The following is a 72,089-nucleotide window of genomic DNA, read 5'->3' on the forward strand; positions in this document are numbered from 1 at the left end:
CAGAAATCTAAGCCTAAAGGCTTAAGAAATTGTACATAATTCAACTAAACTCTCTAAATTAAAGTTTAAAAAATTATTCAGGAGATTTGAACTAGGTATTGTACAAAACCAGATGACTACTGTTACTCAACAAGGCACATCCCATTGCAGCTAGATGGTAAAAGTATTATTGTTTAAAATTCTGGTTTTGAGAACCAGTCTCACCTAAAATTTAAAAGAACAACCAAAATACCTCCCAAAATTATGTCCTTGTTCATGTGCATGTAGTACTGGAAATGGAGAATGTGGGGGCAAACCTCTCATTTATAAAAATTTTTTATTTTTTGCCTGTTTCTGTTGCTCTAGAGCACCTCTCTAACTTAGAAAGCTCACTTCTACCTCTAATCCTCTTCTGTCAGGTACTCAAGTTTCTTGCTGCTGTGTGACAGCTGTAAAACTAATAAGCACACTCTCCCTCTCTGTTATCCACTCAGTCAATACAAACACTGAGCAGACCCCTGGGGAGCCCCACTCAATATGACCACAGTGGATACTAATAAGATTTGCTGTCCAAGGGGTAGAGATCAGCTGGTTTCGTATTCGCCCACTCGTAGTTTCCCTCTGCTAGTAAATTTATAATACTGTCATGCAAGACAATGGCTCACTCTTTTCTCCAGTATCCGAAAGACTTGTTACACTGCTATAGGTAATTAGAACAAGTTGTCAAAGCAGCAAATCAGTCTTAATTATTACCCATCAGCTTGTTATTTCAACCCCATATATCTCACTGTTTTCACTTCTCTCTATCTCTGAAAAACTTCTGGTCCTCTGACAGTCAATATCAAAAAAGCAGTTAAGGGCTTCAGTACAACCCAGAGATACACAGTGGTAGAGTATCCTCACCAATTTGGGACCAGTTTGCCCTCAATGAACTGCTGCTAGAGTACATTCCCTTAGAGCATAGTCTAAAAGCAGTAAACAAAGTGATGAATACACTGTCCTTTTTTAATATTCTCATTTAATTAGGAGATGGAGCTGCCATTTTTCTTAGTTCCAACACAAGACTTTAACAGTACACCCATTTTTTTTTAATAAAAAAAAAAACATCTCATGCTGAAACTTGACATAACATGCTAAGATATTAATGCATCCAGACTGGAGGAGGGGGTAGAGGCACTCTAGAGGCAGGCATAGTCTCCCTCCTTCTTTAAGAGTTACAAGACTGAGCAGAACTAGTGCCTCTATTAGGAAGTTGTATACAACAAATGAAGATCAGTAGGACTTGGCCTTCTGAGCAATCATTTTCCCTTCATTTAGCAACAACAGAGCTGTGCAGGAGTGGTAATAACAAGATTAGGCAATACAATAAGCACTGAAGGTTCAGGTGGATTTGAGTGCAAGTGAACTTGATATAAAAGCTAAATACAAATAACTTAGAAATTAAAGAAGACCAGTGGAATAATGATAGGCTGATATTATCATAAGTTTGCATGTAGCTTACCACAGTGAAGATGCCCTTCCAAAAATAAGAAGAAACCAAAAAACTGTTGTTGAATCTTTAGCATAGTATTTATTGAGTTGTTTATTTCCTAGAGCTTTATTATGTGTCAGTGCATATTTAGCTCAGATCTTTATTTTGAATGGATAAGAATAAAAAAAACCCATAGATACATATATCCAGGGGAAGAGGGGAGTATGGTAAATATATTAAGGAAAAAAAAGTTTGGTTCTGCAGCTTCGGGCCTACCAAGTTATATAGTTCTTCCTAATAAAGTATACAACTAATCAAAGTACATTTGTAGGCTGGAGCCCAACACAACGCTTTGTCTTTTCACACAAAAAAAGGTACACTCTCATAAAAGCCTGTTTAGTAAAGCCAGAAGCAGTGTTATTTTAAACAGTTTATTTACATTGCTTAGAGTGGCAAAAAGAGATATAAAAAAAACATTTAAGTCTGACACATTCAGAAACATCACTAGTTACATATAGACATAAGACAAGACACTGGTGGTTAAAAAGAAACCAGAAGTTGAGAACTCCTGATAATAGACAGTAAGTTAAACCATTAATGAAATGCAGAAATATACATATTTAGATAGTTCCTGAGATAGCATTGCATCATACTAACTGTTCAGAGATGAAAGAAGTGAACATATAGTTTTGAAGGAAGACACAAATACATGAGAATGCCAGGTAAAAGCCTTCGGAGTACTACACCTGAAATTTGACACACCAAAATTGGGCTCTCAAGTTATGACGTCACATCAATAATCCCATGCATTAAATAATTATTCATTAACAAGTACGTGGAAGGTGTGGAGTTTGGGAGGTTTTTTGTTTACTTTTCTCAGACTTCCACTTCAAAGAAATTCAAAGAATTCAATTGATCAGTTTTGGTGGTCAAAGCTACTCATAGCCTTTAAACTTACTGTCACAATAAACCCATGTTAACACACCACTGTGTTATGGTGAGGCTGCAGAAGACCATAACCACAGAAAGTCAATTCTATTTCTTTACAAACAACTACATTTACAAAATATTTGGAATAAGCAGCTGTACAACAGGTTAACTGTCATACTTGAAAGGTCAGGTACTTCATAATGCATCTCTATTTAAGAACTGAACAGTTCAAACATTAGAGTGCCCTGCCAATTGATGACATTAGGCAAGCATAAGAGTCATCCAAACTTGCTGTAAGTTATGTGAGCATCATCTTCATTTCAAAATTTGACAAACTAGTTTATTGCCTAGAGGGGCGATTTCCATAGAAGAAAATGCTTCCATTAATGTCGGTGAGAAAAATTTGTGCAAGGGAATACTGTGTCTTAAATGAAGACAGAGTTACTTATTCCACTGATCAGCTGATCTGCTTCAACACAACTAAAAACCCCTTGTGATTAACTTAGTGTTATCTAACATTTTGCTAATCATTGCTAAGTGCTAATGACTAAGGTACCATTAATGTCAGTAACAGGTCATTTGAACAGCAACTGCTTGTCAGTCACTACCATACAGCACTGTAATTTAAACATGCTTCATATCAAGTGGGTTGTTGATCGACTTAATGTATGACTCCTTTTTTCAAAGATTGAGGGAAGATTGACCAAGGAAGGAGAAGGAATACCCTGTTGGGGAAGGAAAAAAAAAAAAAAAGGGTTATTTGATCATTTTATTAGCCAATGTCAGTAGTGCAGTAGTCATTTCTCAACCTTGAAACAGAGTATCCTTATATATAGTATAAGGAATGTAACAGATGTAACAGTACAGAAGATATTTAAGATTGGCAGCTTTTGAAATTAATGACTGAGCACTTCCAGATTCTTAACAGAAAAGTTAAACAGCACCAAATGAGTAGAACGCGTATATTTTAAAAAACACGGAATAAATTTTTTCCTCATTACCAGCCTTGAGAGATTCAGAATATGGGAACATGTGTTTGAAGAGTAGCTGTTAACCAAGTATTAGCGTACATCTTGCATCACACTTTTTGCAATAACAATCCCCCTCCAAATTGAAGGCAAGATACATTATGATTATCTCTTAGAGAAATGGAGCTCCCCTCAGATCCTACAACTGTCTGTATTCTTACAAGCTTTGAGCAGCAAATTAGATCCTGAACACATGCCTTCTTGACTACAGAAGGCAATAGACATCGCAATGATTTGCCAAAGCTTGCTTTAGCTGCACTCGATGGGCACAAACTAGGCAAAAAGCTGACTTTTCTGGTGCTAGGAGCACAGGCTGCTTCTGGGACTTAAAGTTACCAACACATCAATATGTAGCACTAAAAGTTAACCTCTCTGGATCAGCTGAGATTTTATCTTCTTTTTACACTAGACCTCAAGATACTTTCACAAGCAATCTTCTGTTGCTCGTTATAGCACAGCCAAGCTTTTCAGCATATAAACAGGTCATGGTAGTTAGACAGCTTGCTGCACCTGCATGCTTCAAGAATCTTTTAAATAGGGATACTTTGAGCAGGTAAGGATATACCACTTCACTGTGAAGTCTAATGCCTGTTTATGGCATATCTTCTATTTGCAGTCATAGACAATATTTGAAAAATAAATCCTAAACTCCTCTTTATATAGCAGCTCTTATTAAACTCTAGAGTATTTTATACAGGACATTTTTTTCTATTTACAGATAGGGGAACAAAAACTTAAAACCATAGGTAAAATTAGCTGCTCAAGACTTTCCTGCAACCAAGTTAAGTCCTCAGAACTTCACCCACTGATCTACACTGCCACTTGGACACCTAAAACAATAAATAATTGAATTGTATAGAAATTAAGAACACAAAAATTTTAAAGTTAAAAGGATTTGTTAAAGAATTAACTTTGCACCCAGAACCAGAAATAGAACTGGACCACACGTGAGTGTTAACTCCAACCCCGTGCATTAGAACAAGTGAAAGAAAAACCCAACACCATTTGAAACACTTTGTGGATTCTAGGGTTTTATATAGTTGTACCGTGCTGTCTTAGCTTAGAGGAATCAAGATTTTTTTGCTCACTTCATGCAAGATGGGCATTAACAGTCAGGATGTGATGCTCAGAACTTTTCAGCACCACCCTGGTTATCATCCCCAGCATCAACACAAGTGGTAGTAATAATAGGGATAGGCCATGATCTGTCCAAGGCATGACCATTTAAGCTTTCCAAGTTGGAAGAGGTTTTTTCTTCTACAGCATTTGAAAGGTGAGTATTTGGAGAACCAGGACATAGCACAGGTCGAGGCCTGGAATTTTGTGAGCTCCAATCAACAGAATTGGAGCGATGAACATTAACAGCGTATTTAACAGATCCATTTAGGCTGCGTGTAGAAGATGAATGAGCAACCTACAATTAGGAAGGGGTTCAAGAGTTAGTTCAAACATGAAAAAGCCCAAGCATCCAACCTTTATTGATATTTTTACTTCATGATTTTTCTACACCAAAAAAAATACCCACATAAGCATAGGCCAGGATTTAATTTAAATAAAACAACGTCCAAATAACAGATTTGACTCTCTCAGTGGACTCAGAGGTTTGCTGCAGCTTTCATTTCCTTCTCAAGAACTGCACTAGGGATTCAACCAAACTTGTGATTCAACCAAAAAGGCTTTACACAAGTTCAGTGGTGTGTGGGATTGGTAAAAAAAAAAAAAAAAAAAAAAAAAAAAAATCACACTTCACCACACACAACATATGATCTGCTGCCAAGCTGCAGCTTAATACCTCAAAGGTCCAAGAAACTCTGGGAAGAATTTAAATAGGAATATAGTTTTTACTACTGTAAGTTCCTATCATTTTGTGGAAAAAATATATTTTTGTATGGAATAGACACACAAAGAGAAAAGTACATGACTTGCATTTTCATGCGAAATGAGATACAGTGCTGTATGAAAATGGAGACAGAATATTAGAATTAGAAAGCAGTTGTTGGAGCAATCAATTGAAGAAAAAGTCTCTAAAGAGAGCTGAGATACAGCCACACTGGTAGACTTTATTTCCTCTAAATCAAGGGAGACCACTGTAATACTTTCTCCCTTATTATTCCATATTTTCTCATGCCTATCTCATGTGGGAGAGCAGGGCAATATCTTCATGTTGTACAATTTAATGGCCACTCAAACATACTGAATTATCTCTATATTAAGGTACTGACATATGAGGCAATAGTAGAAAGATACACAAGAAATCCTGTTCTTGGCCTTCTGTCCTACGAACTATAGACTTTAAAGCAGATGTTTACTCAGCATATAGATTTACTCAAACACTAGAATAAAGGTGAAGATGATGAAAAAATTCCTCCAAATCTAGTCTGCTTTACTAGACTGTACTAGGAAATTGAGTTTGACCTCAGGTAAGCAGAAGAAAGTTGCAATAGGTAGCCAGGCATAGCAGAAGAGTTGCAGTGTGTAGAATATATTCTTTTACCAAGTTTTCTTAAGCACGTATAAGGAAATAATTCCCTTGCCTTTTTAAAAGCTCTCAGGCTGCAGCATCTGTATTTCTCTACCCTTCCTTCCCAGTTTGTTTCTCAGCACATCTATCATCTCACTACTTTCACTGATACTTTCACCATGCTATTCAGGGTTGTACACCACATTTGTATATTGTCCAAAATCAAAAGCATGAACCAACACAAGTCAGGGTTTTGGAAGTTTCTCCCTCTGAGAAGAGGATACTTATTTCATCTCTGGCAAAAGAGGTTGTTTTGTTTTGGGGTTTTTCTCCCAACTTAATTGTACAAGGCAACTCCCAGTTTCTAGTACATACAGCAGATTTTTCTGCATTTTCTGCAAGTAAGCCTTCTCATTAAACAACTCTTGCTCAGAAAATAATACATCTATGAACGTAGTTAAAAACAAGTTTTTCTACTGCGAGTCTTGAAACTGTTAAAGTAAAATAAGCACCAGACATTAAACTAACTGTGATCTTAAAAAAGGTTACTTATTTTGCCTGCACAGCCAAATCACTTACCGCTAATGACGATGTACTAGTCAGTCGGCTGCCTATATAACTCTCATTAGCTGAACTGGGGCTTCTTCCTTCTGTTGCACTATGTGACATTAAAGCCCTTCGAAGAGCTCTCTTTGGTGTTTTTGAGAAAGAAAATGCTCTTGTAACCTGAGGAGTTTGACAAGCAGTTATACACTGACAAAAAAAATCAGGCTGTAATAACTACAATAATATAGGTTACCATTCAAATTTTGAACATCTGTAGGACGTGTATCAAATGTTAATATGGCTGTATCAAAACTAGCCAAACAAATGATCTTCAAGGTCTTTCCCAGCCTAGACAATTCTGTGATTCTGTGACTCTTAAGGTCACCCCATCACTCCTGGTCTTCTCACTCTGTCCAAATATGGGCAGACAACAGGGGGGAATGGGGAAGGAGGGCAGAGATTCAGGGAGATGTCAAAATAAGGTCTGGTGAACTAGGCTTCCCCATATCTCTTCTGCAAAGTCAGGCCCCTCTCCTTTAAGTTGCTCTCAATTTAGTCTTCAGCAGCTTCCAAACTACAGGAGCCTCTATGGTTTTCTCTAAGAAACAGTAATTATTATCTTGAACATACTAAGGCCTGCTGTGAGGCTGCTGAGAACGGGGAACAGATTCCTCCTTGCTGCACCACTCTCTGCCACCCCTTCTCACACACACAGACTTTAGCAGAACCAAACCCAGTGCACAGCCAGCATGATAGCACAGACAGGCAGCCCTCCTCCTGCCTCCCAGCCAGCTCCTCTTAGCAGAACAGGGCACAGTTCCTCAGTCTGTTAGCTGAGAGCAGCTAAGCCATACACAAAGGAAAGCATACCTGGGCAGATACTAGCATTCAGCACTTACTTCCTTGCTGTTTCAAACTCTACTCTATTACCAGGACAGTCTCTCTACACCCATCCTACTTTTGAAGGTACTTGAATTTAGGTAATTGAATGGAGTTTTAAAGCTGCATGCAACATGCTAAAAACAGTTACAACTGAGGGTTGGGTTTTTTTTTTTTAATATTTTGAATCTTTCAAATATATTACAACAGAGTAAGTTTGATAACACTCAAAAATGACAACATAATACTTATGACCATAATACTTAAGACTATAGACAGATACTCCAAAACTACTCAGTCAAAACCTCAAACACTCCCCACCTTCTTTAAGACGCTTATACTTAAAGAGTTTTAGTTCAGATTAAGTTTTTCCTGTCACTACTGTAAATACTACAAAACACCTGAAACAGGAATACTAGCACAATTCCCCAACTAAAATGAGGTTTACTGAAAAGCACTATCTTTGTGGTATCTTACCTTTTTTGATGTTTTCTTTATTGCTCTGGACGCTCTGCTTAAAGTACTGTCCATATCTTTAGTATTTACCTCAACTGAATCAGGATCAGCAGTATAAATGAGATTTTCCTATAGACAAAAATAATGGTCAAACATCAGCATTTGTCAAAATATCATTCTCTAGTCCTTTAGGTCAGATTTAGAGGTTTTAATTGCCATATTCCTCCATATTTAACTCTTAACACACAGTTAAGCAGCTATTTGCTTTCATGTCACTTCTTTAGATTAACTGCTGGTGCAGTCAATTTATGAAATCACTTCATCAGTAGTTTTACATTTGGTTTGTTTGATTCTGTTTCAAGTTCAGGGTTGACCAAAGTAAAGGCAGTAGTTCTGAAGTATACCTAGGGAGTTTCACAAGATATATACCTCTGTTTCACTGACACATCTAGCACTCTTCTGAAGTGCAATCTTGATAGATTCAGCTGTCAAACATTAAGACTAAGTCTTTCTGCTTAAAGCCAATAGATGTTTCAGAATAGCCACAGGTTTTGGTTTGGGTTTTTTTTTTTTTGTTGTTGTTTTTTTTTTCCCCCCCCCCATGCTTCATTCTTAAACTCTAGCATGTGCAAAGCAATCCCTGGCTAGCTACTTACAAAACTTGGGCAGAGATGGGACAGAAATGAGAGTGGGATATTGCTGGGCGTTATTTTGTTGTTGTTGTTCTTTTGGAGTTTTATTTTGAGAAAAGACAGTTTACCCCCCAAAAAAGTTTTGGAAAAAAAAAATCATAAGGACACCAGACAGCAAGCTGTATGGCTAGTCCTAGTGTCTAATAAAGAGTAGTTAAAGCCTTTACTGCCACCATGTGACAAAGCCAACACTATCTCATTCTCACATGATGCCACAGAGTTCTTGAAAAACAAGGAAAAGGCGAAGTGTGCTTAAATTGAAGCTCAATTTGACATTTAAATCAGCAAGAAAAGAAGTATTACATAGTTGGTACAAAGCAGTAGGTACAGAAATTATAACTAATGGGATTCAGCATAGGTTACAATTTGTCAGCATATGATTCTGCATGTCCTGGGGCAAGAGGGAATGATACATTTATTACACAGAGATTTAATTCCTATTAAAACCCAACATTTTTCCATGCCTTTGTGTTATACGTAACACAGGAGACTGAAGATAGGAGACAGACAGATTAAATGAACACTTCTGAATCAGTACTTTCCCTATTCAGTACCTAAAAAGGAAGGAAAAGCACAAAGCCACGTTTCTCATTCATAAGTTCCTAGATGACAAGCCAAACAAAATAAAACTAAGATGCTATTTTGATTACCTATCTACCTGTCCTGAAACAAGCATGTCTTTAAAAATCAGACAACCAAATATTGTACAGCAAGAGTACAATGCAGACATAAGACATTTCTAGTTTAAACTAGTTGTTTCTGCTACATGTACTGCACGTATTTTCAGCAAATTTGGATGACTGATACGCATACACTCTTACATAATCAAAACATTAGCTGAAAGTCTCTTGCCCTAATTGGAGAGGATCTACTCTTCAAATTAGTAGTTTTCTGGCTGCAGAAAGCCCACGCATTGAACTTCTAAAAATGTGAGGAGGCGAGTGCCTCCTTTATTTCATTGTTTTCTTTACTTCTTTGTTTTAAGGTTTTAGGCTTCTGTCTATAGGAGGAAGATGCTTCACGTCTCTTACATTATGGTGCCCATGCAGATGAGATGTAGAACAAAGAATTCAACCTAACACAGAGTTGAACCAAAACACGATTCATAATGCTGGGATTGTAAATTGCAACATAGGTCTGACAGAAGCTAGCTGAAGACAATTCTGTTAGATCCACAGTGCAGAGTTTAAATTTTTTATAATTACTTTGTAATGAGGAAAAGGCATGATTCTTGGTTTTTAAGTACTTATTAGCCTCTGTAGAAGGTAACTTCCAGGCCATTTCCTTTTCCACCTTTTAACCACTCACTTGCAGACGTGCTAGTGCAAATGTTTTCTGCTCTACTTCACCTCCAGCACATCCACTATTAACAAGTTCTTTAGCTTCACGTGCTTCAAGCCAAAAAGAGAGAAGTAATTCCAGTCAGCAACATGGTTCCAGAGTACTTACTGCGTCTGCTTTACAAATAGTGTTAGCCACGTGTCGACACAACATCTTCAACCAGTCTTCTTTAGGAGGTTCTTCAGTTGTCATCTGGAAACTGAGTAGCTTGTTGTTGAGTTCTGTAGGTGGCCGCACAACTAAGGCAAAAGCTTTATGGCAATCTATGGTTTATAAAAAAAAAAAAGAGACAAGGAGTTAAGACAAAGAATAATCTTTTTTCATATAATTCATGAGGAACCTTCAGAAGACTAATGTTCCATCTGCCAGGAGCTAGAGTTAGGGACAGTATGATTTGGTGCAAGGATTTTATCTCTATTTACACGATAGTTGTTGCATCACTTGCAAGAGCATCGAGTTCTGTCCATATCCTTCATCAAGAGGCTGCAATCAGCTGTTCATCCAGCAGTTTATTCACCAAATAATCTGTATAGTACAGTCTGCAGACTAGTTGGTCTTTACTAGATATAGCAGTAAATATCAATTTCATTCTCTAACTCACAAAGTGTTGGACAGATCATTTCTTTATCCACAGAGAACAAGGAAAATATTATTTACCCTATTCTGTAAAGCAGGAAAAAGCAACAAAGTCACGTTACACCAGTTTTACTGTTTAAACTTAGCAAAGATGGCTTACTTGACATCAGAAAATTAACCCATTGCTGATACTCCTTTATAGCAGACCCAGCTGAAGCATGCTAAACACAGCTGAGAGAGAAAGAAAAATAATCCATTGCCAATTCAGAAAAGCAGCACTGGAAAAACAGTCCTGGAAGGGAATGTATACAAGAAAGAGTAGCTGACCTCTCCCAAGAACTCCATACTAAAGTTCTTAGCAAATATTAAATAGGATGCTTACAAATGGCTCCCATCACTCAAGTCACAAAGTAAACTTACATGTTGCACAGAAATTTGAAGAGAATTCTTGAGAGAAACCCTAAAGTACCTTTTAAGAATTCAGGTATGCATCATATCTACTACCTATCCTCTTTGTCATTTCTACTTTTTATTGGGTTTCTATGTTCAGGTGCTTCAGAGAACATAAAGCAGAACAAGTATGACGTGCATACCATCACCCACAGCGAAATATCAAATCTATCTTTCTACAGTATAGATCTAGAAACCAGTCTGACTAGACTTCTAAAGAAGTCACTGTCAAGGCTGGAACAGTACTGTAACATGGCTTCTGCTGCTGTTGAAACGCGTAACTTCAGTGAAACCCCTAGAGCCTCAGCATGGCAAAGCAGCCACAGAAATTAAGTCATCTAGATCTTTCTTTTAAGATGCTAAGCACAGCTCTTCCTAAACAGCATCATCACCAGATAAATGAAGATTTGATTTCACAGCAACATCACTTGTCTCTGGCCAGTCTAATGCTTTGGACTGAGGTTTGGGGTTTTTTGTTTTGTAAATCCAGAGCTGTCAAGTGTACTCCTCTGTTTAACTCACACTGCCATTTGGTTAGCTTATGCTAATGCTATTTAATAGTTCTGTCAAATTCAGCATCCTGCAGAGATCCTTGAAAAAACAAGAGGTGTCAGGGCAAGGAATTCTCAAGCTCATTCAGAGCTTCTATGAGAAACTTATACTAAAAATCACAGACCTAACATACCACACAACAAATATATCTTAGCATTCTGTCCCACAACAGCAGACCTTTATACTCTGAACCACAACTTTCATTAGCTACCACAGCACTTCAAAGCATACAGACCTTCTGTCTCCCTGATGTCTAGGACTTTCTTGATCTGGGAGAGAGGCATGAGAACAACATGCTTGAGAGATGCAGGAGGCCTTGTGTGGCCATGTGGACTCTTGAAAACACCAATAACTTTATGCCGTTTCCTGGCAATCTGCAGTTAAATTGAAGACAAAGAGGTTAAAGGTAGAAGGTCTATTGCCGTCTATTTGTCTCTCTTCTTTTACCTTCTAGTATACAGGAAGCCTTGCTACAGAAAAATACTCAAGAGTGTTTCACTATTTACCGCATAAGTCTTTAAGGAACTCATTCATCTCACTATTCACTGTTTACAGTTCAAGCGGCCCAGCAATACTTGTTACTTGGCATCAATACACTCACCTCAAAAATAAAATATCTTTAAAAAGACATGAGAGGAAGTAATTTTGCATTGCAGACCTCAATTCTACCCTGCATAATAAGCAAGGGCCCTTTGAAACCCACCACAAGGTAGTCTAGATTTAAACAGAAAACACCTATATGCATGATCCAACTTAGGCTATGGCATGTTATGTCCTAGAAGTATCACTTGCTGTTGCTTGTGCGTGCAGCCATTGAGTGGGTTTTGCAGTGGAGGCTGGTCAGTGAGTTTTCACTTTACATTATCATCACATAGGTATCTTACATGCTTAAGTAAAGTATCTTCAGTTGCTTTTATCTTGTACAAGAGATAAGCCAAGAAGCTTTATTAAAAGTGTTTTCATTTTCCTTTCCCTCCTTTGTAAGTCATGAAGCTGAGTCAACCTGACTCCCAGGAAGAGTTCATCACTAGTCACAACAATAGGCTTGAGTCTCTTAAGTGCTGCTTAAGCCAGCACTAATTTTGGACTATTTTAGGAGTTGGTCTTCTATGAAGACAGTGTTCTTTACTGCTGTAGACAGTAACAAGTACTTTCACAAACTGTCCTTTACAACCTCAGTTTCTCCACATAAGTCTCCAAAACCCAGTTATATTACTTTTCCCTTCTAGTTCTTCCTAACATACTGTTAGTCTAAGGAATTTAATATGTGATTTTTTTTTTTTTGGTAGCCTAAGCACAGACAGATCTACCCCAGAGGCCCCCTGTTTACTCACATTAAATATGACTAAACTCTAAAAGGACAAACATCCTGCTGAGCCAAGAACTCCAGCACATTGGTATTACTCAAAGTGCTATTCAGATAAACATTTATTTCTTAAAATAATAAGCTGCTTTTAAATTTGATCTGGTTGCAAGACATTAAAGGCTACATTAACACCTCTTGATGATCCAACTACTTATTGCCTTTCCATTAGCTAGTGTATAAGCCAACACATCAGCACTGAGCTATCAGCTTCCCATGACTAAGAATTCTGTTTCAAAGTTTTTAAATTTTACTTGCTCATATTCATATGTAGTGTCAAACCTTTTATCATTCAGTTCATGAGATGTACTTATATAGTCATCTTACCTCTAGGCAATCATTGAACAGAAAGAGCGTGACCTGTTCTCCCCTGTCACAGAGGTCATCACCAAGTGCTACCGTTTCCAAACGCTGAACTAAGCTTCGGTGAGAGGACAAGAGATTGGCCTAAGTGACAGAAGCAAAAAGCTCATTAAGCATTTAGTTCAAGGGCTGGATTACTGCTTGCTTACAGCTTAACACTGGAAATCTGTTTAAACCAGCACCATTGCATTTTAACCTCACATGCTTTTGCAAAGGAAGCAAACTACCACACAGTCATTTTACAGGTCTGCCACTTCAGAGAATTACTTACTGGACATCCATCAACTTCATAGACAACGTCAAAGAACTGCCTTTGTGCCTCTGTTTTTCTTTTGTCTTCATTAATATGTCTGAGGGAAGTATATTATATTTGTCTTCAGTATCAAGCAACAGTAAATGAATGCACTGCATTTAACACACATAAAAATAATGAAGCTAAACATTCAGAGGTATAGTTTACACAGCAGCACTGGAAAATGCAAAATCAGCCACACTTGCTCATTGAAGTATCCAAATACCACACGCTAAGAACATAGGAAACTTCAGACCCAGAACAATATTCCTGTCATGTTATCAGTATTTGACACACCATTCAGTTAATAAATAATGCCCCTCCCCTACCCTGTAAGATTCTGAACTAGAGACCAACCCAATACAGCCTGCATTTTATCCCCCAAGTCAGGACTGCAGCTTACCAAGAAGCAGATATAAGAATAATTACAATTTAAAAGTTGTTGGTGGTGTTAAATTTGAACAAACATTTACCCAATTAATACAGGAGGTCTTATTGCTGGAGACATATGCTACACTTCAAAAGAGGTGAGACTTACAATCTAAAAAGCTCCAGCTTTAAGCTAATTAACTCATGGAATGGTGCCAAGAATAGCTAATACAGGACCAGAAGAGAAACTAATCTTCCAACAATTGCGTGTCCTTTCAGTGAATACATGCATACAAGTAAGGTTTAAAGACAAAACGCATCTCTTCCACTCTGGAGGGAACAGACAGAAATAAGAGTTGGAACAGAAGAGCAGACTCGGGAGGTTCAGCTTCAGGGTGAGGCAGGGAGTCAGCAGAGGTTCAGGCAGAAGTGCTGGGTAACAACACCACAGACTCCTTCAAGAGCTCTGGCACAGAATCCCAAAGTGACAACACTGGCCAAATGGAGACTGAAGAACACATACAATTATGTATATCTGCATGGAGAGTAAGGTTATGGCAACAACACACTAAGAGGAATTTAGAAAGAACAGGTATCTCTAAAAGTGTAACAGTATGTTTCATAGAATAAGCATCACTTACGTCATCACTTCCTTTAATGATTCAATAGCTCTCTCTAGAGTTACTTTATCTGGGTTCTCTTCTGCTGTATGCTTCTTAATATCTGCAATTAAAGAAAAAACCCAAAACATGCACACACATTACAAGTGCCAGACATATGAAAAATTCAAGTTTAAACTGTAAATCAGATATGATGACTGAAATCACAGCTATTCTGGAGTCAAAATAGCCTTGACTAAGCGGGGAAGTAGGCTGAGCACCAATTGTCTATGCATCTCATTAAGAAAAAACCCACCTACAATACAAAACCAAAGCCTCAAACTAGTCAAAGAAAATCAACAAGACCACATGCTGGTTTTGTTGAAGTGCATAGACAAGCACAAAAGTCTTTTTCTAACCAAAACAAAGGGGGGTGATGTGGTTTTTTTATTACTATTTTAACATAATCATTATTACAGCAAGTGGTTGATACCAGGTGGAATGTATGAAGCTGTAAAGCCTTGTCAATACGCATTGTTCTCTAGTTTATGCTAGCTGCACTTGAATCTCAATTATATTTGTATTTGAAGAGACACAACTGTTGTCAGAGCAAACTCCTCCTCTACCTGTATCCTGCAGACAAATATATGAACAAGTGAAATTCAACCAGAAGTCTGGTTTCTTCTTGGTCTTGCTGACTGCCATTAAACATGATTAACTCCCAGAATCAGGCTTGTTTTATATAAGAAAAGCTGTTGCTAATTATGACAAAAAGCAGACTTTATCTTGGTTTTAACACCTTCACAGACAAACTAATAAAAAAAAATCTCACTAGATTACCATTTAGTAGTAGAGCAACACTAGGCAGCCTTTGAACAGGACGGATAAGGAGTTCAGCTAGGCTTTGGCGGCCACATTCAGGTTTAGCTTGGTTTATCTGGGGAAAAGAAAGGGAAGAAAGGAAACAATCCTTACTTTTTCCGCACACACACAAAAGCTCCAAAGTCACAGACTAGAAGAAAAATTGTCTTCCTTGAAACTAGCATTGAAGTTTGAGAATCGTTTACCACAGATACTTGGTCATTAACAGATCATATTAAAAAACATTATATTCAAATCTGCACAGTATTTATCACGTGATTTGTGTTTTCAGAATGTCTAATTTTAAACTGTCCTTATTATCAACCCCTCAGTTCTTGTTTCAGATGCTAATGCTAATGTGGAGTGGGACGGGGGATGGACTATTGTCTTCTTATTCATTTTCCCATCTTTTAGATATCAATACTTGGATATAATTCCTGGTACCTCAGAAAACATAAGCTGAAGTCTATCAGTTTGATTACTCCACTATTTGAGAGACACTTGTCGGATATAGAAGAGTTAAAGCTATGCTGCACTATAATCAGCTATATACCTTTATCTGAAGAGCTCAAGAGTCTTAAGACTCATCTTCAGATAACTCTTTCTTTGAAGATCATATTCCTCTTACATCTCTACTGCTATGCTCCTATTCATTAGTCACAAGAATGTTGAGAGATTCTACCTGCCTGGAACTTCATAGCTGCCGAAAGCGAGTTAAAAGCTATTTCAGAAATGTAAGTCTTTTAAACACAGGGAGGGGGGATCCACTAAAAAGCAGCAGCTCTAGTTACCTTTAGAGAAAAGAGAAGACATGTATTTGGGAAAAAGTAAATCAGAATGCACTTTTTCCAGCCACAAATGCATATAATGAAACTACCTTGAAAGCTGTATAACAGAGGAGGAACTTGGACCTCTTATGAAAGAGTCTTACAAGGAGCTTGAGGGATTGACATTCAAATCCTTCCTATTTCTGTCTCACCAAGAGGTGTTCACATTCCTCCAAGCTTCCAAAATTCCACATTCCTCCACTTACTGCATTAAGTAGTTTACTTGGTAATGATCTCCATGTTCTACTCAAAGACTTAGTTCTGCAGACACTTACCTTTAGGAAGGCATGAAACCTTGGCTTCTGCTTTTCACATCTAGTAATAGTCTCCTTGCTCATTTCAAAGAAATTCACAAATGGAGGGTATGTTTTCAACAAGTCTTTTGACTGAAAGAAACAACTGTTACAGCTCCGCTTTACATATTATGTAGCATTGTACATATGTTCATATGCCCCAAGCCATACAAAGCTGCTCAAAGGCACATTTCAATAAAGAATAATAAAAAATGTGTTGTAAACCCATGCATGTTCACAGAACAAGTTAAGACATTTTTGCATGCCAGATGCCCAAGATTCAATGATGCTGATTAAATGCAGACTGCTTTCAGAAACATCAAGTACACATGTGAATCTTGGAAAGTGCCAAGCAGCTCAAGTAGAAGGCAGATTCTCACCTAGCAAGATGCTTTTAGTGAGAATTTTGGAAATTTCAGACAGGCAGACAGATGTTTTCTCCAGTTAGTGCAAACGCCTTTAGAAGACACTAAACCACCAGAAGCAATACCTTAGACTGACAATTTCAGAATGCCAAACGCTATTTGCCTCAAAATGATCAGGTCAGCAAAAGCACAAGATACCTAGCAGACTACTTATTTTAAAATGCAGTGCAGTCCCAGACATTGCTTTCCTGTTCTGCACATTCTGTACTTGGGAAAACAAGGAGTCTTTATTCACTTACGCATTTCAAGTATTGAATGAAGAACACAAGAAGCTTCCATGAAGAGTTATTTTCCTAGTTATTTACCACTGACCAGAGGCAACAGATAGCTAAGGTTACAGGAAGAGCCCCTTTTAATGTCTGCATGTCTGTAGTGTTACAAATTACAGCTCTCAAGCCATATCTATTTGGAGTTTTACCCCCTCAGACAAGCAGACACATACACTTAAACTTGACATGGATTACCTGTACAAAGTATATAATCTAACTGAACTGAAAAGTCTAAACAGAAAATACAATGATCCAAGTTAGTATTCTCTCTCTCTCTCAGTAGTGCTTTGCTTGTGTTTGCTAGCTCCTACAAGCGGATTATTTGTAAGGCAAGATAATAGCTCATAATAGCTCTTAAAAAAACCCCAGTAGAAACTTACATATTTAAGAATAATATCACCAATGCTTTTGCTTTCAGTCCAATTCATCATAAGATCTTCCAGGTCTTCCTAGAATACATACAGGGATGGGGGAAAGAAAATGAGAATGAACTGCATAAAGCTGCAAGATGGGATCAGTGTTCTGCCAAACATGTATAATTAGCTGTGTGTGTCCATGCTGACAAAAGAGGCAATCCTGAAAGCTGTACAATTTCACATTAAGCCCCTTCATCTACTGAGAGCTGAAAGCAAGGGACCTCTGCCTTACTGAATATATAGTTTTAAATCAGTGCAAGCAGAGCCTAGCAGTGTATCAGCACTAGCCAACACTCTGCAACAAGATGACACTGCCACCCAACACACTACAGAACGTATCCCAAGGGATTATTAAAAAAAAAAGTATACACAGAAGACAATTGAGCCAACTAATGAAGAGTCCACAACTACTATAGGACTCTTAAGTCCATAAAATAGGATTGAAACAGAACTAGCATAGCTTTCCCTCACTTCCTGCACCAGAGTGTCAAGGAAAGTGAGATCAAGCTGTTAAGCCTATACCAGCTGGATAAGGATCAAACTTATTCACTGCCAGCTAATAACAGGGACAAGAGGGCACAGCTGAAGGTTCAGGACTCACCTTAAGTGAAAAGGATTCACCATTAATATTAGTTTGTTGCTGCCACTTCTCTTTATTACATCAAAGGTGAAGGAAAACACAATCACTACGTCTAAGCAGCTTTGTCTACACCACATGCTGCAGGTGAATCCTAGCTGACACATGGACACACATGCTCTGCTTTCATCTCAGTGGGCATGTATCAATACCTGTCATGATTAACTAGACTGGATCCCAGCAGTTGGAAAAAAAAAAAAACAACAACCAAAAAAACAAACGACTGAGTTACAGGCAATCTGCAAGTCCCTCTGTTTTAAAAGCCTACTGTAAAATGCACACAGGAACAGTCATATGCTATTATTTGAGGATTTTTGTGACTGCATATTTGAGGAAGACTCACATCATAGTCTACCGTGAGACCCAGAGATGACTTCAGAGGGTGCTTGCAATCTAAATCAAAATATAAAGAAAGTCTCAAGAAAACAATCTCATAGGGAATTCTGATCAGCTCTTATTAGGCCTCAGTACCCAGTCAACTGAAGCAGAGCCAGTTTTATAAGCTAGCAGTTTCTGACAATTGGTTCAGAGTCATTTAAGGAGGGATTAGTTTTCCCTACCAAATGATAGAAGTGTCCTTATATGAACATGTCTAAAGTCCAGGAAACACCTTTTTTTTTTTTGTTTTGTTGGGTTTTTTAAATTCCATAGCTTTAGCTATACTTCCAAGTTCTCACTTACTGCTTTAATAGAAACAAGTATGTTATAAGCATTTGTGAGAGTTAGACTACCATCTGATACCACCAGCCCTTTTGACCAGTTTTGTATCAATTACAGAAAAACTCCTACAGGAAGATGTAGTAAAATAGAAAAAAGAGAAGCCAGCTCATGAACGGCAGTATTAGTTACATACACAATACTCAGACATCAGATATTTATAAACAAGTGTTAAATCTTAAAGCGTACTTTGGATTTACACATAATTCCATAAGTTGAACAGTATATAACAGCACCAGGATGAATCTACACCTATCCCACAGATACAATTTAAAGCATGCAGAAAAGATTCGAAGTCTATAATATCGAAGCTTCCCCTGCAGGGGAGAAGTTGTAGCTTGCCTTTATTTTAGTATGCACATCAAGAATATCTGGAATGCTGCCAAATATAGTTTTAATCTCTTCCTGTGCAAGGATCGGTCCTCCAAGTTGTCCTTCCTTCTCCAGCGGAACTTGAAATAACTGATGAATTAGACAAAAAAAAAGTTAATGCCCTCCCAACCGCCACACACTGTGTTAGAAATAGTTATGAAAGCAACAGCATTTTCCTTCCAGATCATACTTTCCTGCTGTCACAATCTTGAGATACTCCCATTTAGGAAGAGGGGGTTATGGAGGAGTGGCTTTAAGATACACACACTGAGTTCGATACATCACTATGCCATAACCCCCTTTCATCTACTTTTCTACTCACAAACATCTTAGCTCATTCTTTAAGTAGATAATCAGCTGCAATGGAAATAAACTTCCTAGGAATTAAGCTCTTCCTGTAAGATGTTTGCTATTCTGCTCTTGGAATAATTAAATTTTTTTTTTTTCCCCTGCCAGGTCTCTCTATTCACTAATATCGTAAAAATCTAAGTCATGAAGATCCTATTTTCCTGAAGCTTCGAATTTTCATACAAACTGCAATTTCATCACAGAACCCAGACTAGAAATTGTGTTTTCCAGCCTTTATTATTAATGGATACTAAACATTTTTATATGTCAGTAAAATTACATGAGACCTCTACATTGTCATCTTTTTATGAACTTTTCATGCACCCAAGCCCTCAAAAGCCTGCAGATCACGGATTGAAAATAATCATTGATGTAAACACTAGATGTCTTCTTACAATTGACCTGTACTTGCTTTAAAACCATCTTACCTGAATGATTGTTGTTAGAATATCAACATAGTTACTTTCTGTCTGATACAATTCCTTTGCAACCTGCCATCTTGCAGACTGCTTTAGTGGAAGAGGAGTTGAGTTTTTGGAAGGCCTGGCACAGGATTTTGGTGTTTCTGGTGAAGAGATATTCCCAAAAGAAAACAGAGCTTTATTACAATAGATTCCCTAAAGAAAAAGGGTTACCCTTAAAGACAGGTTAAAAAAAAACCAAAACCATCAGAATTTTTAAGGGAAGATAGCTTTTACAGCCTAATTAAAGAATAACAGTAATATATTATTCCTCAAAATAATAGTCTGAAACTAGTAAGCCATTTATGGGCAGGTTCAATGACTTAACCCTATTACGTTTAGTAGAAAGTGAGGATTAGGTGCTGAACATTATACATACACTATGTACTTTTCTACTTTCACTTTGCCATGTAAACAACTACCTTTCAGCTGCCTACCACCCTTGCATTAGATATGTAGCTCAAAACCATTTATTAAAATCAGTCCTTGCACGCAACATTTACGTTTCATCCTATGGGGGTGGAGGGGCAGTGTGGGGAAGACACAAGAAAGCCATTTCTCTTAAGGCTAAAGCCAAGGTGAACCTGGAACAGTCCATTAGTTTTAGATACCTGCTCATGTATTGAGCCTCAGAGACCCATACTCACTCATTCTTATGTCAAAGTTCATTACTATCATAGTTACTATGAAATAAGTACCTTACCTGTTGTTTTCAAAATAGACTTTTTCTGAAACTGTCTGCTGACATGGGATTAGAAGAAACTTCCACACCAGGAATTACAAGAAAGCTAGCATGATCTAAGAAAGCTGGTCTTTGAGAGTAAGCTGATCTTTCCTGTATTCCTTCTGAATTATCACTTCCAGGTTGTGCCTCACTGAGATATGACTGGTATACAGGGGTTTTTTAACTGCAGTAGTAGCTCCAGATACCTCCTTTGTATGATGAAACTGGGGCGCTTTTTTAAAAAAAAAATAAACTCAGATATTACCTTTAATCCACAATTTCGCAGTTTCCTCTCTTCCACAAGAGCCATGAGCAGAAACATTAAAAGCTCTTTGCCAATTAACCGATCAACCGATCAACAGTTGATGATTTATATTCTTTTGAAGTTTTAGACATGACAGTTTGCTGGCACAAATAGCATTACCTCAACAGAACTCTTCAAAGACCTAGGAGGAGTGGGCTTTGGAGGAATTTTCCCTTTAACGCCTTTAGAAAAGAATCTTTGTCCTCCTTTCTCCAAGTATCCTACTGGAGAAGCTTTTAGATGATTTACTGTTAACGATGTTGCTTATTTGCTGCCGATTTTCAGCACAGTATTTGAAGTATTTTGGAGTAACACTGTACTGTATTTCATATTTATCAACTCTGTCTCTTCCTTGCTTTCATTTGGGTACGAATATGCTTATTGCAATGACAAGAGGCAGCCTGGCCTCTGTCCGAACTCTTCACTTCTGCTTTCTGCACACTTTGAAAAGGAGAAAGCCTGGAATTAGTTGGGAAATCTGTAGCAAAACCTGTAAGACTTCCCTACCACTACTGTTACCACTTGGATGCAGAGAACTCTTAAACATTGCAAGTGTGTCTGAATGAAAGTTTTTGGCTCTACCTCCATTGGTAGTGCTCGACTCTGGAGTGTTAGAAATATCCAGCAAGGACCCAATAGAAAGCGAATGTTCAGCTGATGGGCGTTTCCGAGGAGGGAATGGCGACATGTCTGTTTCTCTGGTCAGTTGTGCAAGAGTTTCTTTCAAACGACGTCTTTTACGATTGCTGTTTGGAGTACTCAGAGAAAGTAGTGACACAGACTTCTTGAGTCCAGGACTCTCTGACTGGAGTAAAAGCAGGTTTAGTTTAGTGTTTTTATCCACTGTATCCAGCTCAAGTTAGTGCAAAGGTATGTTAATTGTAGAGATCAACACACAACACAACTTCTCTTAGGGAAGTTAAGGGAAAATGGGTGAGGCCTTTTTTTTTAAAAAAAAAAAAAACAACAGCTAGAAACCACGCTAGTGTTTTGTTTGACTAAAAATAAGTTCAACCTTTAGGAAGCAGAAAAAAAAATTTTCAAAAATGGTATTCTATATATATAGTTTATAATGGATTATCTGGAACTTAAACGCTGCTTTAAAACATTTGATCTCTGGCCCCACACACAGTGTCGTGCACACTAATTTTACCACCAAATACATGGTGAGCATTATTTAAGACTGATCAGCATACCTTCTCAAATAAATACATGGACTCTCCAGCTCTGGCATCCATTTGAATGCTTCCCCAGAACCACTAAAGGAAAAAAGAAAACACACATTAAGAACACGTTACAGAGCTTCACCCAAAGTTAAAAAACCACAAAACAATATACAATAGTAAGGCAGTTTGCATACTAAATGCAAACATGTGGCTTATTCTGAAAAAATTTATCCCACATACCAAGTTTTATATAGCAATATTCTTTCAAGAATTTGTTGGCACTAACCTCTTGCTTTACAACGTAAAGTTTTTTTAAAGGTTCAAATGGAAGATCTTTTACTGTACTTTCTTCAACCACTAAGTGCGTACACCTTTCATCACCAACTGGTAAATAATGTCCTCCTAGATAAAAAAAGGCAAATTAGCAAGACTGAAGAATGTTATTGCTAGAAATTAGTAGCTCACTTGATAGTTCTGTGGCACCTGTCATTACTGAGAGAAGAGGCAAAGAGAGATGAACTCTAGATTGAGCTAAACAGTTGCTGGGCTTACATAACCCCCAGACATTACCAGCAGTGGACAACTTTTAGGAAATCGGATGTAGCATGCAGTAGTAACGTACACATTGAAAAGTCAAGAGTACACAGAGTTCAGAGAGCATTTAAACCTGTCTGGCAATAAATGCAATATTATTCTGGAAAGCTTTTCTTGTTTCTTAGAAGAGCAAGCCAGGAATATCCACCCTGAAGACATCCACAAGCTAGAACCTGTGCATGTCACAATCCTATAAAGTAACATTAGGTAAAGGGGTCAGGGGAAAGGAGGGGTGCAAAAGCCACACCAGAAACCACACAAACCCAGCCAACTTTCATCTCTTTTGAGATTGCTGTTACAAGCTTGCTCCATTCCCATGTCTATCATTCTGTCACACACAGCTCTAGCAATACAAGGCTGGAGACTTGTAAGCTACCTGTTATATCATTACTGTCAATGTGATTATTAAGATTGTACTACACTGATGAAAAATGGAACACTTCCAATCAAGTGTTCTACCAGTGATGATTCACATCAAAGTTGTCAACATTGCAGCTACTTTCTGTGTATTACGTGAAGACACGTACCACAAAACTGATTATAAAAACTGAAGCAGAATATACATATTATGTAGCAAGTTTTCCAGGATATCTTCAAGCATCCTATAATTACTTTTTAAAATTGTCTAGTTTCAATCAGCCTAGGAAGTTGGAAGTCTTCAACAGCTACCAGAACTTATGCATACACCAAGATCTAAAAATCAATTTATAGCTCTTTAAGTTGAAGAGTCTTCGTTAATACTTCAGGATTCACAATCTAGTATTTCAGCTTCAGTGCAGTATTTATCAGCTATAAACCCCATTCTTTCCGCAGGTCAACTTTCATAAACAATAACCTTGCATTTCTGTCATTTCTTCCATGTTAGCTTTCTCATCATCAGAGAATCCAAGGAAACTTAACATGCAATCCTGGAAGGGAGGAACCTTGAACTGATTTCTGAAGTCATCATCAGCTGCACAGAGATCACTGAAAGAAAAAAAAAAAGTGCACCAAAAGGTCACTAAATCGGTGCTACATCACTATTTAAACAGAAGCTCACAATACTATAGGTGAGCAGGATGCAAGGTTAAAGCTGAAGGAAAATAAACACCTACATTTCATTCCTTTTCTCCCAAGCCTTATAAATCCACTCAGCTTTCAAAATAGGTGTACCAAGACTTACAGCAATCTACAAAACAGGAAAAGTACAAATTGTAGCAAGTAAGTATTTCCATTAAGTCTTTCCCCTGCCAAGAAAAATTCATAACCTTGCTTTTACATTTCAAGACAAATACTGCAAAAAGGGAACATATTTCTTCAGGAATCATGTCCAACTGTAACTCACAAGAGTTAGAATGTGTTAATTCTTCAGTGACTAGGAGATCAGATCAATAACTATTTTGACACTTACTCCGAAGGGCACCATTTTGTTAGTCTGATATCTTTCATCACTCTCAAAAACAAAGCCAAATCTCTTTTCCAGTGGAATATAGGATATTTTTTCTGCTTTTGATACTTCGTATGAAGACATATATCCCAGACTGCTTTTACCAAAGAGAGAGAGACTATTCCAAAAGTAACTTCTATGACTGCTTGAGAGAGATTATAGTTTTCCTACTTTTTCCATTTGAGTTAGCAGAAAGGAGTGTTTGAACAGAGCTAGAGAGTAGATCTTCTCTTCCAACTGGAAGATTAAAAAGACAGACTAGGAAAAAAGCAACAGCCTACTAACAATTCAAACAAGGGAGAGTCAAGGGACATAGGTATTGCTATGTCATATCCCATGGTACAAAAAACCATAAATTTGTAGTTACTTGTCAACTGAACATACATGTCCTGAAGGATTCCCTTTCGGTGTTGTTAGAAAAAAACAACTTGCATATATTTATACATAAAGAAAGAATTGAACACTTACACATAACAAATTAAAAATAATTTTTAGAAGAAGATGCACACAAATCCAGTACTAAAGTTTTTTGCAAGTTATCTCAAAGTTTGTTTGGACAGTCAAAAAAGCAGGCATGTTGATATATAAACACGTGTTCATTGATGAGCAAATGTTCATCAGTGTCTTAAGTGTTTTAAGTACTGATAATGTCAGTACTTCAGTAGTTAAACATTTTGGTTCTTGTTTTTTACTATGCTTGAGTATTTCAAAATCTCTGCATTCAGGCAATTATTTACATCTTCAGAGACAAAAACACGTCAAAGCTCAACTCCAGACGAAGATTGAACTCACCCTTACAAGTCATTGTTGTTAGTACAGGAAACAAAACCATCAACTTAGGAGCTGAACTATAATTTACAAACTTAATCTACAAGAGCCAAATTCTGAAAGTTTCCAGGAAGTACCAACTCAAGCTTACATACTCTGAATTTGTCTCCATGTGTTGAGTTAGCCACCAGATGTGTAACTTTTGAGCTAAAGTCCCTTCGAATAATTCCACCCATATGATGAACCAAGGTCACTAGCTTAACCTGAAAAAAAATTAAAGAAGTTTTCAGTATATCTTTTGAAGTGTACAGCGCAGAGTGAGAACAGTCCAGAAGTAGTTTGCAAAGCAAGCTACAGGAAGTTACATTAAATGTCGAGGAACAGAAATACTCCAATTTGTTCTTAAAACAACTTGTTTGCATCTATAGGAGAAGATAAAGCTGATACAGCAGAAGAACTATTAATTATTTTTAACATTTAATACAGTCTTGCTGTGTAGCTTGAGGAAGACTACCCAAGCCACCAGTACTCTCATGATCATCATACATCATGCCTTCACCTTTTCACATATAATAGATCTGAAGTATGTTTTCCTCATTGATTTTCTACCTGAAGGGGTAATTGACAGAATTTGTCCAGTTTAAATCTAGCAGATCAAACTTAACTATCCCTAACACTGGGCAAAGGCTTTTGTTTTGGTTTGGGTTTTTTTTTTTTTTTCCAGATGAAGATGTGGAACCATATTGTTTATTCCCTGGTGTCCAATAGGGAAATTAGGTGTCAACTGCATCACTGAAATGGAAGAGTGCTAGAGTATCAAGCCACTTCATAACTAGATAGGTCAGGACTAAAGTCCTGATAGCATGATAGCAAGATAGCATGGCATTAAGATAACATGTCTGCAAATGCTCTGAACAGGACAACAAAGCTTTACTTGGCCACACTACTACCTGTGCAAGTAAGAGAACACTATTGGATAAACATCATCTAATCTGAAGCCTCAATCTACAAATCTTTAAACCCTACTGATTTAGAGCTGTTTAATGTCACTCAACAAAAAAGTGGCCAAAAATGGCATGGACAGAATTACTTGGACAAGGAAACAGTTTTGTTCCCATCCTCAAATATCGCTGCCTCTGGACATGCAAGAAAACAGAAGAACAAACAATTAATTCCCCCCATACAAGCTCTAGTGAACGTTAAACCCTATGGGTGATAGCATAGAAGAGTATTTTGAAAAAAACTTGATAGTTTTACCAATCCAAAGGAAAAAAAAAATCTTACTAATTCATCTTTCTTTCTGAATCCCGTGAAGCACAGTACCAAGTTCAACATACTTGCACAGTACAGTGGACGACAGGAGAAAGGTAAAGGCTGAAAGTAAGAAAATAAGCTTATTAGTCAAAAGCATACTGCTTCCATTACAGTTTTAGCATTATCTTTAATACAGTACTCTTGCTCCTAGTATTGAAATGCATCAGACAGTAGTCCAAGTCTGTGCATTCAGTTACAGCTCAGCTCCAGACCCGCCAGTGTTCTGATAAAGTAACTAGAGCATCCCAAGTTACACAGGTAGCGCTCCACGCTTTTTTCCCCCTCCCCAATCCATCCCCTCTATGTGACAAGGTTTGGAAATATAAAGTGTCTGCTGGACCACCATTTACATGCTGCGTTTCCTAATGGCAAAATCTCAACTAGTGGGTCAGCAACTCCCACAACTACTGCAGTAGTTGTAGCCTTACTACTGTCTCCCTGTGCTTTCTCACTACATGCAATAGTCTATCACAATACTAGATACTCGATTTATTAAAATTATCTTGCTAAGATTATTTATGATTGACTGGCAAAATAGTTTTTATTTTGAGCACTTAATATTTAGAACTCACTGCACCAGAGAACTATTCAACTGGTTTCACCAGAATGCACATACCTCTCCTTTTTGTGCACAGTGCAGTACTACTGGAGGTCCAATGACACGGCAATCTGCTTTGCAGAGGTTGCTAAAGATAGAATCTTGGAAGTCTGATACAACGAAAATAGTCTCAAATTCTGGGGAATCAGAATCTCCAAGCTCTTCTAACGTGTCTGTCTTTATGTAGGGCACTTTAATTTCCTTGATGAAAGGGATAAAGGGGAAAGCATTATTCAGGCAACATACTTACACTAGCGTCAAAACTCAACTGATTTTTATTTTGGACCATGAAAATAAAAAGTATGATTCAGTTTCCAGAGACAGACTCTTAGGATTTGTGAAAGCTGAATGAGATGCACTGTTCTCTAGCATAAGAATAGCTATGAACTGCACCTAAAAGAATGTCTTAAAGCAATTCCTGCTCCTGAAGAATAAGAACTCTAGTTACTTTAGTAGTTTACGTATCAGTTCACACTGATATATAGTATTGGAAATATCTACAGATAGAAAAAAAAACAAATTAAGCACAAAAGAGAAATGAAATTTCAGACTGTCTGGTTAAAGTATTTCTGGATGCTACTAAAAAGTAGTATCCATCTTGCAACAGCAAGTTCTGTGCTGCATAAGATCTAAAGAACAGAAGTCAATTTTGCTCATTGCTTGATATTTTAAGGGCTCTGAAAACTTGGTCTGTTCCAATTTCAATCATTAGTTCCAAATTTTATTTTCCTGGTTTTTCACATCAAGAAATGGAGAACCACTTCTTATACTTAAGTTTAAATGCAGCTTTCAGTTGAAAGAGAAGTCAATTAACCAATTATGAAGTCAGTTCATAGCAAAAACTTATGTGTTGACTGAACATAAGCATGCAGTTGAATGTCTCCATCGATATTTCTATCCCCCTGTTAGAAAACACCACTAATTAAGAGCTGGAGATATTACTTCCGTATTTGAGAAGGTGTAAAAGTGCCAATTTTGACAAGCTTCAAGTAACACCATCAGAAACATTAGCATATAGTGACCATTATGCCCAATTAATATAAATTAAAGCGTGTGCACGTTTCAGTCCCAGTGAAGTACAACATGCTGCATGCAAGCACATGTGCTTAATTGCATGACATACCATATGAATAATACTTTTTATTAGTTTTTCTTCTGATTTACCAGGACTAGTTTCCTTTATCTTTATAACTGGTACTTCCATTATCTTAATGGTCTGCGGAAGAGGAGAAATTAAGAACAGAACCAAATTGGCTACTAGACGTCTAAAAGCATACCATCTCATTCCAGGGACTGTTTTACCTTAGACCCACATACCTCCAAGGCTTTCAGAAGCTCCTCATGTTTCCCTGCTTCCTGAACTAAAACCACTCTTGTTTCTATTTGAGGCATTTCTTCTGTTTATAGAGAAACAAGGATAATATTTGTCTTTTAATAGAAAAATCCATGTTAGGTCTAAATTAAGCAATAATGCATAGAAGAACACAGGCAGATTGCAACCTTTCAAGATACCTTGATTATCAGGAACAAGCCTGAAAATAAATGTTACCTCAAGAAGCCCGTCCTTTAATTAAGGCACACCCAATTGACCATAAAGCCTAAACTTTCTAGTATATGGTGAAACAAGATCCTACAGTTCATGACCTTACAGTCAAAGCAAGAACATGCAAAAAGAGTCAGCAAAGGCAAAAAGAATTAAAAAAAAAAAAAAAGAAAACCAACAAAATTATTGACTTAATGCTTCTAGCAGAATTAGATACTAAGACTTGCTGGAAAATAGACACCTAGTATCTTTTCTAGTTTCTGTGTTTCCTGGGTGACAAGGTTTATTACTTCCTAGTAACTGCTCAGTTTCGCCAAGGAATATCAGAACTGAAGTTAGATATCTTGTTCTTTTCCTCCATGTATTAATAAGCTTTCAAAATATTAGGAGGAAGGGACAAGTGTTGCCTCCATGTCATTTGCACTAAAAGACTGCCACTGGATTTTGGCTACTGCATTGAAGGAAAACAGAAATATCTTATTTCTTGGGTTTTAATTTCAAGATTTGTTCTTGACTTACTTTCAAGCTCATGACTATTCATCTCTCTAAGGTCTAGCTGTACACAACAGAGCAGCTGTAGTTTCCAATGGTGTCATCACACCACCTAGAATGATTTATTCCACAGAAGCATCAAATGGAACTAACAGCTTTCTAGACATCAGCCAGAAGACTCGTTTGATTTCATGGCTGTAACCCAAATTTTTGTAACAAGATGAGTTAACAATTAAGACAGTCCCTTTGTTGGTGAAAGGATACCAGACCAACACCCTTTTGGCTACCCTACATACAATTTCATAGTTCAAAGAACTTTCGGTTTTTCAAAGTTACTAAATACCTACAAAGTAATCAGTCATTACAACAACATAGGAGTCTCAAAATAAGCTTCTCCCATTACCTTCAACATCCAAAACAGATCCAGGAAATACATTCTCTTTGGAGGTTTCTATAATTTTTGAATCAAGAACAGAAGAATCAGCCAAGAGGCTCCTCCCGGTTTCAGACACCAGGGTACTGTTGTCAGCCATGACCACGTCCTGTTTCTTCAACAGCTGGAAGATAGATGTGCTAAACTAAGTTACAGTTGCAAGAAGCTCATTAATAAGAGTTCTATGACTAAGGCAGTCAGAAGAAACTTCAGACTTCTGAAAACAAAACATTTAGACTCTTATTAAAAATCCCACTTACACTGATAAGAGTAGTTCTAAAAAGAGTATTAGGAGTCACCCAATTGGTGGAAAGGACTTAGAACGAACCTGTTACAGAAACAATTGTGAGCAGGCTGCCTACCATGAAATTATTAATTGGCACAGAAAGCTGCAGAGAGGGTCCTTCACCCTGAGCAGCAAGGAAACACTAACTCTAGTGTTCTTTTTGAGAAGTTTCACCCCAAAACATCAACAAACTAAAAGCACTTGTTTGCTTCAGTGATAAACTATTATAAGCTAGATTTGAGACCAGGATTAGCATTGTTAAAGGGAAACAATAGCAGAAGAATTAGGGTACACAAAGCATCTTGCCAAAATTTGATTTTTCAGGTGAACTGGCTAGAGTTACTGTGGTTACATAAAAATGACCACCCAGGGAGTGGAACTTGCAACGTTTACTCAAAGAAAAATTATGTTTCTCAAAACACACAAGAGTCTCTACAGAGTTAATAAGCATATATACATCTATCTGTATGATCTAGTCTATTGTCCTATATTAACCATAATACAGTAGAAGTAGCCATTCATCACCAGATAGAGAGGCCTTCCGTCTTCTCATGGATAGAATATAGCTGTGCTCTCCCTGCCCATCAAACAAGCTTCTCACATACTGGAAAGGCAGAATTCTAATTCCTCTCATTTTATACAGGTAGCTACCTGAAAATCTGTTCTAAGACACCTACTCAACATGTAGCACATTTTCCTCTGTGCATGAAGCAAGATGCAGGCATTTCCTGTGATTCATCATTCACACAAATTTAAATATTTGCACAGTGATATCAGATGTTATGTAGAATAGCCACTGTATCTGAACTGCTGTAGTATAATAACCTTCTGTATCACTTTAACTGAAGTCATTCTCCTCATGACTGTTAACACCCCTTTAAAACAGTAGCCACCCAAATAATACATTCAAGCATTGTCTGAAAGAGGACTCATGAGGTAGTAAAACCCTTAGAGAATGGCACATACTATTTTTCAAGGTGTGAAATGCCTGTCCACTTACATAGCAAAGTAAAAATCAGAAGACAAAAAACAACAAGTGTTTTGACATAACAGCAATACAGAAAATAATTTATCTTCTAGAGTTTAGAAGATCGTGTTTGAGACTCTTGGACAGGATTCGTGTCTTCATAACACATCACGTAAGTTCCTAATACAGTGATGAGCAATAAGTCAACACTACAAATCTACCATCATTCTAGGCATATTTAGTTATCAAAACTGCCACCTTAGATGCAATTTTGTGACATACAGCTGTGCAGGCTCCAAAGAACTAAGTTTCCTAGCAGTAAATCCCAGTCACCCAGCTAGTTTATCTCAGAAAAGCCTGAGACCTAGCAAGAGGAGAAAGTAACTTTAACCAGAAAGAATCTTTAGGGATCACCTCTTCAGAAGGTTTTAGAGATACCAGTGGGGCCTGTTATACAATTACCTCTTTTTTGGCAGTGAGGGTGAAGGGAAGCATAATCTTGGAAGATTCAAACCATATCGTTAATAATGATGACCACAGTTATATGTAAACTCAGACCAAAAAAACCAAAACCCTCCAGTTAAGGGTACCATTAAATTTAAATCCTACAGATTATTTTTAAAAAGTCAGAGACATCAATATGATGTTGTCACGCTGTTGTTGTTATACCTAAGAACACACACTTAGAGAACTTCATAGCATATTTGGGACAAGCCCATACTTTGGGCTGGGCATTGATTTTCTTTATGGCTTTTCCAATTTATTTATTTATAGGGTTCCATTCTGGGCACCTTTTAAAAAGTAGCCCCTGTTTTAACAGTCACATATTAATTAATTACATAACACTAGTCGCTAAGCTTACACACTGAGAGAGCCAAGATACTGAAGAGAACAAACAGCACACAGAAGATATTAACATGACAGTTTCCCCTCATATAAAAAAAAAGAGCAAAAGACAGAACACCATCACTACAGGTTTCAGGCAGACCTGAATGCTCTTACAGCATTACACTTATAAATGACCTCCCAATAGTTTGTGGAAAGCTCAAAGGTCGCAAACCATCCACACGCTAAAATATGTTTTTTAAAGCATAGAAACGACATTTAAAAACTTCCCGTATTGCCCTTTTCCCTCCCGAGGAACTACCCAGAAGTGTGGTAAAGCTGCCTTACTAGCAGGTGGCCGGAGGCAAGATTAAGTACCACCAGCTACTCTCACCTTACAAGCTAGCAGGTGCCGGCAGGCATGGACCTCCTCCCTGCCCAGAGGGGATTGCCAGCGGCCTAAAGAGAGCCCAGAGCAGCGCTGAACCGCGGAGCTGCCCCGAGAGGCCCGCAGGCCTCACAGGTGCCCCGGCCCACCTCGGCCGGCCTCGCCCCAGGCCGCCCGCACCCGCCGCTGTACTCCTCGGGCTCTGCCTCCCCCAGCCCCAGCCCCAGCCCGGCCACGCCGCTCCGCATCGCCGCGCCACACCCGCCTGCTGCCGGCGCCCAGGGCCGGCTCTGCCCTCACCACCGAGGCCACCTGTCGCCGACCGCAAGGACAACCACCGCCATGAGCGGCCACCGCCACCACCAATTCAAAAAGCGAGCCGCCGCACTAAGTGCGCCGCCGATTGGCTGCCGGTCCCACCGCCCCTCTGTAAACCGTCACCTCATTCGATATCTCTCCAAGATGTCCCGCCCTTCTCCCGCCCTTTTTGGACGGCCCTTCGATCTTTCCCTCTCTGATTGGATGCCGCACCCGCCGCTCATGGCCGAGCGGTCTCCCATTGGTGGTGGGCCGTTGTTGCGGTACCCAAGAGCACCCTGCTGGTTGGCTGCGGGAGGGTTTCGAACGTTTCTAACGGCCGCGGCCGAGAGGCCCGGATGGAGCGGCGGCGGGGCGGGGCGGGGCGGGGCGGGGCGGGGCGGGGCTGAGGCGCTGTCAGGGCGCTGTCCCGTTGCGGCCGGGGCAGGCCGGAGCCCGTTTTAACGCGTCCCGGGTCCGCACGGAGGCGGCGGTTATCGGCTCGCAGCCCGGCGGGAGCGCTCGGCCCGCGGCTCCCCTCAGCCCGCCGGGCCTGGCGGTCGCCGCTCCCCTCCGCCTGTCCTGATCCAGCCCGTCATGGCGTGGGCACAGCGTGTCCTTCTGAGCGGCTTTGGGCACTACACCAAAGGGAGGGGAGACAATTGCTGTGACCACCGTAAAAATATTAATGCTATTAATAATTTCGTAAGCTCTGCCCAGCCATGGATATTGGTAGGCATATATTAAGCGGAGTTTCAGAATAATCAGTTTATAGGAAACAAGGGAAGAGAGCTGACAGAGAAAATATGACTGGTCGAGATGAAAGTCAGCCAGCTGACTCAATGGCACCAACCCCAAACCAAATTAATTATACCAAATGCTTTCCTGTCCTTTTTCATTTTCTCTAACACTAAAACTTACTGATCTGGAAGAGAATTCCTTCATAGGGGCTCAGCATCTCGGAAACCTGATTTAGCATAATGTCTTGCTGGCTCGATAGAATGAGAGATACATATTCTGTTATATGCTAAATTCTCATATGCCAAATTGAGTTCTTAGAGCTTTTTTTTTTTTTTTTTTTTTTTTTTAATACTACAGACTTTTATTGGTTAAGGCATTTTCATGACTGATCCAGCAGCTGTTAGTGCCAGTAAGAGTCCATTGACTGTTCATGAATTGGAAGAAAAACAGAATAGGAAAAAGCAGAAGATGATGATAGCAGGTGTTGTTTATGTGAATAAAGATTTGCTGGTGAGGTACCCATAAATTAGGACTATTTTCTTGAACAGGTTTCAGAATAACGGCTTGTACACCAAGGAGGACATTTCAGTTTTGACACTTGAGTCAGCCAATTATTACACAGTCCTACAATTACTCTATTTCATACAGAGTAATTGCAACAATGACTTACAGTAAAAATACAGCCTAACCTGAGGTCCTTTTGTCACCCTAAAGTACCAGTTTGGGCCATCATTTTGTAGTTCCAGGCCAGGCCAACCTTCACTGGCTTTTCCCCTGTTCTATCCTTTCTTTGCACTCTTACCAAGTCCTTTTCAGGCAGGTTTTCAGTTTCCCTGACATCCTGAACCAGGGACCAGGTTTCTCCTAGGTTTGGAACAAGTTTTGCTGTGTTGGAGTCAATGTTGTTTCTGCAGTATCGTTTCTGGAAAAGATACTGGTGAGTGTATATTAATATCTACCTAACCTCTAGATCCCCAAAAAAGCTATATAAAATGTTGTGGCTGCAAAGTCAGGAGAAGCATATTTATTAGGGCTGAGGATTAACAGGTGATCACTTCTCAGTTAAAGGTTTAAAAAGAATGTAAGTGATACCTAAATGTCCAGTACATAAATGTAGGCTCACTATGCCTATGGAGAGTGACTTGGGCATTAGCTATTTTTGGAATATACTTGAAAATCCAGAATTACAATCTCATAAAGCAACTAGGGTAGTCTGATGAACCCTCTTAAGCTCTCCTTCCTGGGACTGAGAGAATTTAGACAAATTTTAGGTAGCATCACTTAAGAAAAGTGTCTAAGATTTTTTTTAATCAAGTGCATTTATTCACACTAAAGTTTAGATCAGGACTGATGACAAAAAAGGATTACTATTCTTTATGTGTCTGACATTTAAAAATCTAAGTGCTTTTCTTACAAAAGGCTCTGAAATAGAAACACCTATTATTTTTTGTTGTGCAAAATGTAACATACGATTGAAACTTGCTGCTCTTTCCAGTTATCTAGACATTAGTAACACAGGAGTATAACATTTATTTAATAGTTAAATAGTTTCATCTCTCAGTAACACCCACAGGGAGAAAGTTCCAGGAGATTAAATCATTAAATGAATCCTGTTGCATCAGCCTTGTGGGAGCAGGGATCTCATACCTTGTGGAAAAAGACAATGAGGCCACATCAGAAGAGCTGATGGAACCTGGAGAGGCCTGAACACTTGGTGCCCAGTGTCGTCTCTGGAAGCTGGCTGTCAGCAACCATTTCCTGGCTTCAGGGTGTGAGTTTATGTAGGTCGATTGCTTGTCTCCTAGATATCTTATAAGCGTTTGGGGGGTTATTTTTAAAGAAAGGAATCTTTCTAAGGCCACAGTGTTTTATTTTTTTTCAACCGACTTCTTTACAAGCGCCTGGAAAAATACAGATTCCTCAAAGAGCTATTGATTCAGTTTAGCCAGAGCAGTAGCTTTCAAAATGTGAGGAAGGGGGGAGATCAAGCACAAGATGTGTGTGAGGGTCAGTGGGAGCATGAGAAACCTCAAAAAAATTCCATCCAGCCTTTTTATCTCTCTTCTGAAGAGATAAGTAGATGACATTGGAGTGGTACTAGACCCAGTTTTGCTGGAGGTTTGATAACAATTATTTTTGTTGAAAAATATAGGTACAAATTATTAGACTCAAGGATCCCAGGTGTGGACATTAAGGGCAGATGCTTGGGAAAGTAAGGGAATGGGAATGTGCAAAGCAAAGGAGGCAGGGAGCACTGCAGGAGGTAAAAGAGAAGGTGTGAGTGCCAAATAATACAGAAAGGGACGGCTCAGTATAAAAAGCTTGAGACCTCAGAATCTCACCTTGTGCTGCTTTCTTGACAAAGCTTGTTTCCTAACGGCCCTTTCACATCCGTAGTCTACACAAAAGTGACTGTGAAAATTACAGAAACTCCATCTGCTGTTATGGAAAAAGGTTAAAGATGCTTGAGAGTCTTATTGCCTCACAAATTCCAGAAACTTTCTTCTGCAACCTTTAGAATCAGTAAGGTTTTACTTCAATTCCAGTAAAGCTGGCTTAAAAGCTGACCTTTTCCTTCTTAGAAACATATTTTTCTTTTATTACCTTTTCATGTCAGTTTTTAAAGGAAACTTGTCCTTTCCAGGACTCTCACTTATATTTCTATGTGACTTTTTAGTATAATGAATTCATTTTTAAAAGCAATGTTATTGTTGAAATTACTGTGCATTCTTTTTTTCTGCATTAGAGTCATAATGCATGTGAATCTGGCTATTTAAATAAATACTTTAATTTGTTGAAGATAGGACTGTAAGCATTAAGTAGTCATTTGTGTCAAGGCTGAACTCTATGGTGCTTACATTTTCTGCATGTTGGCGATGACAAAGACCTATTTAGAAATTTCTCTTGTCTTAAGTACAAGAAATATTCCTGTGTTAAACCAAAATTTGTCACTGACCCAGGGTAAAAAAAAATAAATTCCCAGTTCGAAATAAAATTACAGAATAAACATACTTTAAAAAAAAAATAATCTCCTTTCTGGAATTGTTTTGTGATGCGTTAAAATGGGGATCAATATGGTTTCTTCGGCTAAAATAAGGGTGTTTCTCGTGGAAACACGCCGGATCCGGGATCCTCCCGGGTTGTCTGGAACTGCTCCCCGTCGCAGCCCCCGGGCCCAGGGCAGACGGACAAACTGTGCCCCAACACGGAGCTGCCGCCGAGCCCGTCTGCTGCCGTGACACCCCCAAACAATGGGGTCTGGGGCGGGGGTCGCCGTGGGTCTGCCTCCATGGAACCGCACCCACGCTTCAGCCAGCTGGGCCAGGGGCTGCGGGCCCGGCTGTGGGCGAGGGGGGTCGGAAGGAGGGAGACGCAGAGGTGGGTGTCCGGGCGCGGCCGAGGAGCTCTGTCAGCCCACGGGCGAGGCGGCCTCGCGTGGGTCGGCGGGGCGAGGCCGGGCACGGCCCCTTCCCCTGAGGGGCCGCAGCCCGCCGACCCCCGGCCGCCGCTTTCCTCAGGGGAAGAGGCGGCGGCTGCCAAGCGTCCCCCGCCCGAGCTCCGCGGAGCGGCCTCCACGGCGGGCGGGCCCCGCGCCGGGCGGGGCGGCGCTGCGCGGGCGCGGAGGCGAGGCGCAGATAAGGCCGCCGCTGCGCACAGCCGGCCGGGGACGGTAAACGCTGGGACTTCCTCTGAGGGGGGAGAAGGGGGGCGAGGGGGGGAGGCCGGCCCTGGGGCGGTGCGCTCCCCGCGGGGAGCTGCGGCGAGGCGGCTCCGCGCACCGCGGGGTGGCGGGGGGGGCGATGCGGGCCGCCTGGGTGCTGCTGCCGGCGCTGGCCGCCCTGTCCGCCTACTACGTGTACCTGCCGCTGCCCGGCACCGTGTCGGAGCCCTGGAAGCTGATGCTGCTGGATGCCACCTTCCGGGCGGTGCAGCAGACGGTAAGGCGGCGTTACGGCCCCGGGCCCGGCTCTGGGCAGGCGGACAGGGCCCCCCACACACACCCGCCGGGCTCGGGTCGCGCTCCCGGCCCCGGAGGCGGCTGGAAGCGGCGGCCGCCCCAGAGGAGCCGCGCCTCGGGGACCCGCGCAGCGTTGCCGGGCCGGTGCCGGGTCCCCGGGGCCCGAGGGGGGACCCGGCCCCTCCCGAGAGCCACAATTTGTACCTAAAGCCGAGGTGGGGGGGACGCCAGCAGCGCGGACACCCGCGTCTGGGGCGGGCCGGGGCCGGTCTCCGGTGAACCGGGTCGTTCTCGCATCCAGGAGGAGAGAAGGGAGCCGGATTCAGGTGTGACGCACTGCCCGCCGGGGAGGGGACGGAACAGCGGGCAGGGTCACCCCAGGCTGCCCCGGGTCTCGTCCCGATCACGCAGTTTAGTAAAGCCGGCATCCAGTCTTACCCTCTGGGTTTCACGGTGCGGATGTGATTAGCAGTGGCTCAGTCTGGTTTCCAATTTGCAGGCTCCTGGTCAAAAAAAAAAAAAAAAAAAAAAAGTAATGGTTTTTATGCTAATAGATTAAGTATGCCTTAGGGAAAGAAGACTTAGGGAGGCTCTTTCAGATATTAAACTACCTTGACTTGGAATAGTATTACTAAACAAAACTCTCTGAATGCTTAATTTTGTCAGAAGGCACACATGAAAGTTATGTCACTTCATGATGTCTCCCTCATTTTCTGCCACTGTTTTTAAGCTGACATGGAACAGATCAGCAATCACAAACTTTCTGATAATTGCTTTAGCTGTGAACTTTTATTTTCCTCTAGGATGGTCTGCTCTTTTACAAGGACTTTTACAAGTCATGGTCAGGTCCAATGTAAGGTATTACCTATGTGAAATTTGTGGTAGTGTGTTGTTGTTCTTTTTTTAATTTCCTAGCAGCATTTCAGTTTACGGAGTTGGTTCTGAAATGTACAAAAACTTGTGCCTTGAGTGGATGAGAGTATCAACATATTCCGAAAGGGATTCTATGAACTAATGGACAGAGGGCCCATAAATGGATACCAGAAGGACTAGATGGGAATGTACCTTCTATGTTCCTGACACAGTAATTGTGGATGCTGGGAAGCAAGAGGAGAGTGGACCACACAGCGTCCAGACTTGTGTATTCTGCCTGAATAGCTTCTCTGGCTGCCACTGTTGGAGACAGTCTGGGAACAGACAGACCACTCATCTCAGCCACTGGGGCATCTTCTCCTGGTCCAAATGTATCGCTGAATCAAAGCATATCTCCAGGATGAAATGATAAAATCTGATTGCTTGCATACCCTCCCACGTGTCTGCTATGAAAATTATGCAAACATGGCCTACAATAGCTTCATTCTTCAGGAAAATCAATGGCTTGATGTTCACTTGCTCCATGTTGTTAAGTAACTGAACAGCAAGTGCTGAGCTTGACCAAATTCACCAATAAGTATGGACAGAAGGGCCGTGATCCCCCCCCAGCATGCTGCCTGCAAAATATCCTCACAGTTCAGCCAGGAACACCTGAATCCAGGCCATAACCTCTAGCTGAAGGAGACCTATCTTTAGAAAATCATATGACTGTGACTATATATATGTATATTGCTATTGGCTTATGTACATATTCAGCTTGTTTATGGGGTATGTTGGGCATATCAGTTGAATTCTGGTGCCTCTAGCTTGGAGGCTGAAGGGTTTCTCTTTTGGGATATTCTAAATGTCATAATCCCAAGAGGAAGTGGCAGGACAGAGCCTGCCCGAGTGGCAGCTGGAGCAAACTGGCAGGCAGGTCTAAGATACCCACATCTGTCCCTGCCCTCTGGAGTGGGGAAGTATCTATGAGGGAGAAGTGGTCATTTCTTAGTCATTTACATCTCCGGCCTTAGAAATACGAACTTCTATAGTGAGAAAAATTACTAAACAAGTAACAGTTCCTGTAACATAGCTTACAAACCAAAGGAAGGAGTAAGTGAAGCATAGAAGAATCACACAATAGGTAAGCCTTGGGGCATTCCTTTCTAGAGAAAGAGAAGGTGCTTTCCAAGTGTTCAGAAGTCTTTCCAACACTGAGAGACAGAACAAAGTCAGGAATAAATACCTACCATTGAGAAGGAACTGTGTAAACTGAAGCTAGGATTGTAAAAGTTCAACTTCAGTATTTGCTTTGGTAGACAGCTTGTGTGTGTATGTAAAATAAAGAGTATGTTCTTTTGTAGAGCTGAGCTTCCCCTTTCTTCTTCTACCAGCTATTGCAAGACCAAATGGTTTAACATTTCAGACTAAATGTGAACTTTCACCCACTTCTGAATGTATTTTCAGCTTGCTATTTATTACTTTCCTGTGTAGGTTTGATAGCAGAAGTACATTTCTGATTTTAAAATCTCTGAAATGTACTATAATCCCTTTTTCCAAGAGCATGAATCAAACTTTATGTGCTTCAAATACAAGTGGTTGTCTTTTGTTTATTTTGAAATAGATTTGTGAAGACTGACAATTAAGCGTGTCAATTTCTTGTTAGGGATAATGTGTTTGTTTTCTTGGTGCATCAATAATCGCTACCAATAAAACATAATAAGGCTGTCATTGGCTTTCAGCATACTAATGATGAGGCTTTACCTTTTGATGCAGAGTTTTGTCCCAGTCAGCTACCAGTTTTTTTACAAGCTTGGGACTGACTCAGTGTCCTGGCTCAGCATGCAACACTTCAACAAACACTCAAGTGTAATCACAGGTTAAAAAAATGTGTAATGCTTATAGAACAGTTTCTATGAGTAGGTTTCAAAACATACTACAGAAGGGGGCCAATACTGTTACCCTAATCTTAATTTGAACGGAACAAAGATAGGAAGAGATGAAGTACCTTATCTGAGGTCACAAAAATTCCAGTGGCAGAGCTGGAACCTGAGCTGGGTTTTCAGAGCGTTATTCCTGTGCCCTCTTTAATGCCCTCTGCTGCCCCCAAATGAAAACAGAGAAACTTAGACTTTAATCATATTAATGAATTGATGTGAAAGTGCTTAATTGAGAATGAAAGAAATTTGCCACTCTTACCTGTCCCAAAGAGGGGACGTGGTAACATTTTTACAGAAAACTGTAAAACAGAATTTTAAATCAGAAATGAAAAAGTATGTACATACATATGTGTACAGGTACTTCAGAACTTGGCTTCACTGAAATTTGAACAACCGCGTAGTTATGAGAATGAGCCATAGATTAAACCACAGGTATAAACAATACTTGGTATGTTTTAAGAATTGTCTAAAGCAGCATTTCATAATTCTGCTGTTAACAGTGGGATTGATACAGATGTTTTTCACTTCTTCCCCCCAATCACTCTACCTTATCAGAGTAAAGAGAGCAGCATATGTTTCTCTAATAAGCCCTTTGAAATAAGTTATTTCTGAACACCACTGTCAAGATACTTGCTATTCTGGTGCGTGGCAAGGAAGAAAGGATTTTTTTTGAACTGGGACAGCTGTTATAGAAGTTTGGAAGGACAGATGGGTTGGTGTAGAGGCCATCAGATAGATGTACGTGGAAGAAGGTAGCCAGCTGTATAGGGGGAAAACTATCCTCCTATTTGTCCTTATTAGCAAAGCGATTCCTTCATGCTTCTCTGCCACTCCCTTGCTTTCAGAATAAAATCTAGGACATGGGACATCAACATTCAGGATTAGAGAAAACAGTCATCAGTTCTTTCTAACACTTTAATATCTATCTACTCATGTATTTCAGACTATGACTTCTGGCCAGATGTAAACCAGTTGTAGCCAGCCAAGTAAGTTGTTGATGTTTTTGCATGTAAGAACATGGCCTTGGAATTGGTTTACAGTAAACCAGGTGGTTAGTTGTGGTGGGTAGGTCTCACAGCAGTGGCACCCGAGCAGAAACTGAACCATGCTGTTTGCAGTAGCAGAGAACTTTTGTCTCTATCTGGTATAGAAACAGATCATCATGGGTGAATAGGTATGTGCACAAAACCTGACATTAAAATGTAATATAGTTTCTGCTTCTAATTAGTAAACTGTGAAAGCGTCATCTTGGTTTCTTTTGAGTTCTAAAGGCAATTCATAAAACTAAGAGCACTTGTCTTTGAGGACTGTCTTTATATAACATGGTTAAAAATATATGTTCTTTACTGGGCAATAATGCACCTGCATTAAGAAACATTTCTGTAAAATAAAAGAAAATAGACATTCACCTTTAAACAGGATAAACTGCCTGAAATGCACACAAAGCAATCTGTTCTGCACAGAGCTAAATGGGGAGCTGATCCTGTTTATTTTTCACTAATCTCTGTTACTGACTACAAATATTGTAGTTGGTGTTTTGGATTCTAATGTTACAGAAATGTGTTTTGCAAAGTGATGCCGGAACTGACAATAGTTTCTGCATCTTTTAAGGTAGGAAGTTTAGTCTCAGACAGTTCAGTTGCCCAGTTCCAGCATCATTACTCATTTGAGTCGTGAGTGAGATTTGGCTTAGTCCTGAGTAGTGTTGTATGAAAAAAGAGCCTTAGCTGTTTCCTTAGTTCCCAATCCTGCTTAGGCCTGAAAGGTCAGTGCAGGACCTTGGGTCTGACCAGCTGCAAACGCAGCAGAGGAAGCAGCTGATGCCTTCAGCTTGGCTTCAGAGGCACGCTGCCTTTGTGTACCGTCTGAATGCGACCTGTTGCAATAATTTCGTGGCTAAAGGTCAGAGATGTGAAGCTGGACAGTGTCAGCTATGGAAGTCATATGAACACAAAGCATCATAATGTGCTGAGTACTGTTAGAGGTTAATAGACATTAGCAACAGAAAAACTCTCTTGGATTTTTTTTTTGTAAAACAGAACGCATGACTAATACGGAGTACAGGTCCATGAGGGATGTAAGCATGATAGCAGTGAGCATTTGGGATTCTTCATGAAATTACCAGCTGAGGAGCCAATAGAAGACTCATGATAGTTTAGGGACAGATGTTGGTGATTAAAGGTGAAGTAATGGTGCCTCTCTAGAGCAGCACTTTGTTCATTCTGTCTGCTTTTTATCACAACCCTGACTCCTTTCTTCATTTATTGAGAATTTTCTCCTACATCAATTAAATTTTTCAATACCTGGTACCCCTCACCAAAGAATTTACCAGGAAGAAGGTGGCAGTCTTGAACAGTTTAGTCTCTAGGGGGTCCGTGGGTTGTCCCTACCTGAAAAACCCTGTTACGGGGATGTCCTGGTAAGAGAGAAGGAGATGCTGGCTGTAGTGGTTGCTTTGCCTGACTTGTTGGAGAGCTGGGAAGCATTACAGTGTGAGCGTAAATCACACTGCTGCCGAGGCAGCCATGGGTCACAGGGAGCCAACGGCCCCAAAATGAAAAGCTGCAATCCAAAATGAGCACTAGATTGTCAGTAGGGCTACTGTAATATGTCCACAGTGGTTATTTGCTGAATTGGCTCAAATGCCAGCAAAATACTCACATTTGCCTCACTAGCCTGTCTAGCTCTCCTCTCCTGGGGTCCTCCTGCTCATCCAGCCCTGCCCCACTTCCCAGCAGTGGAGCACTTGCGGTGTGTCAGCCCATTACTCAGTCCAGCCCATAACGCCGTGCAGTTCACCAGCCACGTTTCCCCAGAGTTACCTGTTCAGAAAACAAAAGTGTTTATTCAGATGGATGCATAAAAACAGTCATTACATGGGAAAACTTGTGGCTGTGACCCAGACTGAGTGATGTGCTGTGCCTGGGACTGGCACAGCAATTCTGGGCTAATTGCCCACAGGGCTTTCATCTTTATGGTATCTCCTCTTTTCTGTGAATTTGTCTCTGCTTTTTTCTGTAGTCTTTTAATTTCCCCCTTGTCCTTTTGCTTTCTCTTCCTTTTTACTAGCCTTTATTGTTACAGCACTGTCTTCTCTCCTTTTTCACCAGAGAACGTCACTGTTTCTTCTCTTCCACATGCATATACACACACATGTAATTCCCAAATATATTTAACTGCTATATTTGCTAGCCTGCAACAGTCCTGCATGTTATTGCAGGAAGAGTGGTAAGAATAATGAATACCAGCAAAGATCAAACCAATTATTGCTCACATGAGATGACTGGATACAGTTTTATAATGGATTTAAGGTGATCCAGCTGTGGACTGCTGCCAAAAGGGCTGGTCCCCTCCTTTCCCTCACTCCCTCCATCCTGCCTTGTAACTTGGGCATCTGGCTGAAGTTTGATATTGTTTCTCTGGTGTTGCTGGGTTCATACTGAGCTAGTGCAGCAAGGTTATGCTCTGAATCTTTGTGTTCATTAGTTCTAACACAAGAAGCATGCCAGGGAAGCACAGCCGACAGGATGGTCAGGTCTTCCCTTTGAGTGGCAACACAGTCCTGGAAGAGAGTTATCCAAACATTAAACACATCTTCTTCTGCCAGTAGTTATATTACAGAGCGATAATAAATTATATATCTATTTTAAATACTTATTTAGAGAGAAAAAAAAATGTAAGAATTTTATTTGCAAGAGCTTTGGACGAGACTAGCTCATTGCCAGCAAAAAGTGCAATCCTGATGCCTTACAAATAGCCCTACCACATAGGCTGATTAGATTGATATACTTACAAGGAATCTGATAACTGCTTGGCAAAAAACCTGCCTATGCTTAACAAAAAAATTAGGACTGTTGCTTTTTTGCCCTGATGTACAAAGCAACTCTTCCAGGTTTTTGGATTCTCGGAAAGAGGAGTGGTCTATTAAAGGGGAAAAAAAAAAAGGCATGAAAGCGTATGATTAAACTGCAGAGCACCGTGGCCATCTGCAGGTTAAGAACAGAGCAAAACACTTCTCAGTAAACAACACTAACTAGCCTTGAAAATAAAACATTTCTGATTCCAGGGAACATGTGGTAATCTCGTCTACAACGAATGTGAACTAAAGTGCGAGAAAACTAAAATGAGACATCTGTTGCAGCACAGTCAGGCTAAAAAAATCTACAAAAACATTGTTTTTCCCCGCAGTATTTCTAAAATTGCTTCCCAGTGGTTACCTTCCCTGGGAACCTCCATGGGGCAGAGGGAGGATCGATCTTTGGTTGGTTACATCAGTGGCAGCCCAGCAAATTGTGTGCCCAATTATGAAGAGATGTATTGCTCTTCAGATTTCAAACTCAAACGGGGTTCTCCTTTGGGAATTCTCAAGTAACAGTGGGAGAAAAGCATGATTTGAAATTCAGAGATACAAACAGCCTTGTGAATTCAGCATTTCTTCCTGCTGGGTGGATACTTTGTGTTTCTTCTCCCAGAGAAAAGCCTTGCAGTATAAAGAAATGATATTCCATCCAAAAAGCAGCAAACATTTTAAAATTTGGATTCCCACCAAACTACCTCAGCAGGGTGACATTACCACAAGCTAAAGCAAGAAAAGGAAGTAATTTTTGTAAATTCTTGTTTTGGAAGTGGATTCCTCTCCCCACTCACATAGCAGCCCACTGTATTTGGCATAGATTTTTTGGGGAAAAATATCAAAGCTTGTCTTTTTTGTACAGCAATTTGCAGTGGAAGTGGGACTGTGCGGGGCCTTTTCTATACAGCACCTGACTGAAAGCCAATATTTCACTTTTTTTTTTTACATTCAAACTGATGACAGTCACATGTAAGGAGCTGGGGCTGTAGACATAAGGAGACAAATCTTCTTTGGCATGGATACTGCTGAATGCTTCAAAATTTGCTTTTCCTCCGGAGGTGTGTGTTTGCCTCTGTTAGCCCTTCCTTCGCTGTGAGCAGGCACTCCTGGCAGAGAAGCTGAATTTTGGCACTGAAAGTGGCTGTGAAAATGGTACTGCAGAAGTATGGTAAAAAACCCCAAGTCAAGAAAATGAAATAGCTGTCCTTGTGAACAGATAATAGAAACCAGAAGGAGCTCTGAAACTCTTTATTTGCAAAACAATGTCCATCACAAGGAACCAGACTTGGTTTCCACTTAGTTTTGGTACAGGTTAAGCTATGGCAACTATTCGTTCTTCACAACATGAATGCAGTTAGACCAGTACCTGGGTGACCCCGCTCTCTCAAGTGTCAGCATCTTTAACTCATACTAGCAGGTTTGCGCTGCACTAGTGGTACTAGCAGAATTAAAACAGTTAAGTGGTCGTGTGTAGATAAGCCCTGTGGCACCTAACAGTACATCTCTTATTCCAAGTATTGGTACCTGTACATAAAATAAAAGGTCACAGGTCACAGGTTTCCTTATGGTAGTTGTCCTATAGGTGTACATTAGGTATATGTATTAATATTACCTCCCAACTCCATTGCCTTGACTGAGGAAGTTGTACAAAAGGCGTAGCTGATTATCCAATTTCTAGCCTTCATCACTAGGCCAGAGATTAACTTTACAAAAGGGTAAAGATCCTCCCTACTTTTTCTTTTTATGGCCAGTCTGGATGTTGTAGTCCCTGCAGTCCTTTGGCTCACCTTTTGCCACCCCTTCTGCACCATCTAGGGAACAGGAACAAGTATGCACTACAAATAGTGTGCAGGTCATACGTGGGGAGCAGGTCATGACCAGTTAAGCTGGAGGAGTGCCTTGGATCCCAGTACTGTTTGCTGAGAGAAACAGGTTTTTAATCTATTCAGGGCAAAGGTTAAAAAGTAAACATGAAAAATAAAAATCCTGGATAGCCAAAGGGGGAAAAAATATCTCTCCTTCTACCATAAGGGGACAGAAAGATCAGATCATTCTTCATTTCCATAGTGTTTTACCCCCACAAAAAAAGTAACATGCTTTAGTCTCTGGGGTTGGAAAAAATATCACTAACCTGCCATGGTTCTTGGATAGTGTTTCAGATCTTTCCCAATTCAGCAGGTAAATACAGGACAGGCCAATAAACAACCACTATATTCCTTTAAGACCATTCCCGTTTTCAAATTTCTTTGCAATCCTTGAACTTTCTTAGTTCAGAAGAGGAAAGATTTATGCTTTGAGGTGGAACAAGAGAAATACTTTACATTTTTGATACCTTACCACCACAAAAACTTTGCCTGTGTGGTATTGCCCTCTGCTGGCACCGGTGTGAGGAGCGTCACAAGTCCTGTAGTGGAATGTACTGGTGAGGTTCCTCTCCTTTCCGAGGTGTCTTTCAAAGGCAAGGATCTGAGTGCTCATTCGCAGTTGTCTTGATCCACGTAGTGCTTATGGTTTGATGTATTTTGACAACAGAGAATCTTTTATGGACAGCGTTTTGTTTTAATACAGCTTTAAAAACATTAGAGGTCTTTGATAATCATTCATTTTCCAGTGAATATTCTAAGGATCTATATTCGTTTTCATATAGGACTTGCCCTTTGAAGACAGTTGCATTAAACATCAATGCGGTATCGTATGATATGCTCTGAAGTAACAGAAATCTCCTTTTTTCTTCTTTTTATTTTTTTCCCTAGTGTCACCTGATTCACTATCTGAGACTCAGCCATCACTTGATAATTCTGAATTATTTGATTTGTACTTTTGACAAGCTGAAGTCTGTCTCCTCCGAAGACATTAACATCACAGATGCTGTTTTCGACGGTGTGGAAGTCAGAGTATTTGAACCTCCTGCTAAGCGAGATGAAAGGCTCAAGCGCAGTGTTGTTTACATCCACGGAGGGGGCTGGGCCCTGGCAAGTGCAAGTATGTGTCTGCCAGTAATTAAATAGGATGCTGGTCTGGTTTTCTCCTAACAGGAGAAGCCAAAAGCTGTTTTTCCTGCCAGGGATGATAAGTTTTGCTAAGATGGACCTGAATTCAGTAGTAACTGTCTCCACTCTGGTAGATCAGCTATAAGGAGAGAGGGGAGGAAAGTATTGTGAACACACTGCAAAAATGCATATCTTATCTGCACATGAGCTGTAAAAGGACCAAAAGGTTAATTTTGTTACATCCTGAGAGGACAAAATAGCTTATTGTTTAAATTCCTGGGATGTCTGGGTGGGCTGTTTGGGCCAGTCCCCCATTTTCTGTGGTCATGTGCAAAAGTCAGTCCTTGGTGATCAGGATCCAGTGACTATGTGTAAGGGTTTTGCCCTGTTTTCAGGCAATAATTAGCAGAAAAGTGAGCTGGCCAACACTGCATGTAACAGTGTTGCTGATGTTTGGATCTCCAATAGCACATACTTGGGAATACATGCTGCTGATCACAGACAGTGGGCAGGGTAAGGAAGGAAATGGGTAGAGGCAGGTTACTGTCCTGTGGTCTGGTCCCCTCCCTTAGGGGACCACTGCACCACTGGCAGAAATTACCTTGAAAATTAATGCTATTTAGTCCAGTTAACTTGGAAGCCATAAACATCATCAGAGAAAGAATGTACAGCTATAGACAATGATAAGCTAACCACTGATCCTTCCACATCGTACAGGAGGAGACAAGCCTCGGGAGGAGAAAGGGCATGTGGTTCTCATGGCTTCTCCAAGATCCAGATCTAATAGGAGTCTTCCCCCTTTTCCTTCCCCATTGCTCCCATGACATCATGAAGTCCACACAGCCCTGATGCATTCTGTGGCTTCATCTATAGAAAAAGAACATTAATGGGGTTTTCTGAAGTGTTCCAAAACAAACACTATATTGATTGTATTTGGACTATGCATGTGTAAATCACACTGTGATTTAAGTGAGATTTTGGTTCCTAAATAATTTTAAAATACATCCTTCACATGCCTTTGGAAATCCCAGTCTCTTTGTCCTGCAATCCTATAGCAGTTAAAAATTTTGCCCCTCTTTATACAGAGGAATTATGCTTCGAGTTGGGTTTTCTTAGGCCTGCCTAAGGAATGTTTGTTAGCATCCTGTCCACCTCATTTGTTGTGTAACAGTTTGCCTATGACTCTTGTTGTGCAAAAAGTTTATATTAAATTACTGCGCTTTGTTCAGATGACTATAATTCAGCTATGTCAGATGCTATCCTTGAGTCCAAGATGCAGAAGTTAATGGCACAAATGTTACAGCTAAATATTAAATTCTAAGACTAGATACTTTAGAAAATGCTTAGTGTCTTAGTGTATTTTATAATACCAGGAACCGGCGATTAAGTAACTGGAAAGGAATAAAATTAAAGAAAATCATTGATAAATACGATAGCTGTGGTTAATCCTCCCTTAAATGAGTAGTAGTTCAGTTGACGTTAATAGGAAAACTCATCTGAATCTAAGCAATACACGCTATAATAAAATGAACAACAAGCAGTGACTCATACAGTGATAACTGTCTCTGGATGCTAATGCCCCCAAGTCACTGGGTACCTTAAATTTTGCCCAACCGAGAGAATTGTGATACGTGGATGAAATGACATGCCCCAAGTCACCAAGAAACAGACGAGAAAGAAAGCATTAAACTGCAGGACTTCTCAAGGCGTGAATTATGGTCCTTCTGCTACAATATGTATTTGGCACTTTATTGCAAGCTGATCTCATTTACTTTGCTTATATTTGTATCATGTCTTTACATTTTCTGAGAAGGCTTACATATGGCTTTGTAAATATTGACATAAATGGACTTGTATGTCCCTAACACCATGTCCTTTCATTCCAGGAACAAGCCTTTATAACAATCTCTGCAGAATCATGGCCGAATCTCTCAATGCTGTAGTTGTCTCAGTTGAGTGAGTAATCTAAAACTGATCAAGTAATTTTAAGGTATTAGAAATATGTAACGTAGTTCTTTTAGCTTTTCCCTTGTTACTGGCTTCCATATAAGGCTTTAACTTGGACAATAATTCTCTACCAGTCTGATATTTTTATCCCTTAAAATTACAACATTGAAATGGTATCAAAAATTCATTTGGATTTCTGGTTATTTTAGAGGTTGTTTTAGAAGGCAGAAATGTGGGAAAGGAAAGAAGCACTGAATTCAGTTGGACAAATACTGAAATGCAAATGTTAGTGCATCTTGCAATTGTATCTGCATGTAAGGAATGCAGCTAAAACCTGAGATCACTCAAGTGCCAACTTACGATTCTGTAAATACTTGTGAACTTAAAAATAATCTAATAAAAAAACCAAACACATTTGGACATGACATATACCTGAAGGAAGGCTGAACCCCATCTCTATGCCTCCTCGTGTAGCAAGAGGGACTTTTCCCATCCTCAGTGGCCACTCCCACTGCTGCAAGGTATATATTTTTGTATATATATTTTTGTATATACAATATTAAAAATATATCTATATATAGACACCTTCCCTGAAGTCTGTCTATAAACCAAAGTTTCTAAGTCATGTTGAGCAAGGGTCTGCAACATAAAAATTATGAAATCATTTTACCCCTGCTCATTAACCAGAATATACTGTGAAGTCTGGCAGTTTCCTGCTGCTTTCACAATCTCCTACTGTTTCAGTCATCTCATTTAAGCCTTGTACTCCACTCAAGAGCAGAGGACTGCCAGGGTGCCAGACAACAGAGAAGCAGGGCTGCTTTTTTTAACTCCCTGAACAATTGCAAGGTAAACAAACCTCTCAACTAGCTAACTACATTACTTAAATGACTCCAACTTGATTGGTACTTTTCCCATCCTTATTGTCAACTTCAATATTTTCTTTCGCAAACGCAATTACTTGATAAAACTACTCAAGTTTCCCACCTGCAGTTGATTACATACCAAACTCTGTGATATAATTGCAACTTAATTATATGGAGTTGATGTTACTCATTCGCTACTTATAGCGTACTTTAAAGGGTCGCTTTTTTTTTTACTTCTTTGTTGTTTATTAGTAGAAACAATGAAAAATAAAAAAGCAGCTGTTGGTTATTCTGGATGAGCAGTGATCACACTATTGAAAAGGTCCTTATTATTCCTCTTCTGATTTATGGTGGTATAATTCTGCCTGTTTCTCTGAGTTATTGTTTACCTCTTCTCCTTAGCCATTATATCTTTCAGTCAAGGCGTTTGTACTCAATTAGTGAAGACTAATTAGATTTCTTATTGGTTTAATTGCACATCTCGCTTTCATGATAAATGCACAGTCTGTTACGCAGTTTTGCAAGGAGTTCCCAGAGGACTCTTTCATATTCTTTGTAGCTGATGCAATATATAGATTGCTTTCTGAAAGCAGGTCAGATTTGGAGTTTGAAACACTTTTCATGTAACCGAAGTTTAAATTTTATTCTGCACGTGAAACTTTTTTTAGCTTAAGATTCTGAAGAAAATGTTTTGAATCAGAAAACTGGATTTTGTTTTGCTTGTTGTGCTCAGCTCTACTGACAATACGTAAAATCTGTTGTTTGAAAAGCTACAAACAGAGGATGTGCTTTTTACCATAAGGCCTAGTAACAACTCTTAGATTACAAATTATTCAGTAAATATGAACAGACTTCTCCTGCACTGTTATTTAGAAACTGAGAAAATCTCATGAATGGGACTCAGCTGTTGGTTCTTCCTGGGCAGATTGTTTTCTCTCTCTGTGCCTCAGTCTCTCCACCTGTGCAATGGGTATATTCCTGCTCCTCTCTGCAATAAAGGAGAGGAGTTACTGAATCTGTTGCATTGGAGCAAACTAGTATTCACTTCACAGCTGTGGTTCATTTCCTGGCACAGAGGTATACTAAGGTGCATTGTCTCCTGAGCATAGGTAAAAATTTGGGAAACAGAACTGCTTAGGTGTTTGGCTCAGTGAAATCTCTTGGGCGTATATGACTTACGCTCCCTTGTACTAGTTAAGGTGTGGATTTGGATCAAAACCAGCCTGATTGTAATGACTCCCTTGCCAAGGTGTTTTAAATATTCATTCATTTTTACAATGTATGATGAAGTCCTCTATTGGGAAATCCTAGGAAAGTGCTGCATAATTTTATACTGTCTTGGTATTATTCATATCTAGTAGGTTCATATTAATCTTTCAGAATTAGAGCATTAATTATAAGATTAAGTCTTACATAAGTATTACACACCTCATATTTTTCCTGTAATATTTATCCTAATGAAATAGTTATTTGCCATTAAGGAATACCTGATACCACCTATTAATCCTGAAAGAGAGGTACATTGACAGTAATAATTGTCTCTCATCTCTTTTCTTTGTAGATACAGGCTGGTACCAGAGGTGTGCTTCCCTGAGCAATTCCATGATGCTCTTCGTGCTACTAAGCATTTTTTGCAGGCTGATGTCTTAGCTGAGTATTCAGTTGACCCAAGTCGAATTGCAATTTCTGGCGATAGCGCAGGAGGAAATTTAGCAGCTGCTGTGTGTCAGCAGGTAATATCCAGTGTCTGTTATGTGTTACACTACGACAGTCCCTAATTCAGTGATGCGTATAGGTTGACAGATTCTTTGTGCTGCATCATCACAAGGTGATGTGCCAACCCTAAAGACAGAATGGTAGAAAGCCAGCATCTAGTCACTTTACAGAAGAAAAATGAGTCAGTCACAATATGAATCACATTGCTTGCAATGTCTTACTACAGTTACGAGTTGTTACGGGCCAGATTTTAAGAGCAAGTAGCAAAATGACTTTTTTTACCCCTTTTTCTGGGTGAATTACTTATTTTTCTAAGTAGGTAACTAGGTACATTTGTAGTTTATCAATTTAGCTTCCTATTTTTAGATGCTTGTCTCTGAAAATATGTCTTTATTTCTTTCAAATACAAATGAAGGACAAAATTTACAATAAATGAAGCTTAATTCCTCTGTTAAATTGTCTTCCTGTAGCAGTTTGTAATTTCAAGGAAATTTCTTTTGTGTATCTGCAGTTTAAATGTAATCTGAATTTAATCTAGTAAAGATTTTAAAGGCAGCCTGGGGCAACTAATAATATTTTTCATGGTTGAGTGAAATATTAGCTTTTTTGTATTGCCATAACCATTGGTGATAAGAAAGCTGATACCATGTCCAGACAACTAATTATCATGACAACCTTGCAATATTGAATTAGGGTGAAAAAATTAATAAGAGACAATTACACTAAAAGTCTCAATATTGAGGACTGATAAACATGATACTACCATGTTTTGGAAAAAGCATTCCTAATTCATTTTCCTGATGCATAATTCTTTTAAAGCAAGATGAGATGTGGTAGAGAACTGTGTATCTTGTGTAGAAGATGAAGCAAAACAAGTGTTTGCTGATTCTTCCAATAAAAGAATTAGGGGGCACCTAATGTATAACTGGTAGGCTCAAATCAAATGCAGATGGCAGGGCCAAGTGAAACACAGAGAGGTGCTTCTTCATGTGGTGAGCCTTTGCTAGAGAAAACTGTGGACGTCAGCAGTTTGCATTTGCTGAAAAACAATTAGATAAATTCATGGAAGAAAAATCCATGAAGAACTGTTAAAAGCAAGACTAGCTCCTTTGATTCAGGAAGTCCCTCAGTTGCCAGTTGTTAAACTGGGCACTGTGTTAGAGAAATGCCACTTTACACATTTCTTTTTTACTTACTCCCTTCAGTAAATTTCTGCCACTGATTTCTGTTGGAGACAAGGTACCGGGTCTGCCTGAATGGCCATCCTTACAAGAGAAGTAGTAGTTCAGGCTGCTAATATTTCAGACAAAAGAGCAACATTATCTGCATAAGAGCAGAATTCAGCCTAAAAATTGTCAAATGAATGGTTGCTTGTATGAAGTTCTAGGTTGGTCTTGTAATGTTTATTTTCTTTATCTGGGGGTTTTTTACAGCTTAGCAAAGATGAGCATTTGACCATCAGACCGAAACTGCAGGCCTTAATTTATCCAGTCCTTCAGGCATTTGACTTCAATACACCTTCTTATCAGCAGAACATGAATATGCCCGTCCTTCCTCGTTATGTCATGATCAACTATTGGATAGATTATTTCAACGGTAATTATGACTTGGCTCACTCGCTGGTGATTAACAACCACACTGCTCTTGATGTTGGCCAAGCTCTCTCTTTCAGAGGACGTCTGAACTGGACATCTCTACTGCCTTCATCGTTCAAAAAGAACTACAAGCCTGTAATACAAACCACAGGCAAGGCTGAAATCATCCAGGAGATACCAGCATTGCTTGATGTACGAGCAGTCCCACTCCTTGCAGAAAATGAAACTCTGCAGCTGCAGCCAAAGACTTACATCCTGACCTGTGAGAACGATGTCCTGCGAGATGACGGGGTGATGTACGCCAAGCGCTTGGAGCACGCCGGCGTGGAAGTCACGCTCGATCACTTTGATGACTGCTTTCATGGCTGTATGATATTCACCATTTGGCCTACTGATTTCTCTGCGGGCATTCAGACCAGGAACAGCTATATAAAATGGCTGGATGAAAACCTCTGAAGAGAGAGTCTCTCTAGAAGTCACAGGGTGTGCAACTCTGGTTTCTGTTCTTGTTAAAGAGCAAATAATGAAAAAGTGCACTTTTCCAAATTCTGACTTCATCCCTTCAGCTGCAGCTGCCGGGAGTTACACACCACTAACTACAGCATTCACTAGCTCGATTGGCCTTGCCCAGCAAAGCATTTTGAGAAATACTTTTTCAAACTTTGATTATTTTTTTTTCCACCTTCTTTCAGATGACTATTGCCAAGCATAAACAATGTTGAGCAGGGAGATCAGCATTCCTGTAGCATTCTTAACTGACTGCAGCTTTCAAGCTTTGACTCTTAATTAGGCACAAAGGCCTCAGCTTTCAAATGATGTGAGGTAAAGCCAACCACCTACATCTACATCTGAATATGTAAAAATGGGAGCCAGGTTTCAACAGTGGTGAGCACTTGATGTCAAAGAAAGTGTGAGCACTCTCATCTTTGACAGCAGAGCCATGCATTTGAATGTCAAGCATGGATTTAGGTGTTGGCTTTTAGACACACAGACAAATGGCTCGTTTACTTTTTTTTTAAAAAAAAAAAAAAAAAGGCAAGCTCTTCTAGGCAGTTAAGATGATGCCAGACAAGTCTTAGCCAAACATGTAATTCAGCTTTGGAATTTGGCCTTTATTGCCTTTTAGTTATTTATATTTTATAAAAGCACAGGACTAAATATATTTTCAATAACAAGTATTATAGCATACATACAAGTATGTGGAATAAAATATGTGTAGCGGCAGAATCCGGGTTGCTTATGTGAGCAAACTTCAAAGCTGACTACTTATTTGGCTAAAGCCTCAGTTGTATGTCCCCCTTACAGAAAATACTGAGCTTACTAAAAATAATCTGCTGTGTGGTTTGCACTAATGTTTGTAATTAATAGTAGAAGTTTTTGTTCATTGGCTTTTATTTTGTGCTTGTAGTGTTTATGATATTTCATGCTTCCTGGAAGGAGGGAAGCAAGCAAACAGAAGTGGGCTCTCATCTATACACAAGATTTAAATCTGAATTTTGCAGCTAAACTTTGTCTATCTCGTAGACTAATGCAAAACACTAGGTAAGATGATCTCACTGCAGGACAGGGAAGCAAAACCACTTGTGACAGTGTATATTGCCCAGGATGCTTATGGCTTGCAGAAATGAAGGTTATGTCAAAAGCCCAGTGTCTCTAGGGAAAGAGGAGAGAATGGCTGACCCATGACTAAACTAGTGGATTAAATTCATCCTCAGCTTTACCACAGACTTTCTGTGGGAGAACAACTTAATCTCCTTATGCCTCACTTTCTTCTTCTGCAAGAGAGGGAGTGGTATTTTCCTACCTCACAAAGGAGCTGTGAAACGGAATTCACAGTTGTTGGTGAAGTGCAGGGATGTGATGGTGACTGGTAGGCACTGAACAACTCCCGTAGCTCTTGATTTTCCATCCTTCTCTAATAGCTGGCTCCAAGGATTGTGCCCCATGACGGGTGGTGCTGCTAGGCTGCGGGTCCTCCTGGGCAGTTAGGTCATCTCTGTCCTCGCTCCTGTCAAAGTACCATAAGGTGAGGCTTCTTGGCTGTTGGGAGATTATGACAAAGGCAGTTTCATTAGAGGTTTTCTTATGGCAGGATTCTGAAAAGTTCTTTAAAAAAAAAAAAAAAAAAAAGAGGTACTGGTAGATCAAACTGCCATCTGTCATTTAAAATATATACAGACCAGGCCACTTTCACTGGTATTTAAATTAAATAAGAGAGAATGGCTTTGCTGAATCATTGCTTCCTAGAAACATCATGTTGTTAATGTGGTTGTATGTATTAAGAAAAGCTATTAATGAGACAAGGCCTCGATGTAGGCTCAGTCATGCAGGCTAAAACTCATTTCTGGGCATAGGTTCACACGGAGGTCACAAGCCAAAGCTTTTTCAACAGTGGTCAGATTGTACTTCCATTTAGATCATTACAAAGACTTGGTGGAATTAGAGCAGCCAAGTGGCAGTCTGAATCAGGATAAATTTTGGTCAAGATATCCAACTAACGCTGTAGAATACTTCAGACTTTTTTTCTTAATTTAAACACTGTTTCCTCCTGTCCCCCATAAACACAACTTCAGTAGATATAATTTACACTTAAAATAGACAGCAACCAAAGTTATGTCCATTCTAAAGACAAAGTACTAATCTTGAAGAAGGGTCTGCTCCAGCATCCTTTCCACTGTATGGAAACAGCTCCATTTACTTGACTTTAGACCATGCCTTAGAGTCAAAAAATATCGTTAAACTGAGTTGAAACAACAGGCTTCTTCCTGGCTTTCCCACTTAAAGAGTAGACCCATGTCAGAAAATATGTAATTTATGTCCACCTGCTATCTTTAAAAGATAGTAGTAACTGTAGTACTGGGAAAAAAGTGGTTAATATTCCTATAAATTCTGTAATAATTAAGTTTGCCTGAGAGCTGTCTGCAAAGCTTTAGATCAGCATTTGTTTATAGCAAAGTTATAAATATCTGCTGTGAAGCTATAATATAATTGCTGCTGGTTTTTTTAACTGAAATGAAATGGAGAGCTGGAATATATATTCATGGAGTTGGCTGTAAATTTCCTTCATGCACTGAAGCACATTAAAGTCTTGGCACAAGAAATTCTAGTAAGTATATAACTGGACTGAATGTGTTTACTAAGTCATCACCAGCTTGACGCGACATCCAAGATCGCAGCACAACTTGGATGAGATGTTACAGTATTAACTAGTTCTGTCAAAATATCTTGACTACTTTTATCATGCAGCTATATGGTTTAAGTACGTGATAGCTGCAAAGATGTGTGATGGATCCTATAACATATAAAAAGAGGTCTGAGTTTCAGCTGTAAAAAAACCTTTTAGTATATAGCCGCACAAGACACTTGATTAAAATTCAGCGTAGACCTTGGAGTAAGTGTTAGTCCAAACTAAGCTTTCCTCCTACTTTTCCTTTGTTCTCCTTTGCATGCAGTTCCCGTGCCCAAAGTTGAAAGTTTTGGGTTGTTTCCTGCTGAGCTGCTGCAAGCTCCCAGCAGCAGAGCACTAACTCAGCTGAGAGCTCAACCAGGCTGGCAGGCATGGTTACAGAAAGCTGATGCCTGCTAGCAAGAGATTAAGATTAATGCATGTTACAACACTTCGATTTGTTCATGTGTTTAGTCCGAAAGTGTCTCCTTTAGTCTCCTGAAGTGTGTCCTCGGGCGTACCTAGCGCCTTCATTCCTTGGTTATTTCCCAAAGCAGTTTAGGGCACTTTGCATGCTGTAGGATCAGATCAAGTATTTGTAACAATATTTCACCTGTCCATAGTAAAAAGTCAGTCTTCTAAAAGAAGATACTCCGTAAGTTTGTCTTTTCATTATATCAATGAGTATGGCTAGCTACTTTTTGTAGATAGCTTTTGTTTTTCCCCTCCTACAATTAGACTTTATCTATCCATTGCAAGAATATCTTGTTCCTGATGGCCATCAAAGCATTCCAATGTAAGCTTAAAAAAAACCCAACCAAAACTCACATAACAGAACCTATAGTCATTTGTATCCTACTGTCATAGACCTCAGAACTATATTAGCAGGTCCCCAGAATTTTGGCCAATATTCGCAGGAATAAATGAAGGTTTTGTCTCCCTGGCTTAGGACCTCTTAAAGAATGGGTGTTCGGCATTTCTGAAAACCCAGACCCATTTAAAGATGTTTCATGGTGCATAAATTTCTTAACCTTCATGCAAGTAATTTAAAAATTGCATCCCTGACCTAAGCAGAGAGGCCATTGTGAGTTTTAAGCTCCACAAACTAAAAAGAAATGCTTTATCTTTAAAACGTTATTTTGTAGTGTTTGGGCCTCTGCTTTTTTAATCTCTTAACAAACTTTATTAAAAACTTTTTCAAATAAAAATATTAGAAGTGGGTTAACCTGTGTTAAACCTTTTAAGCTGCTATGATCTGTAACAATGATGTCAAAAAAACCCAAACCAGCTGATTTAATATTCTCTTATTTATGATGTTCAAAACCCCAAAGTACAACATACTTGATGTGAATGCATTCAATGTCTTATGCATGACCATTTTTTGCCTCTTTCCCAGCGCAGGGGGAAAGATCTTGTAAGATCTAATTAGCAAGTGTGATTGAGATGTGCTATCAAAATGAAAAACAAATAAATAAAGTGAAACATATCTGTAATTTTTTTTTGTCCTAGGACCACTGGTTTTATTTTCCGATGTACAGCATTTCCAATCTGAGTTTTCACTTAGCAGAGGTCGGTGACACAAAACGGGAGACCTCAGAGTTCCTGAAGAAATGCTGAACCAAAGCCAAGGTGGTTGTTTTCAAGGCAGGAAACCTTGTCTGTGTGTCTGTGGGCTGTGAGGGTGACCTCCTCTTACTTCATAATCAAATGATTTATGGTGACCACGTCTGCTGGTGTTGAATAGTACACAATACCTGCACTAGTGCTGTTCTTCTCTTTCAAGACAGAGAGCGAGACTTGTGTTCTCTAGTCTGATCTATAAATGCATTTTTATATCCTTATAGATTATGTATATGTTTTAAATCTGTTTTAGCCAGTGAAAGTCCTAGTTCCTTTTTCATTCCTATTTGCCTTCCTTTCACATTCTTTCTTTCTGAACTGTTACCCAGTTTCTTCCCCTGCTCTCTCATTTATTAGTGGTCATAGCAGCATTACTTTTGAAATATCCTAATGTGGGGGTTTGCCATTTTGTCCAGCAGGGTCCAGTGGCTTTCACAAAATATAAAGCTTTTCTCCTGATGAAAAAAAAGTGCTGGGGAAAAAAGCTTCAAAGGACTTATAAGCCTATTTTTAAGTCAGCAGGATTCATAGGCCTGCTTGCACTAAATTGAACGCATTAAAACCAGGCTGAGACTCATAGAACATTTTTTTCCAGTCATGTTTTCGTAGATTTAGTAAGAAGTCTGGCTGTGCAAGGCTTGGCAATGCCAGGGCCGTGCCTCCCACGGCTGAGTGCAGCCGTGCACATCATCACAGGCTGGGTGCTGCTGCGGGAGGATGCACAGCCAGCACCCACTGAAGGACTGTTGCCGTCTGTGCTGCACTGAGCTGCCACCCCAGGACTGACAAAGTGTCTGGCACAAAATCCTCAGCAGCACCTTCAAATGGCATTAGATCAGTATGTGAGTCATCTTAATTCCAGTGTTAATCTGCCATAGATACAGTACACGTTTTTTTTTTGCAGAACTATGGTGCTGTTGAGTATGAGACATCCACATGGGGCTGGCTGACATGTCAAAACTCATGGGAGAGACACGCTTGGAGGCCGAGCCTGGTGCCAAGTGCATCTCTGATTGCACTGGATGCCTCAGCGGTGCTGGAGCTGCGTTTCCCTGTTCCCATTGCAGCACCCTGTTTCCCACCTCCTACCCTCACTGGCGGGACCTGAGCAGCAGTGGGTGCATGTTGGGGCTGTGACCCAGGTGTCCCTCCACCCCATGGCTCGACAGCCCACACAGCCTGGTGCCTCTGCATCCAGAAATCCCACCTATCACCTGCATCCCTCCTGGCTGGGCGCTGCTCCTTGCCTCACACTTAGAAAACTCTTTGGAGCTGGACCATGTTTTATTTTGTTCCCCAGGGAAGCACACATTTCTCCTTGCTCTTAATTCCACTTTTTTTTGGCGCTAATTCAATGGCATTTATTTCTTTTGTAAATTCTGTTTAAATAGTTGGCAGCACATCATTAATACAAGACTTAAGTTTTATCCCTAACATAAATTTAGTAATTTTTCACAATGATTTTCTACAGCATTTTAAAGTGTTTATCAACTGTTCAACAGGAAGACAGGCAAAAGAAAACAAAAAAGAAACCCTGCAATCGCTCCTTTAAAACTGTTTTTACAGAAACTATATTTTAAATAACACTTTCTGACTTTATATAAGCAAGAGAATGCTAAATATTTCCATCACAACCACTTGTTCTTTTCTGAAGCAGAATCTCTAAAACCACAGCACTTCCTATCATAAGACAGTCTAGGGATATAGGAAAGGTGGATTTTGTTAAAGGAGAGAATATATTTTATGTTAAGAGATTTAAAGCAATAATAATAATTGGCATTATAGAAAACTACCTCTCCCACAAACACTGTGCCAATACCAGGGCAGGTGCAGTACATGCAGTGTCATCGAGATGTAGGATTCAGAGAATAGTGGAGGGCTAAAGAAAGAGAATTTTTACTGTCAATCTAGTAATTTCATTCCAATCGAATTTTAGTCTGAGGTTTTTAATTAAAATATAATAACTCGCACTATAGCCAGCAGAGGGAGCATTTAAAACAAACGCTCGTTTGAAAAGGTCCGGCAGGTTTCTAAAAACACACTATAAAACCGAAAGCGTTACCGCGGGAGCTGCACCAAAACATTTGTGGCAACACACCCCCTGACTTGTGAATTCACGCAAGGACAAGGCATGCTAATGGGAAATTACTTAGACTTCTTGCAAAAAAAACCCAACCTCAGAACCATTCCTCAGCATGAATCACTTTCAGTCCTTGGCACACCATAAGGATTTTTTTCAGCCAATCTAGCTGCTATTAGTTCAGATTCTGCAAACCGGTTGGGGTGTATGCAGTTATTCAGGTCTTGCTGTAGGTGCCTGTGCATGTTTCTAGTCTGCAGATCTGAAAGAGTGAAGGAGTGTAGCGAGGGGAAGGCTGCCTCGCTGTGCCGAGAGCATGGCGATGTGGTCGTGGAGGGCTTGTCTTTTCAGGACTATCCCCATTGCCTTCCTACACATCTGGCTTTGTCAGTGAGGGATGCATGGAGGCACAGCAACATCTCCAAAAATCTATGGAGGGCTGTGAGTGCCCCTGGAAATGGTTGCATTTCAACTTCCAGGGGTAATACCTGGAGAAATGGGGCTATTTCTGCCCTTGTGCCTGGCATTTCCGCTCTTTTAATGGTACATAAGACAACTCATTGTGAGAAAAAGGTGATTTTTTACAGGGCTTGCGTACCCTGCTCCTGATGCTGGGAGGAGAGGCCCTTTCCAAGAGCCCCACTGGCAAAGCAGCCCCGATGCTCTACTCAGGGGCCTATGGAAGTCAATGTTACTTGGCATAGTCAGCAGTTGAGGTTTGGGTTATTTTAGCGACCAGTTGAGTTACCTTTGATGTTTTTCACCATCCGGGCACATGCACACACTCTTCACTGCATTAGCTGCTGTTACATCGTCTGCTCCAGTGCTTCCGTCCCTGCCATGCAAATGTGCCGTGGGTTGTGAAACACTGCAAAGTAAGAAAGGTGCACCAAAGCAGCAGCGTACATTTAGTATGAGTGTGTGTACTTACAAGGGGTTTTTTCCTCCCCCAAAAAAGCCCATGCTGAAAAGCACACAAAGGCAGGAGTCAGAAATGCTGTCTCACCTCCCTGCCGCAGTTAGAGAGGCTGAGTGCAAGGGGGTCACAGGCTGCGCCCGGTGCTGGAGCTCCAAAAACTTCTGTGTTTCCTTTTGCATTCCTATTTTTCATCACCGTTTCCTCTGCAAAAGTAGAACAGAGCTTACCAGACTCTCAAAACATCATACCATTACATTTCAGATCCTGCTTTTGGTCATCTGTGTGGACAGTCGAGGGAGGGAAGATACTATTTGCTACTTTGCTGTCACTGCAGTGCATTGGAGGCACAGTCTAAGCCTGGTTTTGAGCACAAAGAGCCAGCTGCTTAGTTCAGGTCCTGTATGATCTGCTCAGATTTCAGGTGATTAATCAGACATCACATCGTGGATTTGTATTTAATGTTAAACCCCAGAGTGGTTAGCATACAGATGGGGCATATTGTAGGTAAGGACTCTCTTTGGACACTGATGTAAGCTTCACTGGGTGTTGTCCAACACCACAGCAGAATCATGAAAAGCAAAGACAGGGCTACAAATGTGAAAATGGCCTGTGGAACTGCATGGCTCACCATGAGCGATATGGTGAAGCTGGTGAAACAGAAGCTTTTTGCCTGAGTCAATGCATATTGTTAAGCACACACTAAGGAACTGCTTATTATAAACTAGATGTGTGTATATGTATATATACACCCACACATATATATATATGTGCATGTGCATGTTGCAATAGTACAAACCTAGAACTGTTTAATTAAGGATTATAGGCTGACTCTAGGTTTATAATGGTCCTTTTAGTCAAGCTAAAATGATGCTATGGGCACAATGAGTGTCATCATCTTGATTTCTTAGACTCGTGATCTTCTCACCTGATGGAGTTTCCAAGGGAGTGTCTGAGTTTAAGCAAGCTCTAAAAGGGTCTGCTAACCTGTCACCTTGAGGTAGATGCGTAAACTTACTTACATCAGCCACCCATCCCATCCCTTTGACCCTTTATTTCAAAATGTAAATCCCAATTTTAACTCACTTTTCAGTGTCACTTTGAAATGTAACTTTATCCTGAGTAGAGTTTATTCTTACCCTGGCACCTCTCCTGTGTCTGCCCAGAACAATATCTCCTGAGCTGTGAAAAGTCGTTTACTGTTTGCATATTAACCCAGCAGAACCTACACAGCTGGGTGTTCTTCCTCCTAAAACTTCCTCAACAGACTTGTTTACTAACCTGTAATCAGTTAGGGGCAGCAGGGTTAACTCAGCACCTCTTTGTGTTTGGTGACAGGAGTCACCAAACTTCACTTGCAGGCGTCCAAGCAACTCAGCCTGACCCAATCTCAGTTTCCAGAGCTGGAGTTGGAAGCAAAACCAACTATCTTTCAACTTTCAAATCAATCAGGGCACAGGAATCATTAAAAGCTAATATGTGCCAGGATCCATGACGAAATTTTGCAGTCACTTATTCTCCAGATGCAAAACAAGTTGAAGCAGAAGGTGCTTTTTCTGTTAATAGATCATCCTATTCCTAACTAACGTCTCAGGAGCCAGGGGATCTTTACTGCGTAGGAAGAAGAGCACTTGAGGGGAGAGAGGAAAGTTTAAAAAGCAACAAAACCAGCAAGGGTTGGAGATCAGCTGGGCTGAACTTTCATGCCTCCACTAGCCCTGGCAGCAGCAGCAGCTCTCCCATGGGCAGAGCCAGCTCTCGACAGGGCAGGATTGCTGTTGATTCCCAGGTAGGGCTGTGGGGAATTCCACCCCTTGGGTCACTTCTCTCTTCCCTCCTGAACAGTGCTGGATGGGTGCCAGCTCTTCATAAACCGTGAGGCAGAACAATGAGGGCGTTTACTCATTTAGGCTTGCAGGAAAAGATTGTGCAGGAAAAGATCCGTGTCAAAACAGCCAGTTTGCAGCATGGGGAGCCCCTCTTCTGTTCCCAAATGGAGATGGAGCAGCCAAAGGCCAGGACACACAACTAGCCTGGCACCCAGCAGCATGTGTTTCCCTTAAACTATATGATTTCTATAGCCTGCTTGTGTAAGGCATCACACAATCCACCAGTTCACCAGAATGTCAGCAGTATTTATTCAAGTAAGGACTTCAGTACGTAAACACGCTGTCATGAGCTGGCACTTGCACTAACTGAGCAGGTTTGCGCTTTTCTTGACAACACCCAAGCTGCTGCAGGCTTGGGAGCGTGGAGAGTCCTCTGAAAATATTATACTACTCAGAGCAGCTGAGGAGACTCAGCTATTTAGTAAGGAAGACATTAGATAACCAACATATTGGTGTTTTAGGACTTAACTACAGTCTGCTGTGGCCAACCAAGAGACCTATGTTGTCCGAAGGAGCTCTGGGCCCATGACCAATGGAGAGGGAGCCCCAAGACTCCAGCAGCGGGTCACCACTGCCCCAGCCGTAAGGGTCTGTGGACACCCAGTGTCTCTTGAGCTTTGTCACTGTGAGGTTTGAACAGGGATACAGCTAACTCAGGTTCTAAAACTTTTGCTCACACATTTATAATTGCTTAATCTAATGTGCTGGTGAAGGAGCCTCTGACACCAGAGCAAGGACAGCAGTAACTGGAACAAACAAACAGGGCATAAATGGGATTTTACTAGACTCTCTTGAATAGGCAAACTGCAACACAGGTAAGGTCAAAACTGTCAGACTTGGTGCTTTCTGCAAGATCAATAAATTCATCGGCCAAGGAAAGAAGAACACGGAACTGCTGTCCCTTCTCTGCTCCGCCCCACCACTTGGTTTGTTTCCCTGAAATGTTTGAAAAGAAATGAGCCAGTGTGCTTTCAGTAAAGAGCACTTCAAATATTAAACAAGTCTGCTGCTCATAACTAATAAGGAAGGAGGCTGGCCGAAATGCCCTGCTTGTTTTCTGGCTCAGCCTGAGCTGCCGTGCCCTTCTGGAGGCGTCGTAAACAAAAGGTCAGGTCACTCTTACAAAGCCATTAAAAAGAAATCTTGGGAAATGTTAGGAACTAGTGCAAGTCAGGATGCTCTTTCGCAAAACCTTGCTAGAGGTACCCAAACTCCACCAGCCAAAACGAAATCCCTTACAATTAAGGAAAGGAGTACTTTTACGTGCTTTAAAGTATCCTATCTATCTGAAGTTTCGTTTCCCCTGAGCATAGAAAGTTTCATTTAGGTTTTCTCTCTGATCCACCTTGAGCAATAATCATTAAGCGAAATGAGTTGAGCTGGGCAAAGTTGCCTGGTTTTATACACTCTTTTACAATCCTTATCAGGGCTGGCAAGAAGGGGTAAAATGTTGCAATCAAACAACCCACAGTCAGAGATATCACCACTGCTGACACTACCATTCTTAGAAACACTGTTCTTCCACTTTATGCCTGTAATTTCAGCTTTTTGTTACTGTTGGGATTTGATGTATCAGGTATTTAACAGGTTTGCATGCAGCACAGCATGCAGGGCTGGAAATGCAGGCCCTGGCTAATTAAAAAGTCACCTTTTTCCAGCCCGATCTGTTTTAACTCTGCAGAGGTGCCAGCCTATTTATCTTTCATCACCTAACTGGAGATGCAGATATGTCACCACAGAGCTTGACTTCTCCAAATTCGTATTTCTTTCTTATCCTTTTATTTTGTGCTGTAGACATTTGTTTTCTGTGGAAACACTTTCTTGGTGTCAGTCACAGGTAAAGACAAGGTTTAAACTGAGGGTGACAGGGATTTCTGTGAGCCCTTTGCAATCGAGGCAGCAAGTTTCTCTTGCAATGGTGTGTTTCTACCAGAGTTTAAGAGATGTATTTTTGAAGTGTTTTGTGAGCAATTCATATGACTAATATATATATTCTCACCATAAAGAAGGTCATAAAACTCACTGGTTTTAGAGGCACTAGCATTAGGCATTCTTGGACTCTCATACTTAGTGCTAAGGCAAGCAACCTGAGTTTGCATGGTTAATACCATTTCAGGCTTTTTGATCTTTTTATTTTCCAAAATATTTTCACAGGGAAATAACCACAGGAATTTGAGTGCTGTGTTCAACAGCAGTGTATTTCCTGGCTTTCCAACGTACTGTAACTACATTCTGTGTGAGAATTTTGCTTTTCTTTGATCATTTATTTCAGTTTGGGAATGAAGAGTGAGGGACATTTGCACACCCTTACCTAAGTTTTCTCCTTGGAGGATATCACCAGCGTGGCTCACAAGCCTGTGCTCCCTGCTGAGGTGTGTAGGTAGGAAGGATCTGCCCAGGTCACCATCGCCTGAGCTTCCCCTCTGTACTTTTCATCACAGTTGAAGACAGCTTTGTTTACACACAATAATTTCCATGGTACACCAAGCCAAACACTTGTTTATCTAAAAACATTATCTAATAACATTGTGTAGGTAGCTGCAAATGTTTTGAAGTTTGAACAATATTTGCTAAGTTCAAGTTCAGACCATACTCACCAAGAAAAGTCAGGTGAGGTTTTCCAGTATGGTGACATCTTCCTTTTCCTTCCTTATGCAATTAGGCATGCAACTTGCTCATTCCAATTAATGTAGTCTTTTGAGAAAAATAAAATCCATATATGAAATCTAATAGCACAGGTAGATCTGCAGGGATTAACAATATGAAGGAGAACATTGTCAAGCATATAATGATATTTTGTGGTATGTTTGCTACAGCTAATGCTTTTAATTGCATTTTCCAGTTTAATTCTAGTAGCCAAAGGCTCAATGCACAAGGCAAATAAAAGACAGGATAATTGGCATGCCCAAGTGCCTCTTTTCAACATAAATCAGGCAGACAGCAAATATGAGTTGAGCAAAGAGATCACTATGTTGCAGTTTAATTCACTCAAGATTTTGCCAAAATTAATTTTACACTGCAGGATGGAAACACAGGCCTGGGAAATGCATTGAAAATGTCAGCAGGGACTGGAGCCACAGTATCCCCCTTCCACATTAACATTTCACACAAGTGCGAGAAACCTTGTAAGCCGACTGATCAGGGAGGAATAGGATTAGATATAGCCATCTTTCTGGGTGCACTTGTCCATTCCCTACGTTTGTCTGAAAATACATTGATAAAAGATTCTTCTGTGATTACAAGTGCAATTAATAAAAGGCTTTTGAAACAGAAAGACCTTCCTACAAACCCAACAGCAGCAACAGGTTTTGTTATCTGTGCCCAGCTGGTTTTTTTTAAGACATCAGCCCTGCAAGTACACACAGAGGTGAACTATCACAGTATTTCAATTGGCAGTACACAGCAGTTTGTATGTACACAGGGAGCTGCAAGGTAACGATTTTGACTGTAAGCCCTCTAGGGCTAAGATTATCTTTATGGGCTTAGACAAATACACAAATACATTACCAGGGTTTTGTTTTTAAGTCCATCAGAGCTGCAAGGTGAAATAAATAAAAAGATAAGTACTTTTCCTTGAGTTTTAAACCAAGGTGGGTTTTCTCCCGTTTGATCTACAAGTCCAGCCAGAGTAAATAGCTTTAAAACTGCTCACATTCCTTAAGCGTAGTAATCCGCTCATCCGTCTGAGTCCTATGCACTTTTTGTTTGAAGATAGTAAAAATACATATTCCTACTTATCAACAGTGCAGAGCTTACACAGTTTCTTTGGAGAAGGCCTGATTCTCTAGGGCTTTGCATGGCAGCAGCTGAAACACAGCTGGGCAAATTCCCTGCTAGTATTATCTGAAATATTTCTATTAACTCTGAGAGAGTTTCACCCCTTTATGCCAGTAGACAGTTGACTCTACTACATGTGCATTATGTTCTGAGTTCTAAAAATTTGGCAGCTCTTCACCAGTATTTTTAAGCATTTTGACTAACTATAAAGAAAACATGTCTGTATTTGGCTTCTCCACAGATTATTTGGCCATCTAACCTAACAAAACACTACAGTGATGCTGTCGATCACATCCAGTTTTGGAAAGCCATGCTGCATTGAATACAGTATTTCCAGGCTGTAAGCCATAAAACAAGCCTGTTCATGTGGCTTTTGCTATGAACTGGAATGAGGGCAGGACTGCATCCAATGCATGGTCCCAAAGACACTCGCACATATTTCAAACCCAAAAATCATCAGCTGTAAAAACAAAACATTTGGGGAAACTCCAGTCAGGGAGAAAACTGCCAAAAAATTTATTCTCTGTTGTTTTTAATTTCTGTTTTGCTCTGTGGCCCAGGGCAAGGACAGGTGAGTGCTAGTTCAAGAGAAACAGTGGGAGCAAGCAGCTGAGTGACAGGACAGTCCCTTTTCAGCATCAACAAGACATTAGTTTGACTTTGCTTTAGTGTAAGGTTGCACCCTAACATTGCGTTGCTTGTTCCAATAGATCCCTCATTGTATTGTTGAAGACCAACTCCTGAAGGGCGTGACATTTCTCCCTGGCTTGACAATAACCCCATTAGCTGGGTGAGTCTCCCAGCACAAATCATGCCTCGGTGTCAGTTCTGTGATTTCTGCAGGGATCGCCTGTGTAGCCAAGTCTCGGTGCATTTACCTGCCGATGTCTCAAGCGCAGAGGTCTGTAAGCATCTTTACATACTTGTACATTTACTTTACAATCTTCAGTTCAAATCGGTGTTACTGTGAGCACTTCTTTACAGTCAAAAAGGGATGAAAGCCAGATGTTCCATGTTTATCCAGTATCAGCGATTTCATAACACTTAGCTTGCAAGTCATGACTAGATTATTTCAGCTGCCAACGGCACAGCCCAAGCATCAAGCTGTGTTCCCTCCACTCAGCACACTCACAGCTCTGAACTGAGTCACGGGAATGTTAAATTACCATGACTAGGAAGAAATGCTTCAGAAATATATATTTTGCATTTTGAAAGCTGGATTTCACAAATAGGTAACACATACCTTAAAAATGCTCCTTGGGGCGCAAAAGTTCAGTCTCTGGAAGCATTCAGCTTTGTGCTGATGAACGAGTGAAGCATGATGCTGACCACCGGCTGACCTTTTTGCTGATCCTGCCTGTGTCAGGATGAAGCATGGATCCTTCTGCAACTATACAGATTTAGCAGCGTTGATGCTGTTAGATTAATTAATAGTGTCTTAAACTGAACACAACCCAAGGCCTTTACATTTACTTCAGCTAATGTTTCTTGCACCTGACATTTCTGTTCAGAAGATATGTATCTTGTCCCCGATCGATCACCCAACACTTACACCCTGCTCACTTTCTCTTACAAGGCTTTTGCACTCTGCTGTAACTTCTGAGACTCCAACCAAGAGCAGAAATCAGGTGAAAAACTTTGGAACCCAGGTTGGACACTATGCCTTCTACCTACATGAATCTGAGAAAAAGAAAGAGGTGAATACAATAGATTTTGCAAGAACTGCAAAGTCTACAGGTCAGTGTAAATACACATTAAACATATGTCAAGCCTCTGCTCCAGGCTGTCAGAAACAGCAAAGTAGCAGGGATTTTGGGGAGCTACATGCCTAACAAACAGTGAATTGCATTTGCTTGAAAAACATGTCCTCTGTGTTAAGAAACTTTAATAACAGGTGTCTTATATGCAAAACAGATAAATGGTTCAACTACAGTAGTACTCCATCTGGGGATGTCATCCAGAGTATTTAAAGCACAATAAACAAAATTTTGCTAAATGCACCAGACCAGGATTACTGCACACTGGTAGGAATTACACAGACTATGTGCAGATATTCAAATATATTTATATTTAGATAGTAGTGTGCATTCATTCATACACCTCTATATCTATGCAGACATGGGGATTTTAAGTCCAGAGCAGCACTATGTGCAAGGATTATCTGATTAGTAGAGTTTTTAAGTAATCTCTTTCTCATGACATTCCTTCCTTGTGCAAAAAAGCAGAGGTTTGTCAAGGCATCAATAATTCAGTCTTAAAAGTCAATTCTCACAAAGTGCTCTTCAGGCATGAATTCTTCATAATCCGCCTGTGGGGGAGATGGGTGTTGCGATTTCTTCCACCTGATGGTCCCCTTGAAGACAGGGACACACTGTGGTAGAAAAGCTGAATAATTTGTCTAAAGTCAGGGAAAAAATGTGACAAAGAGCCCAGTGTAGTTCTCAGGAGCTCTGGGACAGACAGATCTCTCCCTGGCCCACACGTCTCCATCAGTTTGATGCAATTTACTCTCTACAGCAACATCACCTCATAGAAATAGGTAAATAATCAAGCATTGATTAATAAAGGTAAATCTGTTAAAGAAAACAAAAGTAAGTTTCTAGCCCTAAAAGCCGTAATAAGAAGTTTAGAGCTCAGAAAAACCCAGAAGCAAGGGAGGGGAACACCAGATGTTTTCTCTTCAGACCTTTGGGGACCTGGCCGCCTGTCACTCTGGGGAGGATGCAGCCATTCAGCCTTCAGCCAGATCTAGCCATGAAATCATAAGGTTAGAGGGAATTTTCTTCTCTCTCCATGCACTCCATCATGAGCTGTGACAAGAGCTCTCGAACTCTGGAGGCTCACCTCATATAACACATTACACCTGGACTGGCTCTGAGGAGGGGAATGAACAGAACCAATAACTCACAAACTTCTCTCTAGTGGGATGCAGGCAAGCACTGGCAGCTTAAATGTCAGACTGGAGACACAACTCCCACTCGTTGTACACTTGCAAGTCATGCCTTCACGTAGAGCATCATTGAACCGCTTTGTTCACGTACAAGTCTCTGGATTTAAAACCGTTACATGGCCGCGAGGATCAGACACAGCCTAAGTCAAACAGACAGCAAGCCAGAATAATGAATGAGGAATGCAATTTACCCTTCAGGCCCTTGTTTTGATTTACAAAGTGCAAATGAAGCAGAAGTTATTGCTTTTTCCTACAAATCTTGCCTCAGGAACATTTATAAAATTCTGGAGACTTCCTGTATTGCATTTTAAGAACCGCAACAGGTTCTTTTCTGAGTAAGGCAATGATGCCTCTGTCAATTCACGGCCTCTAACCTTCAAAAACATTCCATTTCGAAGAAAACTGATTCACTTTTAACACAAAGAAACTTAAAATCCAAAGCAACTTGCTGAGTGGTTGCACCAAATTTTCCCAAAACTTTTTGTTTGTGGTAGATTCAGGGTTAAAATTCCCAAAGGCAACAGAATTGACCTGGTCCCCAACTCTGGTGTTGCTCTTGTTCTTTCTGCAGTGCTGTTTGTGACGATGGGAATCAGAGACCCACATCAGGGACATGTTCAGTGGAGATGGAGCATTGTTAATCTACACTGGGGCTTGAATCTGGGCTCACATCTGCATTGGTCCTGTTTAAATAGGAGCCTATTCCTACACAGCACACAGCAGAGGCAGGAAAGGAGGCGCTTGTTAGGTGGAGAGAGGGGGATTCCTCTGTGTACTTAATTAGATGAAGCATCAAAACCCACCTCAGGAGCTGTGGCCCTGTAAGTACTGGGACTTGACTCAGTTCTTTCAAAACAACAGGGTGCCTCATCTGCAGGCAGGAAGCAGTGCTTGAGAAGGGAGTTTTTACAAACAATGTGCTCACATCTGCTTTCCTTCTTACCAAAACTTTCCTGCCTGCCAGCTTCCATCTCCTGCTGCCGTAGCCCTCCTCCAGGCTCAGACCCCAACCCTTGCCCTGCTCTCTGTGCATATTTACATACCTGGGTTAGCTCAGGGATGTTGAATTCTTTGTGGGAAACTTCAAAGAGCTTTACTGCATTGTCCTGCTAATGGTTTGTAAGCATATTATCTGCAATCTCTGCTATCCCCATCCAGCTATTGTGCTCCCCATAGAATAAATGTCTATGTAGCCATGTCAGGACAAGCACAAGAAAACAAATAGATTACTACTAGAAACACTGTTCTTCTGTTTATAATTTTCAGGCTATAAATATAAGCACTCATACAATAGGCACATATGCAGTCTGGCACTTTCAGGATCTATCTGCTTTGACATACCTCTATACACATAGGTTTTCAGGAATGTGTGTACTTCTTTCTCAAAGAATTTGATTCACACTGAATGTGGACATAGGTGGTGAATCTGAGATTTCTGCAGGCCTGGCAGGCTGGGGAGAGCTGCTGTGCATCTTTGTTTACATCCTCAAGTGACCCTGGAAAAAATTTCTGAGCAAAGAAAGAGAATATGACAACAAAAAACAAAGTATGCATGGAATAGTTATAAAGTATTTCTAACTTCCACCCTATGAATGTCTTGTAAAGATGAGGTTCCATAGGCCGGCTGCAAAAAAGGGCTCTCTAAATGTGTATCCATTGCTTGTGGACAGTTTATCGGTTTTAACTGACACAAAATTAGAAACAGCACCTCTTCCTTGTGACAGAGAGGCAGTGGTGGTAAATGTGTCTTAAGAAGACACATTGAAGAAAAGGAAATATAGTTATGTACAGAGCTGACTACTCTTTGGGTGTCCACTCCCAACATCTCCAGAGTGCTCTCTCCTCTTGGGCAATCCTGATGGAGGCAACCCTGGTAACCCTCCTGTCTCAAGCTGTAACAGCAACACATTGTCTTCGGCTACCCTGTAATTTAAGTACAACCTGTATATCCATCAGCAATCAGTAGAACAGTAGCACTGGCAAACATGGTGGGCTCTATAGTAGTCTCACTGCTCAAATTAAGATTGCAATTTCATGCCCCATTCTTGTACTGATAACAATGAGTTCAAAGGTCCCGTGTTTCCTATTTTAAGAGCTAAACTGTAGTCTCAAAAGATGTTTCTCTTTAAAATTCACATCTACCTCACAATATTCACAACTAAGCCATGCGGCATGCTTCCCCAGCTCCACTTTCCACCTCTCTTTCTTAAATATGTCACAGGGAAGAAGAACCTGTATTTCTTCAAATAAGGTAAATGTCCTTTACACAGCTGGGCACTGGCAGGGAGCAACGTCAGCATACTTTAAAGCTGGTTCAGAAGCCGTGGTGGAAGGAGACGTGTGGATGACTGACCCATCGTCCCAGCCCGTCCTTTCATTACAGGGAAGCTCAGGCCACAGCCTTGGATGAAGGCTTCTCACACTGCCCTGCACCACCTTACCCCTTAAATATATCAACAAAACTCTCTGTTACCACACCACAAAAACCAGACTTGGGAACTGAAGATTCCTTTCAAACCCAGTCAAAAAGGGGCTGGGAGCTGTAAACAAATCCTGCCATTGGGATGGTCAAACCACCATCTTGGAGAAGCTGTTGGTGATGTCCCCCAAGCTGTGTCTGACCAACCCCTAGCTTGGCCCAAGATGAGGCCTCCCAGAAGGCACTATGGTGTGGACATACTGTCCTCGTGCCTGGGAGGCACCTCAAAATGTAGCTGGCTGCAGAAAAAGAAAGCAAATTCAACTGAGGCTTTATTTAAAATTTCCTTCACGGAGAACCACAGGTAAACATGAAACTGCTGGTAACAAAGAAAGCGAAACCAAAACCAAAACAAAAAACTTCTGGAGGAAGTAAGCATTGTGTTTATCATAAATAGTAGTCCTTTTCCAAAATGAGTATTTCATAACAGGTAAGCATTAGGCAGATTTTTCCCACTAATCTGTTTGACGGGTGAGTTTCAGCAGCCTGAAAATGCTCTATAAGAATTTATAACAGGAGTGACGAGAAAGCCATTCACCAAGTCTTTTTTTCTCAAAAGTTATCAACTTACAAGAAACCAGAGCCTGAAGATGAGCCAGATTCAACCTCTGCACTGACAAAAAGACAGTGGAGTAGCTAAGGCTGATGCTGGATGG

General features: G+C 40.3%; 2 protein-coding genes across 4 annotated transcripts; one reads left to right on the forward strand and one right to left on the reverse strand.

The window, feature by feature from the left end:
- Positions 1-1,699: 1,699 nt before the first annotated feature.
- ECT2 (epithelial cell transforming 2) lies at positions 1,700-29,435 on the reverse strand. The gene is made up of 23 exons (XM_074834598.1): positions 29,306-29,435; positions 28,185-28,264; positions 26,886-27,068; positions 26,240-26,329; positions 25,111-25,218; positions 23,856-23,929; positions 23,597-23,727; positions 22,454-22,569; positions 22,198-22,260; positions 21,584-21,806; positions 19,941-20,077; positions 19,135-19,254; positions 17,403-17,471; positions 16,311-16,421; positions 15,188-15,284; positions 14,390-14,471; positions 13,359-13,437; positions 13,052-13,171; positions 11,597-11,735; positions 9,892-10,046; positions 7,772-7,879; positions 6,449-6,595; positions 1,700-3,105 (listed from the first exon to the last, which is right to left on the reverse strand). Exons 1-23 carry the CDS (start codon positions 29,433-29,435, stop codon positions 3,016-3,018), a joined length of 2,652 nt encoding a protein of 883 aa, XP_074690699.1. The 3' UTR covers positions 1,700-3,015.
- Positions 29,436-36,431: 6,996 nt separating this feature from the next.
- On the forward strand, positions 36,432-57,215 carry NCEH1 (neutral cholesterol ester hydrolase 1). Of its 3 annotated transcripts, none has more exons than XM_074834258.1 (5): positions 36,432-36,509; positions 46,196-46,424; positions 48,319-48,388; positions 50,807-50,978; positions 52,395-57,215. In XM_074834258.1, the coding sequence occupies exons 3-5, from the start codon at positions 48,351-48,353 to the stop codon at positions 53,010-53,012; spliced, it is 828 nt and encodes a 275-aa protein (XP_074690359.1). In that variant the 5' UTR covers positions 36,432-36,509; positions 46,196-46,424; positions 48,319-48,350; the 3' UTR covers positions 53,013-57,215. The 3 variants fall into 3 exon arrangements, with proteins under 3 accessions (XP_074690359.1, XP_074690357.1, XP_074690358.1); XM_074834256.1 differs by lacking the exon at positions 36,432-36,509 and adding an exon at positions 36,591-36,777; XM_074834257.1 differs by lacking the exon at positions 36,432-36,509 and adding an exon at positions 40,555-40,575.
- The last annotated feature ends 14,874 nt before the right edge of the window (positions 57,216-72,089 follow it).

Source organism: Strix aluco, chromosome 9 (assembly GCF_031877795.1).
Source record: "Strix aluco isolate bStrAlu1 chromosome 9, bStrAlu1.hap1, whole genome shotgun sequence".
NCBI lineage: Eukaryota > Metazoa > Chordata > Aves > Strigiformes > Strigidae > Strix > Strix aluco.

Bases quoted from the DNA above. Each gene is read 5' to 3' on its own strand.
- NCEH1 (XM_074834256.1), top strand. From the start codon at position 36,640: ATGCGGGCCGCCTGGGTGCTGCTGCCGGCGCTGGCCGCCCTGTCCGCC. The intron at 36,778-46,195 runs GTAAGGCGGCGT...TTTTTTCCCTAG, and splicing joins TCCGGGCGGTGCAGCAGACG to TGTCACCTGATTCACTATCT. The intron at 50,979-52,394 runs GTAATATCCAGT...GGTTTTTTACAG, and splicing joins CAGCTGCTGTGTGTCAGCAG to CTTAGCAAAGATGAGCATTT.
- ECT2 (XM_074834598.1), bottom strand. From the start codon at position 29,435: ATGGCTGACAACAGTACCCTGGTGTCTGAAACCGGGAGGAGCCTCTTG. The intron at 16,422-17,402 runs GTAAGTTTCTAC...TGTTTCTTTCAG, and splicing joins GTGATATTATTCTTAAATAT to TCAAAAGACTTGTTGAAAAC. The intron at 13,438-14,389 runs GTAAGTGATGCT...TACTTCCCTCAG, and splicing joins TCATTAAAGGAAGTGATGAC to ACATATTAATGAAGACAAAA.